Source organism: Taurulus bubalis (assembly GCF_910589615.1).
Source record: "Taurulus bubalis genome assembly, chromosome: 19".
Lineage (NCBI taxonomy): Eukaryota > Metazoa > Chordata > Actinopteri > Perciformes > Cottidae > Taurulus > Taurulus bubalis.
Window position 1 is genome coordinate 22,004,825 of NC_136607.1, and position 64,029 is coordinate 22,068,853.

Sequence of the window (64,029 nt, forward strand, 5' to 3'; positions counted from 1 at the left end):
AAGAGATTCACAGATTCGGACTTCCAGGATCAATAACTCTTTCGCTAAACGGTGTTGCAACACAAACGATACCTCTCTGTAATCGTAGTGATGCAGACAACAAGCTACAACCTTCATCTTACAAAAACGGGTCGTTCTCCGAGCTGTACGGATCACGCTGGTCTCCGTGCAGCCGCCTGTGGGACGAGTGCGCGCAGGGCCGCAGGGACCGTCTGCAAAGTGCAACGCAGAAAATACATACCACAAATAATGACTTCACTATTATGAATTGTAGTATTGCCAAAATAATGTCATACAGCAACGGGCTCCCCCTTGTTGTACTACAGTCGTCCTTTTTAAAAAATATAATTTCTATGAATTTTTATGAATATTTAATTAATATTAATATGCTATAACGTCACAGTAATACAGTTTAAATCAGTGGGGCTTCCCTTGGTGTACAACAGTTGTCTTTTTGAAGAAATGTCATTTCTATGATCTTCTATGATTTTGTATTAATATTTAATTAATATTAATATGCTATAGCGTCACATTAATATAGTTTAAAAAGATGAAAAGCATGTCATAGATCATTGGGCTCCCCCTTGTTGTACTACAGTTGTGCTTTTGAAGAAATATGATTTCTATGATTTTCTATGATTTTTTTATTAATATTGAATTAATATTAATATGCTATAGCGTCACAGTAATACAGTTTAAAAATACAAAAAGCATTTCATACATCATGGGCTCCTACTTGGTGTACTACAGTTGTCGTTTTGAAGAAATATCATTTATATGATCTTCTATGATTTTTGTATTAATATTAATATGCTATAGTGTCCCAGTAATACAGTTTAAAGAGACAAAAATCATGTCCTACATCATTGGGCTCCCCCTTGTTGTACTACAGTTGTCTTTGTGAAGAAATATGTTTTGTATGATTTTCTATTAATATTTATTAATATTTAATTGCAATTAATATTCAATAAGGTCACATTAGTACAGTTTAAAAAGACTAAAATCATGTCCTAGATCATTGGGCTCCCCCTTGTTGTACTACAGTTGTCCTTTTTGAAGAAATATATAGCGGCTGTTGTTTTTATTATGACGTAATCGTTTACGTTATTCGTAAACCTAAATACCTAATCAATCCCTCTTTAAAATGGGAGGAGATGCTGCATGTATTAGTTCTGATGGCATATTACTGACTGACTGATTTATTTTACTTACTAGTGTCTTTAAGTTCAGGAGTGATGATTGGACGAACTACTAAGAATGTTTCTATAATACTCAAATACAGAAAACTATAAAGCAAATATTCATTCGTTGCTGCTCGCTGTTAAACATGTTTTTGATGAAATAAATAATAATGTTTTGCAGATTGTTTTCCCGCAGTCATGTCCTCCAGGCCCAATGGGAGTCCGCCGCCCTACGAGTCGGATAATGGATAGTGAGTCTCATGATTTATTGTTTTATTAACAATATAAGTCTGATTTAAATGTTGTGAAATGAAACCGTTCCTGAATTCTTCTGTTGCTTTTGTTTTTTTGGTTTCACAGATCGAGAAAGAGAATTTACATCTTTAATCTGAATTATTTTCTTAGTTTTCATGTCTAAATTTCACATTTCCAATTTGAGCAACTTTGTTGTTTTTAACTTTATTTTTGCAATCTGGAAAAAACAATTTGACTTTGAGCAACATGGATATAGTTTTTGTGAAATTGCACAATAAAAAAAAAAAGTCAATCTTTATCATTTTTTGACAAGGTTTTCAAAATAAAATACTAATACAAATATTTCTTTCATTGGATATTTTCCTCTCGTCCACCTGGGAAAAAAAACCCGGATATTTTTGAAAACGCCTTCTATTATGTAAATTGGGATAAGATGACGTTTTTTAATTTTTTTCTTCGCCTTCTCTGCGTCTCACTTGGCGGGAGGCGGTTCCTGGATGTTTTCACTGGCTTTTCACGCCTTTTATAGTGCGAAGTGACGCTAAGCTAACCGGCTAATTTCGACGCTCTAATCCTGAATCTCTCTCCGTAGTAACGTCGCGCCGCAGCCGGCCTACTCCTACTACCCGGACGACGAGTTCCAGCACTTCTACCGCTGGACGTCTCCGCCGGGCGTCCTCAAGATCATGTCCATCATCGCCATCGTGATGTGCGTGGCCATCTTCGCCTGCGTTGCCTCCACGCTGGCGTGGGACTCCCAGGGCGCCATGAGCGGCTTCGGTGGCGGCGGCTACAGTGGAATAGGCGGCGGCTACGGGGGAACGGGCGGCGGCTACGGCGGCGGCGGCTACGGCAGCTTCGGTAGCGGCGGCGCGTACGGAGCCGGGAACAGCTACGGCTACGGCGGGCTCGGCGGCAACTACAACGACCCCCGGAAGGGCAAAGGGTTCATCATAGCCATGGCGGCCATCACGTTCATCGCCTGCCTGGCCATCTTCATCATCGTGGTGTCTCACCAGAGCCTGTCGGAGAGCAGGAGGTTCTACCTGGCGGTCGTGATCATCTGCGCCATCTTGGCGCTGCTCATGCTGATAGCCGCCATCGTCTACCTGGTGGCGGTGAACCCCACGGCGCAGTCGTCCGGATCGGCCTACGGCAGCCAGATCGCCGGTCTGTGCGCTCAGTACCAACAACCGCAGACTTCGGGCGTCTTCGTCAACCAGTACCTCTACCACTACTGCGTCGTGGAGCCGCAGGAGGTGAACGCGCGGCGCCGCTTCCTCGTTACTCGCGCAGATTAAGATTTTATGTGTTTTTGTAACTGTGGTTTTTCCGCGTCTCCTTCCAGGCCATCGCGGTGGTGTTCGGCTTCCTGGTCGCCGTCTGCCTCATCATCATGCTCGTCTTCGCTCTGAAAACTCGCCAGAAAATCAGAAACTTCGGCAAGAGCAACATCTTGTGGAAGAAGGTGAAGGTCATCAACGAGATGGAGCCGCCGCAAGACGTGGAGGCGTGGGTGAGTTAACGATTCAACGGGATTCTAACGGGAACTGAAACTATTCATCGCTTTGGTCGTATTTAAAGGGCCAGCGTGTCGGATTTAGTGCCATCTGGTGGTGAGGTTGCAGATTGCAATCAACTGAATACCCTTCTGCTCAATAATAGCAGAACCTGTAACAGCCAATCAAATCAAGCTGGGGGCGGGCTTTACTACTTGACTACTTTCAAGTAGTAAAGGTTGAATAGAAGTCTATGCTTCATGTGTTAAAGCTGCATTCTCTCTCCTGACCACCAGGGGCTACTCCTCTGGTTGTATAGAAGTCTATATAAATGATTCTTTTTATGTTCAAAGAGGACACTGAAGAGATGCATTTGGCATTTCTTTTCATTTAATGATCTAATTGGAACTATTTTGATGACCGAACAACAACATTGCCGAACATTTGCTCGTTCCAGCTTCTTGAATGTGATTTGCTGCTTTTCCTCATCGTACGTGACGGTGAACTGAAAGTTTTTAACATTTTGAAGATATTTTTCTGCTTTAACTTATGATGGTAATGTTCAGCTGTAGATTATTTCTAGAGTTGGGAACGGTTGCTTCCGTTCAGTCAATTGGTTGACTAACCAGTCGATTTGAACATTTATGTCTTTTTTTTTTTTTTAATGCTTTCTTTTCATTCTGAATGACAAATTTAAAAGAAACCCGTGAGCACACTAGATTTAAAGTGATGCTTTTGTGCGATTCTTTGTGGAGAAACTCACATTTGTTGATTTTTAAATCGACTAAAGAATGATTTTTGGTGAGTCGCTGCCTAGAAATAGAATCAAAAGAAGCCACCGCGGCTTCATGAGTGTCTCCCAGGAGGAGAAGAGGGAGTCGGGTGTTTTTGTCTCAGTGGAAGTGGTTCAACCTGTTCGGTGTCACCTGTTGATCAGCGGGGGAGGGGAAGTGGTTTCAGGGTGTGGCGTTGACACAGACGACAGTTTCAGTCTCACGGTGACCAACTCGAACGATAATAAAAATCTGGACTTTTATAACGGTTGAGCGTTTTAGTCTTTACCCTCCACAAGGAATCAGGCTTCCTGAAGCCGTCTGCAGCGGCGCTCACAGGTGAGGCTCACAGGTGAGGCTCACAGGTGAGGCGCTCATAGGTGAGGCGCTCATAGGTGAGGCGCTGTGAGTTTGAGTCACGGTGACTTTCTGCTGCCGTGAAGAGGAAGAACCGGTCGGACCGGTGCGCTGGAACAAAACACACACACACACACACACACACACACACACACACACACACACACACACACACACACACACACACACACACGTAACGCGACACTGGGAGCCAGATGTGTTTTTATTCCGCTGCAGCTTGTGGGAAGCCGTCTGAAAAGTGCTGAGGCGGCGCATACGGCAGCACATGCATGTTGTGCTGCAGGTGAAGCGAGACGAGTCCACGCAGGTTTTATCATTCCAGAGTTTAGTTCGTGCAGCAGATTCTTGTGTGTGGCACAAAATGTACAGATTCCAGAGGAGCTTTGCTTTATGCATTTGGTTCTGCAGGAAGAAGACATCTAGAAATCTACCTGGACCCAAAGCTCTCTGTGTTTATAAACAGAGAAAAGTAATAATGAAAATGAGCAATTATTAAATGGCCTCGGCTTGTTTTACGCCCAGAAAAAAAAGATTCCCAGCTTTAAGGGTGTTGTTGAGCCTTCTGTTGAAAAGAATAACTATATATGGAATAATGCATCTTTATTTATAGAGCTTTTCTTTTTTTTTTTTTTTTTTTATGTAAGAGATGAAGCTCAAAGTGCTTTAAAAAAACAATAAGCAACACACTCGAACAAAGGCAGATGGACAGTGGAATTTATAAATAGACAGTAGATGATTAAATGTAAGTGGGAGCTAAATCGAGCAAATATTTGGCGTTTCTGATTTTTAAAAAGTATTTAAATTATTATTTGCTTAGTAAAAAAGTTCTGATTTAAAATAAAGAAATACAAAGGTTTTATATTTCAGTGTTTTTCTTCGTCCCACAGGTGAACAACGTGTCCGCGGGCCCCGAGGTGCTCCCGATGTCGTCGGACTACCCCGAGAAGCTGCGCGGCTCCAGGAGCCACCTGGACGACGAGAGCAGCTACGACAAGCCGCCCTACAGCTACTCTCCCCCGTGGGTACCGAGGCCGCTTATCTAGCTCTGCAGGAGGAAGCTCATGAATCACACTTTTATTGCAACAGTGAAACCGATGAAATACTTCAGTGCCGATTGGGATCGTGAAAAGAATGCGTGACGGAAACAGGAAGTCGCCGCTGGTGTATTGTTTACTTCCTGCTTTGCCGCGTAATCTGGGACACCCAGTTCACCGGTTGCATTGTTGTTGATTTTTAATCTGACGATGTGGATTCTGCATCTGTTCCTTTTGTCCCGCAGGCCTCCAGAGGAAGTCCTGCCGCTGCACAACGGCGCCCCCTACGGCACGAACTCGGAGGTCCCGAGCTCGACCGGGAGGCCCAAGAAGAGACGCGCCGGTCGGCCGCGCCGCACCGACGGAAACGACACCGACTACAACTCCTCCGGAGACGAGCTGGACGACGACGAGTTCGACAGGTAGGAGAAGTTTAAAGTGCTTTTCACTGCAGCATTTTAATGTGAGCTGATTTTAACTATTTGATAGGACGGTCATATTTATAGAACACATGATGAATAAATTGAGTCTTAAATGTTTTATTTGTCACAAAGTAAGTAAATATCTGGATTATTTAAACTTTTTAGAAATTCATGTGAGAATCTTTTTTTTTTAATTAGATTTGTGATTCAAACAAAAGTCTTATTTGTGTTTTCTGCCTGCTTTCCTTTGCCTGAAGGCCTGAAATGTTTTATTGTTATTATGAACGTTTATTCTTCATAATTGACCCAAATTACTTGGTAAAATGAAGCGTCTATTGGTAATCTAGTAATCTACTTATAAGTAATTTAAATATTTTTCTCTGAGATATTGTGGAGCAGAAATATAAAGTTGCTGTATTTAAAGAGACAGTGTGTAGGATGTGGTGACATCTAGTGGTGAGGTGGCAGATTGCATGCAACTGAATGCAGTCGGGTGTGTAAAACCGGTTGGTCTGCACCTCACAGTTTTACAAGAACAACGGTGGCCTGCAGAGTTTGGTTTGTCCGTTCTGGGCTTCCGTAGTAACATGGCGGACTCCGCCTCCCTCTCCCTATGTAGATATGAAGGGCTCATTCTGAGCGAAGGAAAACACAACGGTTCTTAGTTTCAGGTTATAATGTACAAATGAAAACATAGTTAATAATTACATTTCTGCTCATAAATCCCTTGAAATGCTAAAAACTGGACTAAAAAAAAAAAAGTTAAAGTAGAAAAATGCCACAGTTTAGAAATACTCCATTACAAGCAAAGTCCTTAGTTCAAAACTTTACTGAAGTAAAAGTACAGAAAAATGATCAGGACACTGTACGTGAATGAAAATGTAGAAAGGAATATTACATTGCTGCTAACCATTTAAAAATACTGCACACTGGCCCTTTAAGTACAGTATTTAGATACATGTACTTTGTTCCCACCACTGCCGACTGAAACTGGTCGTCTAATATATTTTCTTCTCTGTAATTTAAGTCTTTCTCTCGTTTTCCTCCAGTGAATTCCCTCCGATAGCAAATGAGCCGGACCGCAACGACTACAAGCGTCAGTTCGACCGCGACCACCAGGAGTACAAGGACCTGCAGGCGGAGCTGGACGCCCTCAACAAGAGTCTGTCGGAGGTGGACCGGGAGCTGGATGACCTGCAGGAGGGCAGCCCGCAGTACCTGGTGAGCTGCTCTTCACTGTCTGACCAGTACATGTACTCACTTGTTCATATTCCTCATGTGACAAGTACCAATATTTTATATTTGAGGCATTTTTGTGGATATTTAAACAAATCAAAAGGTTTTCTGGCAGCAAGGACCCAGGAATGTAGCTTTAAATTCATAGCATTAAAGCTGCTTCAATCAATGTATATTTATATTATGAAATGGATCAAATGGCTTTGTGTGATGTGACATTTAGAGTCATCACCAACTTTGCAGTTTTAGCATCTAATAACTCATCGTTTAGTTTTTTAGAGCCGGCAAATTAAATGCGGGCTCTCGCCGCTCTTTATGAGCGGAGAGACGCAGTTAGGAACCAGCTGGGGAGCAAAGTGGAGCAATAAGCAGCTAAAGAGACGGATGTTCCCTCAGGAGGTGGAGACCAACAACAGAGCTAAAAGAGACAATATTGGAGTTATGAGCGTCTTCTTTTGTCCCCAAGTGGGCACAAATGTTTTTTTACACACTGCAAAGAATTATGTTTTTTTTTGGAAATATTTTGCACATTACATGGCGAAAAGGTGACACATACTTTTTAGCTTTTGCACTACAAATAACTGTGTCATGCAAGGGGCAGGTTGAGTTGCATGGATATTCATGAAACAACGACACAGAGGCTTCAGTCCGATCCAGAAGGTCAACTTTATTTCGAGGGGCGACACCGCAAAATTTGGTTCCAATCGTAAAGTAAAACAGGGCCAGAACTTTATTTTAAATCAAAAGCAGCTCTCATGCACTTTCATGTTTCCACTGTTTATTACTTTATCACATGCATGTTAAAACACAGGACAGTTTTTTTTTAAATTATTTTTTATTTTTTGTGTGCAAATGACAATAAACTGAAGCACAAACTACGTCAACCGTGATCCACAGCTGTGAAATGTCTCCGGAGAATCTGATCCATTCTGTTTTCATGTATTGATTATTGAGGCTGGAATCGATCGTCTAAACGAGACAGACTTTCGTATCCATCCGTCCAGCTCTACTTATTCCTCCTCTCAACCTCGACAAAGGCAGCGCAGACCAGATCCGCTTCCTTCCGTTTTTACCTTTCACAATAAAAGCCCGAGACGCAAAACATTCGCTGTGTAAAATCCTTCAAGCAGATCCAGTGACAGAGACAAAATAAAGCTTTGTTTCAGTGAAAATCTTGTTAACCGTGATATTTTCAACTGTGGTCAAATTGTTGCTGCGCTCTTTGACAGGATGCTTTGGATGAGTACAACAGGATAAAGAACATTAAGAAGGTACGTGGGATCTTTGTCGAGGACAGATTTAGCACTCGTAACAAATAAGGTTATTTTTTTACAACTTGCCGATCGTATAACTCGTCCTCGTGCCTCCTTCTTTTTGTGTGCTCCCGTCACAAACAGTCTCCAGACTATCAGGTGAAGAAGCGCAGGTGTAAACATCTGAAGTCCAAACTTAACCACATCAAGAAGATGGTCAGCGACTACGACCGCCGAGCCTGAGCGACTCCGAGGATGTTCACGGACGAATCGGGACGCGGCGGACTAACTTTACGACGGCAGACGTTAGAGGACGGAGCGACGCTGATCAAACACACACACACACACACACACACACACACACACACACACACCCCTGTATTCGCAGTTGTGTTAAGCCACTGTTTGTATTACGAGTGTCCGCTGCCATAGACACTGTAATATGTATTTATTTCTGCAGTGAACACAAAATAAGATTAATCCCCTTTTTGTTTTTAATAGCTCTTGTAACTGACTCGACATGAGATGCTCTTTTTTTATTTTTTATCTTGTTTTATTCTCATTTTTAATCCTGTTTCAGCGATATAAACTTGTACATATGTGGGAAACTGTTTTTTAAAATGTTTTTAGCATGTACGTGTTTCTTTATTGATGGTAGAACACTTTCGCGTGTTTTATGCGATTTACTTTAACAATGAGGTCTGATAGCTTTTTATTGAAATAAATTCCTTAATAATGAATACTTTTTCTGGCTGTTCTTACACAGACGCCTCCCTAGAAACGAATGTTGCCTGCAAAGACGTCGCTCTTCTCGTCAATGTCGCTCTTAAACGAGCCAGACAATCAAAATTCAGCAAGAGGCACTGACTTCCTGCTTTGATGCAGGTAGATGTTGAGGGAATAAATCAAGAGAGAAGTAGAGTAATGTTCTGTCGACTTCTATATAGCCAGAGGAGTCACCCCCTGGTGGTCAGGAGAGAGAATGCAGCTTTAACACATGAAGCATAGACTTCTATACAACCAGAGGAGTCACCTCCTGGTGGTCAGTAGAGAGAATGCAGCTCTAACATATATTTATATCAGTTTGTGGTGAAAAAAAGCCCTCTTAACTTAACGCCTCTACGTGTAAAGGTTTCACATGATTAAAGCAGCTTTCAATTCATTTTGGTGGCTTTGTTTGAAAATGTAAGCAGTGCTTGTTGCCATCGTCCACGGTGTCTTTTTAAGGTACCACTGGGGGGCGCCAGTCAAGAATCTACAAAGTTAAAACAAGTGTGAATGTTGGCTTTAAAAGTGGCTAGAAACGACTTCAGCTTCTGTTGCTGGATGCGTAAACAGTTTTCTGAACCGATACCCGAAAGAAATGTATACGGTAACACATCCGATGCATTTTCAGCTTTTTCTGCTGCCCCAAGTGACCAAACAAAGTAATGCAAGTTCACGGAAATGTTACAAAACAGCACACTGATGCCACATGACAACGACACATGGCCTGCTGAAGCAGAGGAAGGTCCCGACATCGATTGGGATGCTTTGTTTTTCTCATCTATCCTCTATTTTCCCTCTTTGAATTTCCCCACACCGACACGACCTCACACGCGATGAAACGTTTCACATTGAAACGCAGTGAACTCGGTTGGAATTTTCAAGCCGTTGTTTTGAACTGTTCGGTCTGCATCGAGTGTCTCCTCAGAAGCATCCTCCTGGTCATCTCTTTGGGGTGGCCAGGAGGAGCGGAGGGAAGGAAATTCCTCGTCCCGGACTCTTTCTCACAGAAACCACCTCCAGCACCGGAGCTGAGGTTGTACATGTTAAGGGTGGGGTTGTTGGTGGAGTTGAGCGCCAGAGGTGGCAACGATCTAGGCTTGGCCTGGGAGTTGTGGTCCAACAGGAAGGCTCCAGATCCTCTGCGCTCGTACCCGGATAGCACCCTCCGGCTCGGGCCCGACGTGGCCAGTGACTCCCTGGAGCCCAGCGTGCTGGAGCAGCGTAGAGGGGCCAGCCTCTTGCCCTCCGTCAGGTCTTTCGCTTTCTGCTGGGACTCCTCGGGCAGATTGTGGACGTTTCTCGCGAGCTGCGGGTCCGAGCTGTAGATATCCCCGAGCTTGCGCCTCTGGATTACGCTGTGAAGGCTCGACGAGGCCATGCTGTGGAGCGGAGTGCCAAGGTTTTTGGCACCGGAGAAGGAGGATGAGGAGGCGAGAGAATCTGTTCCGAGGTTTGCAGAGTGGAGGTTAGGGTGGGAGGCGGAGTGGGATGACATGAGACCCGGTAGGTAGATCTTTTGTCCCACTCGTTTGGCACATTCATTCTTTACTTCCATTCCTTTGTCCCTCACCGAGCTTCCTTCGTACCACTTGAAGCTGTCGCTTGTTGAATTTGTGCCGTCCAGTTTGTGAATTCTGATGGAGAGGTCCTCAGGGTGGTAGAGGTCTTCGCTGTTTTCTGAAGACGAGGCCGCATGAGGCTGCTGGCTGAGCAGAGACGCTGGGATCTTTAGCCAGGGCTCGGAGTTCAACCTCAGGAGTGGCTGCTGCAGGCCGTTGGGCGCCACTTGGCTGAACTTTTGAAACCGGGATGGTGAACAGGGCTGGGAGCTTACACCACTGGACTGGGCTGCTTTAAAGGAGAAGACCGTCTTTGGGGGACATAAGGAAGAGGAGCTGCACTGAGGGGAGGTGATGAGCTGGATTTCTGAGGGAGATGTAGGAGCTGCTGATGCCATTTTGTCCATCCGATCGAGAGGACCAAGGGAAGGGATGCTGAGGTACTGCTTGGCTTGCAGTTTCCCACATGGGAACTTGTCGGTGGCTATGATGATCACCTCCTTCCCCTTGGTCTTGCACGTGTCAAGCAACAGCTTCAGAACCTTCCAGTCTCCGGCCATGACCGCGTAGACCAGCGCCGACGTCCCGGACCGATCCTCCAGGCCGATGTCTGCCCCGCTAGCCAGGAGCAGCGATGCCACCTCAGGACCGGCTTGCTCCCGGCAGGCGTGCATCAGCGCCGAGCGACCCTCCTTGTCCTGGATGTCGGGGTCCGCTCCTTTCTCCAGAAGAAACTGGACCAGCTTGACCCGGCTGGCGCTCTGGGCGTCGGTGTGCTGGGTCCGGCAGGCCACCATCAGGGGCGTCTGGCCTTGGCTGTCGCTTTCGTTGACGTAGGCGCCTCCCTCCAGGAGCAGCCGCGTCAGTCGCAGGCGACGGAGGAAGACGGCTCTCAGCAAGGGGTTCCCTGAATCCATCGCCACCGCGGGCCTACTGCCTTCTCCCTCCATCCCAGCTGGTGGGTTTTGGAGATGTATTCGGGCAGGTTTCTGTGGGAAATAACAAAACACTTTTAGAGAAATTATTCAGAAGGGCAAAGCTATTCTCAAGAACAAGTCCCAAATCAACTTTTAATTCAAAAGTAAATGTGTTCATTATAATTATCAGTCGTGTGTGTATATATGTGTGTGTATGTATATGTATGTATGTATGTATGTATGTATATGTATGTATGTATATATATATATATATATATATATGTATGTATATATATGTATGTATATATGTATGTATATGTGTGTGAAACCAGTAATTTAGGCCTTGGAAAAGCAGAACATATAAAGTCCTTGTACTTTTTTCTTCTTCTTGCATATAGGATCCATTCAGCAGCTCCTTTTCATGAGCTCGTCCTCCGCAGCACCATCAGAGATGCTTTCTCTCAGCCTTTGTGCTGCTCGTCCTTGCTTCTCTAGACCAGATGAGGTGGCCAACGTTAACGTCTCAGACGGTAACACAACGGATGAGTCACGGACCGCGAAATTAAAATGCAGCAATGATGACGATGAATGACACACTGAACAAGCAACAAGTGTCGTAAGAAGAGTTTGAGTGAATCAATTTAACCAAACTGTTAGCGATACTCCCCCACTTAGTAATACATCAATATGTTGCTTTATGTTTTTAACCAGCAATTGAAGAGGGAACTAATTTATTGAAATAATAATATTTAGTTTTCTTTAAGTTTGAGTGTGGGATTTTTATTTGCATATATATCATTTTTTTAGTTTACTTAAAGTTACCGTGAGGAACTTCTACCTGGTCCTGAACCAGTCTCAATGTAGTCCTGGTCCTCTATAGCCCTCAGTGTAGTCCTGGTCTTCTATAGACCTCAGTCTAGTCCTGGTCCTCTAGCCCTCAGTGTAGTCCTGGTCTTCTATAGACCTCAGTCTAGTCCTGGTCCTCTAGACCTCAGTGTAGTCCTGGTCCTCTATAGACCTCAGTGTAGTCCTGGTCCTTTATAGACCTCAGTGTAGTCCTGGTCCTCTATAGACCTCAGTCTAGTCCTGGTCCTTTATAGACCTCAGTGTAGTCCTGGTCCTTTATAGACCTCAATGTAGTCCTGGTCCTCTATAGACCTCAGTGTAGTCCTGGTCCTCTAGACCTCAGTGTAGTCCTGGTCCTCTATAGACCTCAGTGTAGTCCTGGTCCTCTATAGACCTCAGTGTAGTCCTGGTCCTCTAGACCTCAGTGTAGTCCTGGTCCTCTAGACCTCAGTGTAGTCCTGGTCCTCTATAGACCTCAGTGTAGTCCTGGTCCTCTATAGACCTCAGTCTAGTCCTGGTCCTCTATAGACCTCAGTCTAGTCCTGGTCCTCTATAGACCTCAGTCTAGTCCTGGTCCTCTATAGACCTCAGTGTAGTCCTGGCCCTCTATATACCTCAGTGTAGTCCTGGTCCTCTATAGACCTCTAGTAGTCCTGGTCCTTTATAGACCTCAGTGTAGTCCTGGTCATCTATAGACCTCTAGTAGTCCTGGTCCTCTATAGACCTCAGTGTAGTCCTGGCCCTCTATATACCTCAGTGTAGTCCTGGTCCTCTATAGACCTCTAGTAGTCCTGGTCCTTTATAGACCTCAGTGTAGTCCTGGTCCTCTATAGACCTCTAGTAGTCCTGGTCCTCTATAAACCTCAGTGTAGTCCTGGTCCTCTGTAGACCTCAGTCTAGTCCTGGTCCTCTATAGACCTCATGTAGTCCTGGTCCTCTATAGACCTCAGTGTAGTCCTGGTCCTCTAGACCTCAGTGTAGTCCTGGTCCTCTATAGACCTCAGTGTAGTCCTGGTCCTCTATAGACCTCCATCAGTAACCAGACCACCAGAGAGAAGAGTCTGGTTTATAGAGTTCTTCTTAAAGTTCCTCATCGGAGCCACCGGGTCGGATTCTGGTAAAACCAGATGACATCATGCAGGTTCACCAGAACCTCCTTCAACTCAGACTCCAGCGGCGACCAGTCCACCGTGGACTAGACCCAGTTCCAGTAGAGACCAGTCCACCGTGGACTAGACCCAGTTCCAGTAGAGACCAGTCCACCGTGGACTAGACCCAGTTCCGGCTTCACCTGCAGGCTCTGACCTGCAGTCGGAGCTCTGGAGGGAGGAGGAGAGCTCGGCTCTCGGCAGCAGCAGTGTCTCCTCCTCCCCCTCCTCCTCTCTGGGAGCTGACACCACACTGCTGGAGACCCAGGACGTGTTGCTGGACCCGCTGGAGGGAAGGAGGCCCGGGAGAACCAGAACCAGGACTGAGAGGATCAGACTGTCAGATCCTGCTGCAGTAGAATGAGGTTTTCTAAAGGGACCCTGGTGCACAGAGACACTACCGCTTTAGTCCACAGGGGGCAACAGAACCAACACGACATGCAGTAACTTTAGATGAAGGATCTGAGATCCTCTGGTCATCTTTTAGATCTTCATCATATCCCAGTTAAGATGCACTTGCTTTCCGTCCTATGTTTCTGCTTCATCATGCCGGCAGTATCATCATCATCATCATCATCACTAAAAACAACCAAGCTCTTTCTTTCTCTGGCAGCCACTCGAGACAAAACACCACCTGCATGCGCCGTGTCTGACAGACGAGATGGAGGTGGTGTGCATTTAGTCATGCTGCTCCTTTTTTATTACTGATCAATCATTGAGTCATTAAACCACTTTGTTACAGAACTACAGGTTCTCGTTTTGGTACCTGACAAATTCAAGGTACTTTTAGTATTTCTATGTTCTGCTTCTTTCTCTTTCACCACATCTCAGGGGTTAATAGATTAGTGATAAACTGAAGGATGAAGTGTTCCACTGTGTTGATGATGAATGTTTGTGATAAACTGAAGGATGAAGTGTTCCTCTGTGTTGATGATGAATGTTTGTGATAAACTGAAGGATGAAGTGTTTCTTTATGTGTTGATGAATGTTTGTGATAAACTGAAGGATGAAGTGTTCCTTTATGTGTTGATGAATGTTTGTGATAAACTGAAGGATGAAAGTGTTCCTTTATGTGTTGATGAATGTTTGTGATAAACTGAAGGATGAAGTGTTTCTTTGCAGACATTCATGATCTTCATTTCTTTTCCTCTAGTCGTCAAGACGTTTCTTTAAAAACGCCAACCTGCTGGTGGAGCTGTTTCATTAGTTTGATTATTTTATTTTTGTGCATTTATTTTTGCAAACACTAGGGGCGCTAAGCAGCAGATGGAGCACTCGACCTAAAAGCAGCATCATGAGGTAAAACGTTTACTTTTGCTTCACGGCTCTTTGTATCACTCCATAAATCAGATAATACTGTTAAAATCCACCATGTTGCATTAATACATGTGTATAAATGAGGCTCTGAATGTTGTATGAACAAACCCCTCTGCGTAAACCCTCAGAATATATGTAGGAATGAAAGAGTTAAGTTTGGTGATATAAGAGCTGCTGAAGTGGAGATTTCTGGATCAGAGTCTGAGAACAAACTCATGGAGAGAAAACGTCCTTTAAAGAGAAGATTAGTTACATTACATCATGATGAAGACTAATAGGGTAAAAACATTAACTCATAGATATCCCCATGCAAGTTCATTACTGACATTAAGACTGTTCTTTTTCGTATTACAAGTGTTCTGAAATGTTATGTTCAACACCAAGGCCCCCGCGCGTATTATAACAGTTTTTTAAAGCGTTTCCTTAATTATCAAAAATTAAAGTAACCGTTACAGAGTAACTTACGTGAACTCTGTAAACTTGCCGCGGTGACCGTAACGTTTCACTAAACCCTACATAAGTATCCTTTACAACGTCGGATTTCACTAACAGACACATCCCCGTAACCCTACGGGCTTGTGGGAGTCTAACCAAGCAAAACAATCCTTATAAACCCCCTATTAGTACCTGTAAAGTCACAAAACAGCCAGAGTTTTTCTTGTTTTTTTCCAGTGGACGTTTATGAGTCCTGAAGCCTTCCTGGTCCGCTCACATTTCTAAACCCGCGTCATGCGGAACCCAGCATGCCTGAATCGGACACTGTTTTGGCATAAAATAAGTATTTTTTTCCATTTTTGAACTGAATGACACAGTTTTTTGACTGAATATCCTTCCTAAAATGTCAATGCTTTGTTGGATTGTGATTTGTGTCCAAAAAGGTGCCTTATTAGTATGTGGGTTGCCCTGAGCCAAACAGTTTGAAAAACTCGGGGACCACTCGAGGAGGCATTTTTGGGGAATCTGGCTCATACCATGCTGGATGTTGATAGTTATGATCAAAATATGTTATAATGTTATTTTTTTGAAAATGTACATTTTATTCCAAAGAAAATTCTGAAAGAAATCATATAAATTCATATAAAATAACACATTCATGTAATGTATTAGAACTAATTTGGGGTTCATAAGACTACTTGAACACAGGGAAGAAATACAAAAATACAAAAAGGTACAAAAAAAAAGTTTAAATATGTAAATGAGGCATTATCTTATGGTAACTTTTGGTGAATTTAGGAGAAATCTACAGACGTAAATAGTGAAAGAAGTAAAATAAATGTTTGTTTTAGTCAGAAACAAAATGTGTTATGGAAGCTAAATGCATCAAATCCCCCCCCCACCCCCTCCCTCCAAAATGATGATAATAAGCAACAACAATACAAGTTTCATCAGCAAAGTATAAAGTAAAAGTACACTGTTCAGGCAAAATGGCCCCTGTCAGAGAAATGTCATAATATATTATACCATTGCACAATCATTGCTGCATGCAACCGGCATCTAACATTATGTATTTTTGATGCTGAAATGTTTTTTTTTTCAAATGTTAATCTGCAAAGTCAATACAGCTGTCAGGTACATACAGTGAAGTAGAAAACACAATATTTCCTTCTGAAAGGTGACGGACCGGCAGGAGGAAGACATTTCTCTGGCCGTCATGATGGGAAACCACAGCCTGCAAACGTCAGAGCTTCACGTCCTCCTCTCCAGCTCTTTAGTGCGTTAAGTAACAACGACACACATGCAGTCGTACCTCGGGAGCTCGAGGTCCTCTGTGTATAAAAACCTCCGTTTTCTACCTGATGTTGGGGCTGACAGCCTCATTGAAGCTTAAAGTCTGCACTTTTCCCCCATAATTGGGACACTTAATTCTCTTCAAAATCGGCGTGTTGATACTCACACACACACACACACACACACACACACACACACACACACACACACACCGTGCTGTTCTTATTCTGCAGTATTGTGTTTCCAGCCCGCCTGCAGATTGAGAATAGAAAGACTCCACTTCACCTGAACAGGCTTCACTCAACACTCGTCCTCTGTAAGAGCCCTCTAACGTCCCTGTGTATGTGTGTGTGTATGTGTGTGTGTGTGTGTGTGTGTGTGTGTGTGTGTGCGTGTGCGCGCGTGTGTACGCACACACGGCAGTGTTTGTTCGTGGCGCACACGTCCGAGCTCGAATAGATAAAATGTGTGAAAATGCTGCAACAAAAGCTTCCCGTCCAGCCAGAGTTACCAACCGGATTCTGACAAAACAATGAAGTTTAGTTGATGGTAAATGTGTGTGTGTGTGTGTGTGTGTGTGTGTGTGTGTGTGTGTGTGTGTGTGTGTGTGTGTGTGTGTGTGTGTGTGTGTGTGTGTGTGTGTGTGCACTACTTACCAACAGCAACAAGTCAGGATGAGTCCGAGTCCTGCTGTAGACATTTATGTTGCAGATCAGGCAGCGCTGAGTGAGAGTGTGTGTGTGTGTGTGTTTGTGTGTTTGTGTGTGTGACAGGAAGTCAGCAGTCAAGGTTCCTCCGCTCGTGTTTGCTCCTCACACAAAGTGTCCGAGCTTGTCGTCAGGCAGGTGTGAGAGACGGTTAATCCATCACATCTCTGCAGAGGAAGAGAGGAAGAGAGGAAGAGAGGAAAAGGTTGATGAGAGTTGAGAGCGATGAAGGTGAAGAAGCACTATAGCAACCCGGCGCCGCACAGCATCTGATTTGCCTCCTCTGATTCACTCAAAGGCCTTTTTTTTATTGTGAGACTCTGAGCACTTTTTTATTTTCTCTCTCTCTCTCTCTCTCTCTCTCTCTCTCTTAGTTACACACAGAAAGGAAAACTGTTTTGTCCACCTTGCCAATGACATCTCCATGACAACCATCAAGGAGGCCGGATGACGGCACATGTTGAGAAACTGTTCTTTGTGTGTGTGTGTGTGTGTGTGACAGAGCATGTGCTCTGCTTGCATTAGATTTATTTATTGTTATATCAGAACGTGATTGATTTATTGATAACATTATGAATAACAATAAACAATAACATCAGATCGTGAGTAAAATAATAATAATAATAATAACAACAATTAGAGTCCTGCTGTAACTGCAGGAGTTCATGCACACCAGAGTCGTGATTTAGAAGCATTCTGCATGATTTTAAATAAATAAATAAAAACCACTGTTCTTTGTATCCTCTGCCCAGACGATTACTAACCCAGCTGTTAATTGTCCAGACCTGTAGCCATAGAAACACTGACTTCACGGTGCAGTTCACGAAGCCGCCACTAGATGTCAGCAGCTGACTATGTTTTCACGTCACCTGCAACGTAACCTTTAGGTTTACATGTGTATTATAAACAGTGTTTTCAACAATAATTAAAGAAAATCTAAATGACAGCAAGTTATTAAAATGTTACAGAATTTGAGTGTCACTTTTTATTATGTGAACGTCTGAATTAAATGAAAAATATAGTCTGAAGGGCAGGACAAGACATTTAATTTCACTGTTTTCTTTAAATAAATTTGAATTGTTGTTTTTTCTTCTTCAAATTACATGAATTAAAATTAGCTAGAAAAAAAATATTAAATTAAATTAAATTTAAATTTTAACATTTCATAGGAGTGGAGAAGGATGAAAGTTGCATAAAATGGAAATAATCAAGAATAATACCCAAACCAGTACTTCCACCACGGGAATTGGTGGTATGCAGCGCTCAATTATATTAATATTTAAATATTTATATTAGTTGTTGCAAAACTTTGTAAATGTTATTCCGTGTGAAGAGACGTGTTTCAGAACAACGTTATAATCTCTAATCATCCTCTAGTTTTTTCTTGTATTTGTAACAGCGTAGAATAAATAACTCATTTATTCCTGCACACAATCCTCCGCCGCTCCGCTCGGTGGAAACCAGCACAGCCTCCTGGTCCTCAGCTGGAAGCAGGAGACACCCACGGGTGCTGCATGTTAAGCCATCATGACTAACAGGCACCTGCTTGATCCTCTCAGGAGAGAACTCATGTGTTCATGTAACACGTGGAGAGAAGAAGTGAAGTGTCTTTTCACTCATGAACACAGTTTGGTATTAAAGTACCAACGCAGACACTTTAAAATAACATTCTCCTGGAATTTGTTTAGCTCATTCTCATCAGCACGAACGGGGTGTTTGGGATGTTTAAGGTACTTGTATAGTCAGAATTTAGCTACAGTAGACGGAGCAGAGTAAAGTACTGCTGTGGTGTATTTTAGACTCTTAAACCAATCAATATCAGTTTAAGTGAACGTTATATTTTCACCTCTTTATATTTAAAGACACCAGACTCCATTGACAAAAACAGTGCTTTAACCTCTCGGCTGCTGGTAAAGCGCTGCCTCTCTGTTGGGTTGTTTGTGTTATTGTGTGACTTTGGTGTTTTTAAGAAACTCACAAAAGGAATCTGAATAGTAATCTTTATTTATATAGACACTCGTTATAAAAAGGTATATATATATATATATATATATATATATATATATATATATATATATATATATATATATACATACACCTTTTTTTAACATGACATAACATGACATGCAGCTCAAAGGGCTTCACCAGAGAAACAAATCAATAACTCAACAACAACAAACTTTTAGCAGACTTTGTTTGTTTGTTTGTATATTTATCTATATTATGCTTCTGCACCCTTTTCTACATTTTCATACTTTTTTTTTTATACATTTAGCGCTCGACGACCTAAAAGGAACGGTTTAAAACAACCTCTCTCTCTCACTCTCTCTCTCTCTCTCTATATATATATATACGTATATATATATATGTATATATATATATATATATATATATATACATATATATATATATATATATATATATATATATATATATATATATATATATTAATCTCTTATGTAGAACAGGAATGGCCCAGATAAATCATAAAACTACTTGCAGACTCTCAGAAATAAATAAAATATGCAGCAGCTTGTGAAAAGTGTGCAGCAGAAGATGAATGCAATAAACAAATATGTCAAAGTAAAACCTTAATAATATAAATGTTGTGTGGATCATTGGTGTTTATGGTTTATGTGCAGTGGCCCATCGAGGCAGAAACACAGTGAAAGTAATCCCCCATAATCCTTTGCTGCTTTATCTACAGATGAGAGCGCTGCTATTAAAGCCCCTCACATGCACCGCAAGACCGATCGGCGCATGAGACGAAGGGCCCCTGGATGTGTGAAGGGCTCCTGGACGCGTGAAGGGCCTCTGGATGTGTGAAGGGCTCCTGGACGCGTGAAGGGCCTCTGGATGTGTGAAGGGCTCCTGGACGCGTGAAGGGCCCCTGGATGTGTGAAGGGCCCCTGGATGTGTGAAGGGCTCCTGGACGCGTGAAGGGCCTCTGGACTCATGAAGGGCCTCTGGACGCGTGAAGGGCCTCTGGACTCATGAAGGGCCTCTGGACGCGTGAAGGGCCTCTGGACGCGTGAAGGGCCTCTGGACTCATGAAGGGCCTCTGGACGCGTGAAGGGCCTCTGGACTCATGAAGGGCCTCTGGACGCGTGAAGGGCCTCTGGACTCATGAAGGGCCTCTGGACTCATGAAGGGCCTCTGGACGCGTGAAGGGCCTCTGGACTCATGAAGGGCCTCTGGACGCGTGAAGGGCCTCTGGACTCATGAAGGGCCTCTGGACTCATGAAGGGCCTCTGGACGCGTGAAGGGCCTCTGGACTCATGAAGGGCCTCTGGACGCGTGAAGGGCCTCTGGACTCATGAAGGGCCTCTGGACGCGTGAAGGGCCTCTGGACGCGTGAAGGGCCTCTGGACGCGTGAAGGGCCTCTGGACTCATGAAGGGCCTCTGGACTCGTGAAGGGCCTCTGGACTCGTGAAGGGCCTCTGGACTCATGAAGGGCCTCTGGACTCATGAAGGGCCTCTGGACGCGTGAAGGGCCTCTGGACTCATGAAGGGCCTCTGGACTCATGAAGGCCTTCTGGACGCATGAAGGGCCTCTGGACTCATGAAGGGCCTCTGGACTCATGAAGGGCCCCTGGACGCATGAAGGGCCTCTGGACTCATGAAGGGCCTCTGGACATGTGAAGGGCCCCTGGACGCCTGAAGGGCCCATGGGCACGTTTTGTGTCTCTCTGTGGTCGTTTTGCGTCTCTCTGCGGTCGTTTTGCGTCTCTCTGCGGTCGTTTTGCGTCTCTTTGTAGTCATTTTATGTCTCTGTAGTCGTTTTGTGTTTCTTTGTAGTCATTTTGAGTCTCTTTGTAGTCGTTTTGCATCTCTTTGTAGTTGTTTTGAGTCTCTTTGTAGTCGTTTTGTGTCTCTTTGTAGTCGTTTTGCATCTCTTTGTAGTCATTTTGTGTCTCTTTGTAGTCGTTTTGCATATCTTTGTAGTCGTTTTGTGTCTCTGTAGTCGTTTTGTGTCACTTTGTAGTCGTTTTGCATCTCTTTGTAGTCGTTTTGCTTCTCTTTGTAGTCATTTTGTGTCTCTCTGTAGTCGTTTTGTGTCTCTGTAGTCGTTTTGTATTTCTTTGTAGTCGTTTTGCGTCTCTTTGCAGTCAATTTATGTCTCTGTAGTCGTTTTGTGTTTCTTTGTAGTCATTTTGAGTCTCTTTGTAGTCGTTTTGCATCTCTTTGTAGTTGTTTTGTGTCTCTTTGTAGTCGTTTTGTGTCTCTTTGTAGTCGTTTTGCATCTCTTTGTAGTCATTTTGTGTCTCTTTGTAGTCGTTTTGCATATCTTTGTAGTCGTTTTGTGTCTCTGTAGTCGTTTTGTGTCTCTTTGTAGTCGTTTTGCATCTCTTTGTAGTCGTTTTGCTTCTCTTTGTAGTCATTTTGTGTCTCTTTGTAGTCGTTTTGCGTCTCTTTGTAGTCGTTTTGTGTCTCTCTGTAGTCGTTTTGCGTCTCTCTGTAGTCGTTTTGCGTCTCTCTCTATAGTCGTTTTGCGTCTCTTTGTAGTCGTTTTGTGTCTCTTTGTAGTCGTTTTGTGTCTCTCTGTAGTCGTTTTGTGTCTCTTTGTAGTTGTTTTGCATATCTTTGTAGTCGTTTTGTGTCTCTGTAGTCGTTTTGTGTCTCTTTGTAGTCGTTTTGCTTCTCTTTGTAGTCATTTTGTGTCTCTTTGTAGTCGTTTTGTGTCTCTTTGTAGTCGTTTTGCGTCTCTTTGTAGTCGTTTTGTGTCTCTCTGTAGTCGTTTTGCGTCTCTCTATAGTCGTTTTGCGTCTCTTTGTAGTCGTTTTGTGTCTCTTTGTCGTTGTTTTGTGTCTCTCTGTAGTCGTTTTGCGTCTCTCTATAGTCGTTTTGCGTCTCTTTGTAGTCGTTTTGTGTCTCTTTGTAGTCGTTTTGTGTCTCTCTGTAGTCGTTTTGAGTCTCTTTGTAGTCGTTTTGTATTTCTTTGTAGTCGTTTTGCGTCTCTTTGTCGTCGTTTTGTGTCTCTGTAGTCGTTTTGTGTTTCTTTGTAGTCATTTTGAGTCTCTTTGTAGTCGTTTTGCATCTCTTTGTAGTCGTTTTGTGTCTCTTTGTAGTCGTTTTGTGTCTCTTTGTAATCGTTTTGCATATCTTTGTAGTCGTTTTGTGTCTCTTTGTAGTCGTTTTGCATCTCTTTCTAGTCGTTTTGTGTCTCTTTGTAGTCGTTTTGCGTTTCTTTGTAGTTGTTTTGTGTCTCTCTGTAGTCGTTTTGTATTTCTTTGTAGTCGTTTTGCGTCTCTCTATAGTCGTTTTGTGTCTCTCTGTAGTTGTTTCGTGTCTCTTTGTAATCGTTTTGCATCTCTTTGTAGTCATTTTGTGTCTCTTTGTAGTCGTTTTGCATCTCTTTCTAGTCGTTTTTCGTCTCTTTGTAGTCATTTTGTGTCTCTTTGTAGTCGTTTTGCGTCTCTTTGTAGTCGTTTTGTGTCTCTCTGTCGTCGTTTTGCGTCTCTTTGTAGTTGTTTGGGTCTCTCTGTAGTCGTTTTGTGTCTCTCTGTAGTCGTTTTGCGTCTTTTTGTAGTTGTTGTGCATCGTTTTGCATCTCTTTGTAGTCGTTTGGTGTCTTTTTGTAGTCATTTTGTATCTCTTTGTCGTCGTTTTGCGTCTCTTTGTAGTTGTTGTGCATCGTTTTGCATCTCTTTGTAGTCGTTTTGTGTCTCTTTGTAGTTGTTTGGGTCTCTCTGTAGTTGTTTTGCGTCTCTTTGTAGTTGTTTGGGTCTCTCAGTAATCGTTTTGCATCTGTTCTTGGTTGCTTTGCATCTCTTTTTAGTCGTTGTCCTACTTTTTTGTTTTCGTTTGACGTGTGTTTTCCTTTTTGCGCTCTTTTCCTAAATCTAGTTCCTCTGAAGAAGCAACTTTATTCCAAAACTGAAGCTGTATGAACCCAGAGCGTCTCAGTTTGAAGCATCTAGCACTAACCAAGCACCTAGTTGACAATTTGGGACTGAGAATGTTCCTCAATTCAAATAATCTGAGTAGACTTTGTAAAAGAGCAGATTGTCAAACTGTTTCCCCTTCAGGCTGAAAACCAGTTGGAGCTGAGCAGCAGTCTGAGTCTGGCTGTGATGCAACGTGTCCCTCTCCTTTAACCTCGGAGGGATTGTTTTCTCTGTGCAGCTCCGCTGATGATATTAAGCTGCAGTGAGACTTTTTCATCTGTCAGCGTTCCCACTATTTGCCCGTGGACAAATCAGATGTGGTCTTTAGAGCTTTGGAAGTGATAAGACGCGACAGGATGAGGTTAATCTTCCTCAGTGGTTAATGTGTTTGCTCCCCAAGCCCGTATCGTGCATATATATATACATATATATGTATATATATATATATATATATATATATATATATATATATATATATATATATATATATATATATATATACATATCATGTTTACACAAAATGCCTTTTCCACAGTGCACAACTGTGCAAAATATGACATCACAACTTCAAAACATAATTGAATAATCATGTTTTTTCATTTTCTAGCAGAAAAAACAGAAAACATTTGTGGGTTCAAGCTTCTCAAACTTGAAGATTTGCCGCTTCTCTCTGTTTTTTAATCGTTGTAAAAATGAATATTTTTGGGTCGTGCAAATGAAGTTCATAGCTTAACTTCAATAAGTTGTGACGGCCATTTTCCCTATCTTAGTTAAAAAAATATCATTATCATAGTGTTTTTATCTATTTGTGTGCATCTTATTTTATTATATTTTGTTATCATTTAAATGTTCTGATTTTATTTGCCTGTGTTGAATAAATCATGTTTATTTTATTATTATTATTAATTAATAACGTTTATTATTATTACTAATAATAATTATATTCATATTGTTTTGCATCTGATATTATTTTAGCTACTTTACTCCATTTTAGATTTATATTATTAAAATATGTCTGATTTTATTTGCGTCTTCTGCTGTATACATAAAGTTTAGTTGTATTATTAATATTTTTGTGGAAAATGTCAAACTGTAAAAAAACTCATCATACATACATATACATACACAAACCGACCGGGTCTTCTGGTCTGTCGTGTCTCGTCTTTCCCACATTGGCTTCCTTTGCGTCTGAGCATGTGCAGCGGCGTCTCAGGATGCAGGTGCGTTGCCTGCAGCAGCGTTGGTTTGATCCTCCTGCTGATGTGGGCGCTGGAAACTCTGTCTCTGCTCATCACTGTGAATAAGACCTCAGCAGCCATTTTACAGCTCACCATCAACCAACTAATCAATCAATCAACCAGGCTGTATTTGAATGAACTGTTGGGTCGTTTAAAGCATCATATTTTATGAACTCGTCACATGTTTTATGTGTAGAAATCTAGTCACTAAAGCTGTGAAATAAATGAAGCAAAGTAGAATGTATGAAGTGGCATGAGAAGAAAATACTCAATTAGAATACAAGTACCTTGATATTATACTTTAGTAGAGTGTAGTCACTGCAGAGGCTTCATCACAGTAAACTGATACTAAACCGCCGCCCGCCGGACAGATTAGAAGATAATTATCAGTGTGAGACATTATGTCTTTTGATTATTGATTTGTGTGTTATCTGCTATACGACGTCCAAAAGTCCAAAACCTGGACTTGGACCTGTGACTGTGTTTTTTTTAACTTTCATCATCTTGGTTTTTGGTCGTCACCATCTTGGTTTCTGACTCTCGCTATCTTTGTTTCTGACTCTCGCCATCAGAAATGACACGAAAGGGTAGAGATAAGCAAAATTGTACAAGAAGAAAATACTCAATTAGAGTACCTTGATTACCTTGAATTTATACTTTAGTATAATGTCACTGCAGAGACTTCATCACAGTAACTGATACTAAGCTGCCAAACAGATTAGAAGAGAATCATCTGTGTGAGACATTGTGTCTTTTGATGGTGAGATTCATGTTATCTGTTTCGTCCACAACCTCGACCTGACCGTGTGTGTGTGCGTGTGTGTGTGTGTGTGTCAGGGTTTAATACCCCCCCATCATGCACCGTGAACACAAGTGAGAGGCAAACTCTGTGGCAGCTTAGCTCAAAAACACACAAATATACACACACACATAACATCTGGCTCACTTACACACTCTGACACACTCTGACACACACACACACACACACACACACACACACACACGATCTACTAAAGCGGTACGACATCTGTTTGTGCGTTCAGGCTGGATGACGTTTCAAAACGAACACTCGTCTTCTGAAGCATCTCACCACAAACCTCTGCTTCTGTCCATCTTTCAAGTGTGTGTGTGTGTGTGTGTGTGTGTGTGTGTGTGTGTGTGTGTGTGTGTGTGTGTGTGTGTGTGTGTGTGTGTGAAGGAGAGTCAACAACATGTCAACAACACCATCATTTGTCTACAATCCTAGTTAGTTAAAAACAATATGTATGTATCATTTCAACTGTAGATTAGAAAGATGAATGTATTGATTTCAGAAAGTATAGAAGCATCTTAATGATCCTAAATCTCAAGTGTTTTCATGTATTTGTATCCAACTTGCATGTATCAGTGTGTACTATGCTGTGAGTACTACAAGTACAAAATACAAAATAAAAAAAGCGATTTGGAGCACAGCTGCTGCTAAACCCCCCTCAACATGTGGCCCCCTTTTACGCGCTCCTGCGCACCTGCACTCCGAGGGGCGTGTCCGGGCTCGCGCGCGCGGCGGACGGGCTGCAGCGACCTGTCTCTTTAAGTTGGCTTCAAAGCCGATTAGCGCTGATCTCCGTCGTGATTCTGTTGTCGCCGTCTGTTCCCTTCCGTCTCTTTCTGTTCCTGCGCCGCGACGCCACGACTCCCGGGCCCAGAAGTTTGGAGCGATGGAGCCGTCGTGAGGCGTCCGACGCGGCTCTGCTGGACGGGGAAGCCCCGGTGGACGTGTGCGGAGAGCTCGCGGGTGTGACGCGCGCCGCGCCGCGGACTCTCCAACTTTTCCTCCACCATGCTAAACCCGGATTACTTCTCGTGAGACCTCCCTGGAGATGCGATGTGATGCCGCGGGTTACCGTTTGAAGTAGAGCCACCGAAACAAAACCGCAAACAAAACAAAAAGAGGGGGAAAAAAAAAACGAAAAAAAATGCAGAAGGGCGTGCGGTACAACGAGGGCCACGCGCTCTACCTGTCCGTGGTCGCGCGTAAAGAGGGCTCCAAGCGCGGCTTCCTGAGCAAGAAGACCGCGGAGAACAGCCGCTGGGCGGAGAAGTACTTCGCGCTGCACCAGAACGTGCTCTTCTACTTCGAGAACGACCAGAGCGCGAGGCCCTCCGGCATCTACCTGCTGGAGGGGTGCACGTGCGAGCGCGCCCCCGCGCCCAAGGTGTCCGCCATCAGCAAGGAGCCCCCGGAGAATCAGCAGGTGAGGCGCAGTGGAGAGGTCCCAGTTAGACCAGTTCAGACAAGTGTAAGGAAGCGGCTGTGGGAAATGTAAGGTTTTCTTTTCGTGGAGGCTTCATTTTGTTGTATTTTTTATGCATCAATGTTTGTCTTTGTTTCCCCTTTTTAAACCCTCTGTACTCCGCAGTCAAAGCATATTTATCTATTTAACACAAACTCAGCTGTAACTCTGACTTAAATGAGTCATTTGATCAAATAATGAAGCTGCCAGGAATCCTAAATACCAAAAAATGAAGCATGTTCCTTAAATAATCACTCAAAATGTTATAGCAGTTACAATAGAGTCCCACTATACAGCCGGATAATGCCAGACATAAAACTATTATAAGTCTGTTTACATGCAAAGTGACTTGTTTATCTGCCTTTTTTTATTGAAGTCCACAATATGACTTCATTAATCACAGAAAATATGAATAATTCCAATAAAAAATGTGTTTTATGGTGCACAGACTTAAATGAGATACTGTCACATCATTTTCTCAGCTTGTCTCTATAATATAAATAATCTTATATTGTTCGGGGTATTCATGTATTGATCCAGAAATCTTCAGTATTGACAAGAAAATGAACTATTTTTGATAGTTGATTAATGATTTTAGTAACTTTTTCATGCAGCTCTTTGCTATTTTCTGACGTTTTATAGACAATTAGTGAAGCGATTAATCAGGAAATAATGAAAACAATCATTGATTCAAACTCTGCTTTAAAGCAAAAACTGTTTTAAATTGACATAATCATTTTTTATTAAAGTGTTTTTTCAGCACATGAAGTCCTAACCAGGTTTTTGTTTCACTGTTTATGTTGCTCCTCTCAAGTGAATAATTAGAAGGATTATAAAACCACAAGTTCTGCAAACGCACATTTATTTTGAATATAAGAGAATCACTTATTTCACTTTTTAAAAAAGAAAACAAAATGGCCCAAATTCTTTGTTTTCAGCTTCTCGAATGTGAACAGTTCATTAACCATGATCGGTAAATCTGGTTTTGGACTCTTTGACGGACAAAACCAGTAAACGTTGCTCATTCGTGACCTCAGGATGGAGGTCAACCTCAACTCTCGTAGAGCTGGAAGGAATGATTTATTTTCATTGCCGATTATCGTCTCTATTAATTATCTAAATATTTGCATCAAAATGACCTATAAATGATGAATTAAGCGCATTTCTGTGCAGACGGGCCAAACATGCTTATAGTTCTTCATCTTCTACTCCGTGACTCTCGGGACGTTCTTTACACCTTGTTGTTGCAGCAGCTTTAAGCTCAAAGGGAATCCTGAACATCTGGAGGATCGCCCCCTGCTGGCCGGCTGTTACGTTTGGTACGCAGCAACGATCTTGTTTCTTTGGATTGTGGGAAGCCAAAATCTTAATCGCGATTTAATATTCGATTAATTGTAAATATCTTTTCTTCTTTTCCCGTCGCACCGGATCCATCGGGACGAACATTTTCATTACTTTTTTTTTTTTTTATTTATTTTTTTTATTTAATAATAGCTTTCCAAAATCCCTTTCAGCACGGGTCAGTCCCAGAAGATCTCCAGGCACATTACATTTCATTTCATTTAGCTGACCTTTTATCCAAAGCGACTTACATTTTTGCTCTATATACCGTAGACACAGCAACGGGGAGCAGTTAGGGGTTAAGTGTCTCAAGGACACAAGGACAGGGACTAGCAGAGCCTCTGCTAGTCCCTGTCCTTGTGTCGCATGCTAACCACTTAGCCACAGTCGCCCCACACACACCACATGTCCTCCGACATAAAGCCAATATTGAACATTTATCGAATGTAGAAACTATGAATAGAGTCTTGAAATATATATATATATATATATATATATATATATATATATACATACATACATACATTTTTTTTCTGTCAATCGACTTCTCATGACTTCCATGTTTTGCAGTAGAAGAGATGAACATTTGCACACCTCCCATCATCATTCTGATGATACTATTGATGATTTAACTGTAAACAGAATGAGATGTTACGAACATATTTGTTGTTTGAAGCTAATTTTAAATGACCTATATTCCCATTTCTTCTGAAGACCCCCTCCACACTCGGTTCCTGCATGCAAACAGTTTACTTTTTTTATATTATACAAAGTGGATTAAATCTGTTAGATGTAATCTTTTCTCTCAGTCTAATGATTTTTAGCAGCTGCTTTCCATATCTATCTATCAATATAAAACACATAACAAACAGCACAAACAACTTCATGACCAGGAGGGGAAGCTTTTAAACATGCGGCATTATAACATCTGTAACTTTAAGCAGCAGCTTGACTTTCAGGTTGTTGAATATGCAAAAAAACAACCAGTTTACTGTCGTTTTTAAACTTTCCTGACGTAGTGGAGAGAAGCGTGTTGCAGGATGTTTATCGACCGGCTCACCTGTGATCCTGTTGTCAGACGTAAAGGATACTGAGCAGCAGGCAAAGGAGGAAACAACTCATCTGTTACACGGAAGCATGCACGCTTCCACAGAGCCGCCATTTGCATCTCTTTGTAGTCTTTTTGGTTGTTTTGTGTCTCGTACTCGTTTTGTCTCCTAGTCGTTTTGTCTCCTAGTCGTTTTGTCTCGTACTCGTTTTGTCTCCTAGTCGTTTTGAGTCTCCTAATCATTTTGAGTCTCCTAGTTGTTTTGAGTCTCCTAGTCGTTTTGAGTCTCCTAGTCGTTTTGTGTCTCGTAGTCGTTTTGTGTCTCGTCGTCATATTGTGTCTCGTACTCGTTGTGTCTCCTAGTCGTTTTGTGTCTCGTACTCGTTGTGTCTCCTAGTCGTTTTGTGTCTCCTAGTCGTTTTGTGTCTCCTAGTTGTTTTGCGTCTCCTAGTCGTTTTGTGTCTCGTACTCGTTGTGTCTCCTAGTCGTTTTGTGTCTCCTAGTCGTTTTGTGTCTCCTAGTCGTTTTGTGTCTCCTAGTTGTTTTGCGTCTCCTAGTCGTTTTGTGTCTCGTACTCGTTGTGTCTCCTAGTCGTTTTGTGTCTCCTAGTCGTTTTGTGTCTCCTAGTCGTTTTGTGTCTCCTAGTTGTTTTGTGTCTCATGCTCGTTTTGTGTCTCATGCTCGTTTTGTGTCTCCTAGTTGTTTTGTGTCTCCTAGTCGTTTTGTGTCTCATACTCGTTGTGTCTTCTAGTCGTTTTGTGTCTCGTACTCGTTGTGTCTTCTAGTCGTTTTGTGTCTCGTACTCGTTGTGTCTTCTAGTCGTTTTGTGTCTCGTACTCGTTGTGTCTTCTAGTCGTTTTGTGTCTCGTACTCGTTGTGTCTCTTAGTCGTTTTGTGTCTCGTACTGGTTGTGTCTCTTAGTCGTTTTGTGTCTCGTACTCGTGTCTTGTAGTCGTTTTGTGTCTCGTACTCGTGTCTTGTAGTCATTTTGTGTCTCGTACTCGTTGTGTCTTCTAGTCGTTTTGTGTCTTCTAGTCGTTTTGTGTCTCGTACTTGTTGTGTCTCCTAGTTGTTTTGTGTCTCGTAGTTGTTTTGTGTCTCCTAGTCGTTTTGTGTCTCGTACTCGTTGTGTCTCCTAGTTGTTTTGTGTCTCCTAGTCGTTGTGTCTCCTAGTCGTTTTGTGTCTTCTAGTCGTTTTGTGTCTCGTACTTGTTGTGTCTCCTAGTTGTTTTGTGTCTCGTAGTTGTTTTGTGTCTCCTAGTCGTTTTGTGTCTCGTACTCGTTGTGTCTCCTAGTTGTTTTGTGTCTCCTAGTTGTTTTGTGTCTCCTAGTTGTTTTGTGTCTCCTAGTCGTTGTGTCTTCTAGTCGTTTTGTGTCTCGTACTCGTTGTGTCTCTTAGTCGTTTTGTGTCTCGTACTCGTTCAATAACCACATGAGTAAATAATAAGGAAAATAATGCGAGAAATAATATTGAGATTTTTTCATTAAAAATAAATGAGTCAATTCATAAATAATGGTGGTAATAATATGTCCATTCAATAACTATATAAATAAAACATAAAGTACAAATAAATAAGTAAATGAATAAAGGTGATAATAATATGTCGGTTCAATAACTACATTAATAATAATAATAAAAACATGAATAGTTAATTTTAAAAGTGCCGTAACGTAGCTCTTCATGGAGGGAAATGAAACAGAATCTTCGACATGAATCCTCGTTGTTTGATCTCCTGACGAAGTCTAAACCATCGGAGCGACATTGAAGTCAGTCGAAACATCAGAGAGCAATGAAGCGCTCTGCTGCGACTGATGACTGAGCTCATTTGATGTCCACTCTCTTCACAGATGCATTAATTATTCAATCTCATAATCCTGTTGTTCATGAACACGACTTTGATCCGAACATCGATCTCAAGAAACTAAACACGCTTCTTTGTTGTTGTCAAGATCTCGTCCTCTTTAAGCTGCTTTTAGCATTTTATTAGCAGCTAAACTTCAACTACTTTACTTGATACATGAGAAAATTCAAATGTCACAGATGTGCACAAATGTGACCAAATGTAAATGTTGGAGTCCTTGCCTGAATGTTCTCTGTTCTAAACCCTCTTTAATTCATATGTGTTGGCGTTTAGCCTTTAAATCAAAGCTCGGCAGCGCCGACGAGTTTATTCATTTAAGACAAAAATGTGAAAAAAATGAAAAATACATCACTTTATTCAAATTGAGGAGATTTTTTTTAAGTTTTGTATTAAAAAGGTAAAAAGTGCAATATCTTCCTCTAAAATGTATTAGCAGTACAAGCTGGAAATACTAATGTACAAGTACAGTAACTCCCAATTGTATTTGAGTAAATGTACTTAGTTACTTTCCTTCATTTCTATTGATTATGTTGCCATTTGTTTATGTTGCCTATTGATGATTGTTGTCATGTTCTGAACGTACGTTTCCCGGAGGCTCTATGAAGAGACTTACACACTCTATATATATATATATATATATATATATATATATATATATATATATATATATATATATATATATATATATATATATATATATATATATATATATATATATATATATATATATTTATATATATATATATTTATATATATTGGGAGTTACTATATGTACACACACACCATTTAATGTGATTCTGTATATTAGGCGGTTTATTGTTCCTGTCTCTATTGTTTCACCCCTGCAGCTATATGTTTGTGGTGCATTTTGTATTATTAGTCCAAATGACTTTTAAGACAGAAAGTATTCATGCACGTGTAGGTGTTCTAACTTTACATCAGTTTCTATGTGGTTCCCACTGAGCTCGATGTTTATAACGTCCCTCCTAACTGGATTAGTCTCCGATGAGTTCAGCAGGAACAAGTCTTCTGCTTCTCGTGGAAACAGACGAGCTCAGCGCTCATGCAGCTCACTGAAGGACTGCGACTGTTTTTGAGCTTTTACGAGCTTCCTGCTGAGTTGGTGGCTTTCACTCTGAAGTTGTAGTTTATAAGGGAAAAGAATGGTGTACTGCTTGTTTTACCTCGTCATCCTCGGACATGAAAGCAAAAACACAACAAAACTACTTTGTTACATTTAGTAAAACATGTTTTTGCCTGAAATAAGTACGTCTGTTAGGTTATTTAAGTCTGTGTCGGATTTTAAAAGGGACACAAACCGCTTGAAAGTCTCTGTTTGTCGTCTTCCGTGCACAGACTTCTGTAAATTATAAATCATAAATGTGTCTTACAGGTCAAAAACATAGTCGACAAGGCACTACTGTTACGTGGGAACCTACTCTTTTACTCTTTTAGGAAGCCAGGCTGAACCAGCAGATTTTAGCCGACTGTTATGATCCATTTACAGATTCAGATTTAACTTTATTGTCATTGCGCTGTCAACAAAATGCAGTTTTGGCATCTATCCCGGCGTGCAAAAGAAGCAGTAAAAGTGCAGCGCAGTGTTCTAGATAAATATCAGATCAATAAAAAAATAGAAATAACAGTATGTGTAGTACAACAATATAAACACTGAACAGTAGATATGAAATGCAAGATATATACAGTATATATGCAGTATAAAAAGTTAGGTGTAAGTCAGTATAATAAATAAAGCATGGATAAATAGTAAATAAAGATTTAATATTAACAAATGTAACCGTGTTGGAAGAAAGTCAAACTTAAACTTTTCTCTCTGTTTGGGTCTCCTGCTCCTGCTCCTCCTCCTCCTGCTCCTGCTAATGCTCCTCATGCTCCTGCTCCTGCTCCTCCTCCTCCTCCTCCTCCTGCTTCTCCTCCTGCTCCTCCTCCTCCTCCTCCTCCTGCTTCTCCTCCTGCTTCTCCTCCTCCTGCTTCTCCTCCTCCTGCTCCTCCTCCTCTTCCTCCTGCTCCTCCTCCTGCTCCTCCTCTTCCTCCTGCTCCTCCTCCTCTTCCTCCTCTTCCTCCTCCTCCTGCTCCTCCTCTTCCTGCTGCTCCTCCTCCTCCTGCTCCTCCTCTTCCTCCTGCTCCTCCTCCTGCTCCTCCTCCTCTTCCTCCTGCTCCTCCTCCTGCTCCTCCTCTTCCTCCTGCTCCTCCTCTTCTTCCTGCTCCTCCTCCTCTTCCTCCTGCTCCTCCTCCTCCTGCTCCTCCTCTTCCTCCTCCTCCTGCTCCCCCTCCTCCTCCTCCTGCAGAGGGAATCATCCGTCTCTTTTCTGCTGAACGCTTCACGTTGTTCTCCGTTTCTAACGGAGTCGTCTGCTGTTTGCGGCTCGGCAGGTCGTGTAAAGTGGCTTTTTACAGCCTTTGTTTTTTTTAAGCTCAAAACAGCTGCTGCCAAAACAAAGTTACATAACCGTGTATTGGTTTAGTATAATAAGAGCATTCAACCATACAGCGCACATTTACATACAAGAATAATGCACATCAACTCCATATGATGAGAGAAGAAAGATTTACAGGTCGTAAAATGCTGAGATTAAACCAAAACAGTAACGATGAGGGTCACAAAAAACAAAACAATGAGCTTCATAGAGCTGAGGGGCGCTAAAGGTAATGCAAGAATATTTGTTACTGCAAATTAAATTAAAATCTTCATTAATATCAGCCTGTAAAGTACGGTAAAAAGTAATTGTAAGGTAAAAACACACATGGACACATTTTAAAGGGTTAAATAGAAACAGTGGGACAAAGACTACGATGGTGCTGAAGAAAGGGAATTAGATTTTAAGATGGATAATAAATAAGTCTATATATTTTTAAATGAATATGTAATAAAAAGCAAAGCTTAAATGTGTTAAATCCCATGAAACTGCAAGTCAGAGCAGGACTGTGCTGGTGGTGCTCTGGGAGGCTGCTGTGCTGGAGCTAAGAATAGCTCCTCGCTGGTCCTTTGGCCTGCAGCCGCTGTCTGAACACCAAGTCCACCCACCCCTCACCCCCCACCCCCCCACCCCGCTGGTACCTGTGCTATCTGCAGCCCACCTTCTAGCCCAGTGGATCCGTCCGTCTTTCTGAAACCTCTCTAAACATCGGGGCCAACTTGGATTTCTGTGAGCGGAGGTCCAGGTGTGGAAACGTCCCGAAGCCCAGTGGATGTTCAGAGCTGGTTACATAAGAGCCATAACATACGTGCATGAACACTAATGAGGGAAAACATGAATTGAACACGTTTTCTAGAGGAATACGTTTGAAAAGGCAACGCTGTCTAGTTTGCTCTTCATTTGGATCCCCGTTAGCTGGCCTTAATATGATATATAATATGATATGTAATATAATAATATACTTTCTGACTTCTCCAGTCTGCCTCCTCAGCACCAATCCTATTGGTTTCTACTGATGATGTACACCTCTAAAGACTGGTCACAATTTAATACTTTATCATATTTTATATTACACAATTTGAAACAGTTGGACAATGTAGTTTGTATCAAACAAGACATTTTTCAAGCAATTTCTTAGTCATTTTTCTGACATTTTCCCACATATATTTTCCAAAATTTTTCACATTGTTTTGGGAGATTTTTCATGCTTTTTTTCTCATTTTGAAGACATGTTACCCTACGTTTCACACATGTTTATTGGGAATTCTAAATTCATTTTTTAGACTTTTTCTTCTTTCTTTTTGCACATTCTTCGGAGACTGAAGCAACATGTCTCCTGTAATGGAGCTCTGTTGCACAGGGGAGGAAGAGATAGCAGACGTTGTCTCTGGAAGTGAAGCAGAGATGGAACACAGAACCTTCAGTCCGCGATGCCGAGCCTCAAACCCAGAGAGACATTTGTGTCTGTGCACGGCCGACGGATGAGCTGATGATTGTTGTCTGGACGTAGTGATGCTGAGTGCAGGGCAAGGCAGGACCGAAAGCTCTCTCTCTCTGTCTGTCTGTCTCTGTCTCTCTGTCTCTCTCTCTGTCTGTCTGTGTCTGTCTGTCTGTCAGTCTCTCTCTCTCTCTCACTCTGTCTGTCTCTCTGTCTCTCTGTCTGTCTGTCTCTCTCTCTCTCTCTCACTCTGTCTGTCTCTCTGTCTGTCTGTCTGTCTGTCTGTCTGTCTCTCTCTCATTGTTATCCTCCAGCTCAGAGCAGGCTTGTGGCCGTGGAAGCTGCATTAGCAATGCGAGGAGCTGAACGAGCCATGATGGTTATGTAAACCCTCCCTCCTCCCAACACACACACACACACACACACACACACACACACACACACACACACACACACACACACACACACACACACACACACACACACACAAACACAAACAAGCCCTTAAGCCTCTCTCTGGTCCGGCACACGCTAGCTAGCGAGTGTCTGTCGCTGCTTATCGTTGCATCATTACTACAGAGAACTACTTTCTGCCCGCGGCCGCCTCCGAGTCAAATATACGGTCAGATGTTATAATAGAGTAAAAACCGATGCAGCCGCCTTGTTTCAATGAACGCACACGTGGAAAAACACAGAAAAAGGCTCTTTATTAACTTTCTTTTAGCAAATATTTGTTTTGCTAACTTTCTACTAATATTTAAAATAAAGTGTATTTGTACTATATATCCTACATATACTTAAAAAAAAATGCAGATTTTGAAAATTTAGATCCAACATTTTAAAGACTTTCATGCTCATAAATCTGCAGTTTATCAGGAATAAATATGATATAATATGTTGTGGTGCAGTTTACTTCTTTATTTAAATTGAGGTGATTTAAAGAAACATATTAGCATACTGTTCATATTTAATTTATAATCAGACGCTTGAGATGTTGTGAAGGAGAGAAAAAGAGCGTGAAGGAGACCAGAATACATGGCCAGAAGGCTAAAGGAGGAGAGACATGGGAGCTGGGCATCAACACAGACGAATCCTACTGGGGGTAGTTCACACGCAGCAGAAAAGAGAGCGTGGGACCGGATGGATTTTTGGGGAATTAAAGTTACTCCCTGCAGGATCGATCGTCACAGTCCTGTTCCACCTGTGCAGGTGAACTGGTCCCGGATCAGTCTGCAGGTGAACTGGTCCCGGATCAGTCTGCAGGTGAACTGGTCCCGGATCAGTCTGCAGGTGGTTTGCAGCAGAGAAACGTGTCCCTGTGGCGTCTCTGCAGAGTTCAGGCCTGAAGAACGAACTCGTGCATAAAACAGATTTACATTCACATACTTGTACTTTTATAAATAATGTATAACCTGCTTTAGAAATGTCTTTGTGTTTTTTCTATAAGCAGGTAAAAACAAACTGGATGGGTGGTTTTAAAATGAATAATGAGCCTAAATATTGCATCTTGTGTCCTTTTCTTTCAAAGAAGTCATGAATGTTCATCATGTAAAAAAGTTAAATAAATCACTGACTTTGTCATCTTTATTGTTAAACACATGCTCGAATATAAAACACATTTAAAAATTCACTTTCAGACAAGAAATCTGTGATTTTACCACATTTCTGACACCAAACTGATTCTTTTTGTTCCTTTTTTAAATTGACAAAAATGAGCTTGTGTTCCTGTGATTAGTTTTGTTAGGAATGTTTCAGCATTTCTCACCGTTATCATTTATCTGTTTAATCGTCACTCAACAACTTTTATTTTTGTGTGTACCGTAAGTCACTTAATGTGTTTACGAGGACAGGGCGGTCATCTGGGTTATAAGCCATCATCATCATCATCATCATCATAGAGCTACACCTTTTGGTCAGTTACACAGGAAGTTATCCTGAATCAAATCCCCAAACTTTGCTTTTCCGTTCCGTGTATAACAACCTTTCTCGTTAGTCTCTAAGTCTTCTGCGCAGCGTAATCCTCTGCAGTTAATAATAAAGTAGCCCGATAATCAGACCAAAGCCCCATTCAGTCCGGATTAACGTCACATTCAGCCGGACAAAGCCGATACCGGAGTTCAACGGGACGCAAAGGTACTGCGTGAAGTGGAGAATCACCCTCCTTCTAGGAGTCATTGCCCTGTTGTCATTCAGACATTTCATTTAGCTGACGCTTCTATCCAAAGCGACATACATTTTTGCTCTATACATCGTATTAGACAGCAACGGGGAGCAATTCAGGGTTAAGTGTCTTGCTCAAGGACGCATCGATGTAGACTAGCGGAGCCGGGGCTAGAACCACCGATCCTCTGATTGACGGGCATTGCTAACCACTGAGCCACAGTCCCCCACCATTCAAACCTGAGATGTTTTGATTGAATTCAGTGTGACATTCGCTTAACTATCTGATATGCAGCAAGAATAAACTTCTATGAATCTAATTATAAACAATAAACAGAAGTTGCTTGAGCATCAACATGATTTTTTTTAAGTTTTCTTCGGTCTCAAAGTGATCCAGTGGTAGTTGTGTTTGGACGTGCAAACAGGAGACGATCATAAATAAATCGGCATTCTTAAAATGCCCCATTTGGAATTGGGCCTATTTCAGAATATCCAAACGTAATATATATGATGTTTACCAAATTAACTTCAGAATATTGTCATCTACAATATGAGTGCGCATGCAAACGTAGTCACTGAGATTTTAAAGTTTGGACTTTGGCCGTCTTAACTGACAGGAACGTTGCATCAATTTTGCTTGTTGTCACTGAACACCTTGAATAACAACGATAACAATGCACCAAAGTTATGGATGTCTTGGTCCTGCGAGGATCAAGTTACTGCAACGCTTGAATGCATTACTGCTGGAAGCAGGAAGCTTCTATCCTCACAGTACTCGTAAGAACCCCGGATTGAAATGTTAAAGTTGCACTTAGCGTTGCTGTTGGTATCGGCTCTGACTACCAGAGTGCTGTAGCTCCTCACTCTGTATTCTGAGCACTATTTAAGTTGATGTTCATGTTTGCTGACGAGCCCTCTGTGAGTCGCTGCTTGTGGTTCTGTTGGGGATGAAGATGTTGTTGAAGTTAAAATGTGGTTTTGTTGAGCGTAAAATTTGAATGATTACTGGAAGTTAAGACGATGATGGATAAAAGACACTTGAGGAGTCCAATAACTCTAAAACACTGCTGCTAAGTTTGTCCTCTTTATTTATATCAGATGTAATGGTGTCATAACATGTACGAGTATTAAATAAAACATTGTGTGTGAAGATGTATAAACCTACTGCGTTATGGTTTTATAAATACTGGAATAGTATGTGACAATTATTTCCCTGTTTTCCAAAAATAGAAGGGACGGCTTCATCCTTTAAGTCTGACCTGATGATCAAAATATACACAGTATAAAACATTGTTGTGACGAGTGAAACCGATGCTTCATGTGTTAAAGCTGCATTCTCTCTCCTGACAACCAGGGGACGACTCCTCTGGTTGTATAGAAGTCTATGCTTCATGTGTTAAAGCTGCATTCTCTCTCCTGACCACCAGCGGACGACTCCTCTGGTTGTATAGAAGTCTATGCTTCATGTGTTAAAGCTGCATTCTCTCTCCTGACCACCAGGGGACGACTCATCTGGTTGTATAGAAGTTTATGCTTCATGTGTTAAAGCTACATTCTCTCTCCTGAACACCAGGGGACGACTCCTATGGTTGTATAGAAGTCTATATAAATGACTCTACTATACGGCGTCTCTACGTCACTCCTTAGTCCAGATATGGTCACTTCCTGTTCACAACAACATGGCGACGACCGCAATCCAAGAAGGTGACATTGAAATCGAGGCTTCAAAACTTCAGTCCACAAACTAAATTCTAATACACAATCTGTGATTCCGACCTCATGTCAAGACGTTTTGTACAGCGAGTACCAGAGGAACAGTTTCCTGTGAATCGCAACCGTTATATGAAATATAATTCACCTTGTGGCTATGTTTCCTCCGTCTGTCCACCGCAGCACTACTTCCTGGTGATCTTTGGCCACGATGGACAGAAACCGTTGGAGCTGCGGACGGAGGAAGAGTCGGACTGCAACGAGTGGGTGGAGTGCATCCAGCAGGCCAGGTACGACCCACGTCAAGAGGTCACTTCATTTACAGTGGAGTACATTTACTAGAGTACTGTGCTTAAGTACAAGTCTGAGGTATTTGTACTTGATTAATATGCTGTAGTGGTTGATTGAATGCTTACGACCTGTGATTGGCTAAAAGCCCTCGTCTAGACATCAAGTGGATCCGATGTGTTCTTCACTCACACGGCTCACGCAAACAGATACGCTCTCATTTTAATCTACGCAGCTGTCTGCACACTACGTGTGTGTGTGTGTGTGTGTGTGTGTGTGTGTGTGTGTGTGTGTGTGTGTGTGTGTGTGTGTGTGTGTGTGTGTGTGTGAACATGGACATGTTCTGCTCGCAGCGGTTCACATTTAGGTCACACTGGTGCTGTATCGCTGCGTTGTAACATCACTCGACCTCTATTCCTCTCTGTTTTTTACCGTTCTCTGAACATTCGGTAGGAAACGTGATGCTTTTGTTTATTCCTGCACGATGACATGTTTACTTTAATAAACGCACGTTGTCTGATACTTATTTCAGTAAACGTAGAAATAACATGCTCTAAAAATACTGTTACAAGTAAAAGTAAGGAATTTGAAAGCAAAAGGAAAGTACTCATTCGGCATTTTTATCATTATTATATTTTCATTTTATTACTAACAAATCCATGTAACAGTATTTTAATGTTGTAGTTCGTCAATGTGGAACCAACTTTAGAATGTGTGTACAGGGGTGACTGTGGCTAAGTGGTTTGCATGCCTGTGTTTCAATCAGATGGTTGGTGATTCGCGCCCCGTCCCCGGCTCTGCTAGTCCATGTCGTTGTGTCCTTGAGACACTTAACCCCTAACTGTAACCTATACCCAAAGTAAATTGCAAGCTGTACTTGAACTATTTGAAGTAAATGCATGGTCTTGGTCTCTTTTGAAAGGTATCACTCTGAAGCTTTCCCCCCCTCAATAGTCAGAATCACTTTAAGTGCTGCTGACATAGAGTTATATAAGTTTGAACAAGATTTTTATTTCCGCCTGAACATTTCTTTGCAAATAGATGAATGTAGATGACTATAAATGAGACTTATGGACTGGAAAACACAATGGGACCATAGCCTGAAGCCTTATCTACTCTAAGTAAAAAGCAGATAAAAATATCACAGAAAATGAATATTTTACACATGTTTTTCTAATGAAATGAAATGAGGCGTTTTTTCATTTTGAGACTGAAAATATTGATGATACATATACTATATACCTATTAAAAAGGCTTATAGTCGTGCAAACTTATAGAGGTACTATTCATATATACTACCAGTATTGCTGACACAGAGAAAATGAAGTATAAATGCATTTTTATGCTAATTTACACTTCAGACTGAAGCTCTACAGCAGCTGTCTCTTCTCATCAAATTGAAGGCTGTTGGGATCATCTCCACGCCCTCTTCCTAGAATTCGTTTTTTAGGCAATTTCATTGGCTGTCCGAAACGCCTGTCATCCGAGCTGTACGACGTGACAGGCTTGATCCACGTAAGAAAATAGAAGCTGAGCCTGTTCTTCAACGTAGCTTCTGGTTGGGTAATGTAGCCTGTCAGTCAGGACATGAAGCTCCTATTGGTTCAAGTGGGGTTTCATTGGAAACGTTTGATTTCGGCGGACATTTTGATACCGAGTTTGTAGCTGTGCTCTCATGCAAACTTGCTTTTTTTCTAAAAATAAAACTATTCTTTCATATCTTGCAGCTGATATGAAATGATGCAACGCCAGTTTGTGGATATTTATGGATGTAATCACGTGTTTTGGACTAAATCTTTTATGGGATTTTTTTTTATTTGACCTTTATGACGTAACAACGCCGTTTTTGTTGGAATGTTATAGATTTATGGATAAATATGAGGCGTCATCGGTGAGTTGCCTGGATTTTACTATCGTTTGTTTGTTTATTGTTGTCTGACAAACGTCTTGTTTGTAGCTGCTGTGGTAGTCTGATAGTCTTGAAACGGGTTACACAGCTGGAATCACAAGAATTGTTGGTTTCCAGAAACATGTGGCACTCGTACCGAACTATAAATAGGGGGTACAGTGTACACTAGAATGTCCAGTAAAGGACGCCCGCAGGACGGCAGAACGTTAAATACCATATGTGTACTACTGAGCATTAACATGCGTTTCATGGAGTGGAAGACATGATAATTGTTGCCTATAAAACAAACCAAAATGAAATGGTAACGACGCTATTTTTAAAATGTAGGGATTAGAAAGTACAGATATTTGCGTGAAAATATTTGAAGTAAAAAGTCATCTGAAAAATAAATACTCCAGTAAAGTATAGATACCCAGCATTTCTACTGAAGTATTTGTACTTCGTTACTTGACACCTCTGCTAAAAGGTGAGCGGAATAGAAATATCTCCTGTTTTCTAAATCGTGTCCGAGGCCCGTCCTATTTACTGGAGCAGTGAACAACAACGTTTCCATTGCATGAGAAGCTGATGGGATGGTAATGATTGTTTCCAGTATTAGCAAACCCTCAGGTTACCATGGAAACGGAGTAAATGGCTTGAAAAAAAAGTTTGGATTTTTGTTGCAAAATGCATGAAAATACAAATCTCCCCCTCTCGTCTCACTCTCTCGTCTCACTCTCTCGTCTCACCCTCTCGTCTCACCCTCTCGTCTCACCCTCTCGTCTTACTCTCTGGTCTCACCACTCGTCTCTCCCTCACCCTCTGGTCTCCGCCTTTCCTCTCCCCCTCTCCTCTCAACCTCTCAACTCCCCCTCTGGTCTCACTCTCTGGTCTCACTCTCTTGTCTCACTCTCTTGTCTCACTCTCTTGTCTCACTCTCTCGTCTCACCCTCTCGTCTCAACCTCTCGTCTCACCCCCTCGTCTCACCCTCTCGTCTCACCCCCTCATCTCACCCTCTCGTCTCTCCCCCGCTCATCTCACTCTCTTGTCTCCCCCTCTCATCGCACTCTATCTTCTCACTATCTTCTCACCCTCTCCTCTCACCCTCTCAACTCCCCCTCTAGTCTCACTCTCTTGTCTACCCCTCTCGTCTTAACCTCTCGTCTCACCCTCTCGTCTCACCCCCTCGTCTCCCCCTCTCGTCTCACTCTCTCGTCGCACTCTATCTTCTCACCCTTCGGTCTCACTCTCTCGTCTCACTCTCTCATCTCACCCCTCTCGTCTCACCCCTCTCGTCTCACCCTCTGCTCCCTGCAGTTACTCCGACATCATCATCGAGCGTGAGATCCTGATGCAGAAGTACATCCACCTGGTGCAGATCATGGAGACGGAGAAGATCGCAGCCAATCAGCTGCGCACTCAGCTGGAGGACCAGGACACCGAGATCGAGAGGCTCAAAGCCGAGGTATGCATGAGCGCATCCCCGTCTGCGTGCGCATGCACACGTAAACACACATGCATGCACTCGGGACGCAAAGAAGGCCTCCGGCGAGGATGATGATGATGACGATGATGATGGGAAAACACTTGTGTTTGGAGAGTTTGTGCCGCTGCTTCCTCAGCGTGCAACGAGATGTTTGTTTGTTCTCAAACCTCATGAATATTTTAACCTCCGTGCCGGTGTGTTGTGGCAGATTGTTGTAGGAAACAAAACCAAGGGGAGGATGCGACCTCATTAAGAGCACTCATTATACATAAAACGGCTCATTTCACATTTTTATTACTATACGGTAGTGTATATATGTAATGAATTTGTTGTATTACTAGAAAATACAAGTAAGAGCATTTTAATGTTGCGGTTTGTCAATGTGGAGCACATTTTAGTTTATTTGAGTGATACTAGGTAGATCAGTTGTACTGCATCATACCATGGGTTTTTATGTAAACAGTAACTAATAACTAAAAGTGTTAAATACTTGTAGTGCGGTAAAACGTACAATATTCGCATCTGAGATTTACTGAAGCAGAAAATGGTAATATTCAATTAAAGTAGAAATATTTCTAAATGATATTGAAGTGCATTGCTTAAGTAAATGTACTTAGTTGTATTCCACCATTGAACAATACTGTATTACAAGTCTTGAATTTAATTACTTAAGTATTATCAGCAAAATGTACCTAAAGTATCAAAAGTAAAAGTACTCATTATGCAGAATGGCTCCTTTCAAAGTGTTTCATTATTATACAATATTATTATTCCGTTTTTATCACTTATTAATCCACACAAGCGTATTTAAATGTTAGAACAGAAGTGGTTTTGTGAGTATTTTACCCTCGGTGTGTTGTGGCAGATCACCGTGGTGAACAAAACCAAGGAGAGGATGCTGCCTTACCAGAACAACCAGGAGGAGGAGGACCCGGACATCAAGAAGATCAAAAAGGTAAATTGTTGGTTTGGTGTCACACGATGACAAAGGCAGAGGCACAAAGACACCAGGTGTGCTGTGGCTGTGCAGGTGCAAAGCTTCATGCGTGGCTGGCTGTGCCGGAGGAAGTGGAAGATCATCGTCCAGGACTACATCAGTTCGCCGCACGCCGAGAGCATGAGGAAGAGGAACCAGATCGTCTTCAACATGGTGGAGGCGGAGACGGAATACGTCCACCAGCTCTCCATCCTGGTGAACTGCTTCCTGCGGCCGCTCCGCATGGCCGCCAGCTCCAAGAAGCCGCCCATCAGCCACGACGACGTCAGCACCGTGTTCCTCAACAGGTATCTTTTGAAAAAAAAAAAAATCATTTTGGATAATGATTTTTTTTTTCTTTCTGCCTTTACAGTTACAGTAAGAATTTCTCTCCCTCTCCAGTGAGACCATCATGTTCCTGCACGAGATCTTCCATCAGGGTCTCCAAGCTCGGATCGCCAACTGGCCCACGCTAGTTCTAGGTGAGTGCTGCAGAGCTCACTCTTGCATTCTCTCTAGTGACCACCTGGGGACGACTCCTCTGGTTGTATAGAAGTCTATGCTTCATGTGTTAAAGCTGCATTCTCTCTCCTGACCCTGACCCTAACCCTAACCCCCCTAACCCTCCTCCTAACCCTCTTTGTGCACACACCAGCCGACCTGTTCGACATCCTGCTGCCGATGCTGAACATCTACCAGGAGTTTGTCCGTAACCACCAGTACAGCCTGCAGGTTCTGGCGAACTGCAAGCAGAACCGAGACTTTGACAAGCTGCTGAAACAGTACGAGTCCAACGCCGCTTGTGAAGGACGAATGCTGGAGACGTTCCTCACTTATCCCATGTTCCAGGTAGTGCTCACAGTACATTCACTGAAGTACTTATCTCAGAGGTACATTTTGTACTTTTTACTCCACTGCATTAGTCTGACAGCTTTGGGTTCTTCCTGTTGAGGTAAAACTTTGTATCTCCAGATGTGATAAAGTGTTGGAGATACGAGTTTCTCACAGGACAAAGTTAAACACGTGATGATCTTATAGAAAATGATGCGTTGATGTAGATTAAACTAAACAACAGGATATAAAGGAATTAACATGCAACACGCACATTAATGCGGCAGAAACATCCGATTTTAATGCAGTCAGTACTTAGATTTTCTGATACTTTTGCAGAAATAAAAAGTTTTGAATACAGCACTTTTACCTGTGGTGGAGTATTTTCACAGAGAGGTCGTATTACTTTTACTGCAGTAAAGGATCTGAATACTTCCAATACTGCACGCTTTGACATAAAATGAAATAAATAAACTGGTGCTGGAAAAGTATTTCCAGACATGTGATGCCGTGTGTTTCCTCCCGTGTTTCAGATTCCTCGATACATCATCACGCTTCACGAGCTGCTGGCTCACACGCCTCACGAGCACGTGGAGCGCAAGAGTCTGGAGTTTGCCAAGTCCAAACTGGAGGAGCTGTCGAAGTGAGCCCGTGTGCACATTTCTCAGATATGTGTGGTCATAGATGCCGATGATGATGATGATGATGGTTGGTGTTGTCAGGATGATGCACGATGAGGTGAGCGACACCGAGAACATCAGGAAGAATCTGGCCATCGAGCGGATGATCGTAGAGGGCTGTGACATCCTGCTGGACACCAGTCAGACCTTCGTCAGACAAGGTGAGCTTCCTCTCAGAACACCTGCAGCCAAATCATACACATGTTTCTATGAATGACCCCAACTCATCTCTCTACCATATGCAAAATAGTTTATTGTGTCAACGTTCACTTTTCTTTATTATGTACACAGTCATTGTGAATGAGCAACATGTTGGCGAAAGAAAAACAACCCAATGAAACACTCATTCTGCCATCCACCAATCTCTTTAAAAGCTTTAAAGTTATTTTTCTGTTACTTTTACAAATATTTATCACTACATAATTGCCACTTTTGGAAATCCAATTGAGCCACTATTCACATCGGCATGAAAGAAAATACGTAACTATTTAAGCAGGTTGCTGACGAGCAGCGTTGATAACACCGGAGATACATAACATCACCGCCAGCAAACTTCAAGGAGAACAATGAGGGCAAAACAGCATCACCGATAGTCTTAACCAAATATTCTCTTGTCAGCTAAAGAATCCGAAAACACTGAATCCATCAGCACGTTAGCGCCATGTTTCTCAACAACTGGTTCCATATTAACGCAGTACATTAGTTAGCAATGGCCAGCAATATCGCATGGCTATTTTTAAGGTTGGATTTAGTGAAGTTACCCAATAAAGAAATCTCCGGGTCCAATAGAAAGTCATCACCATGAATACTGGATAGGGTGTCGCGTGCCAAAACCTCTTTAGTCGAGTTCACTGCCAAGTGGAGAGTAAAAAAATGTTTGCCGATTGTTTAAAGAAAACATGCTTTTAAATCCCGCTGGTGGATTTTGTGGTTCAGAGGGTAAAAAGACACAAAAAAGGGGAAACGCTGGCTGTACTGGTTTCTGATGTTACTTCCAGGTGAAGGTAGGTCTTGTTTTCGCTAAAGAATTTCGTTAAAGAATTTCGTGGTGCAAGTCAAATCATGTTGGGTGATATGACACCGATAGAGACTGGCTTTGAAAAACAACAAATTGCTCGTCAGTTACCGTAGCACACAAACAGTTGGCGCCGTTTTCCTCAACCAGTTTTTTGACATTCAGCCTTTTTTCCTGACTGTGTCTCCGGGAACAGGCTCCCTCGTCCAGCTGCCGTCCAGCAGTGAGCGGGGGATGCTCAGCAAGGTCCGCCTGGGCGCCCTCTCGCTGAGGAAGGAAGGAGAGCGACAGTGTTTCCTGTTCACCAAGCACTTCCTCATCTGTACGCGAACATCTGGAGGGAAGCTTCATCTGCTGAAGGTTCAGCCTCACCTGTCCACAGATATATTTTATCCTAATGCATTGGAATTCATAATTTTGTTTGTATTTCTTAAAAAACGGGTGAAACGTCTTCCTAGCATTCAGAATCTAATCAGATGTTTGTTGCATCTTTTTCTTCCCCAACAGCAAGGAGGCACATTGTCTCTGATAGAGTGCACTCTCATCGAGGAACTAGAGGCCAGCGATGAGGACTGTGAGTATCTTCTGTACGTAATCATTAGGGGTGTAACGCTGCACTAAAGTGACCTCGGTTCTTGGGTCACGATTCGGTACGTTTTTGGTACAATAGGGAAAACCTTTTATTTTTTTTCATTTATTTTATTTAAGAGTCAAACGTACCATAAAGGGTGGGTCTACACGGTGATTGACAGGTCTCTCTACCAGAGACGTATACGGCGTCTCTACGTTAGTCCTCAGTCCACATATGGTAACTTCCTCTTCACTGGTTGCAAAAAGTCAACGACCGAAATCCAAGATTGCCACAGCAGAATTGCCAAACTCAGGGCTTCAGAGCGGTAGTCCACAAGCCGATGCGTGACGTCACGATGTCTATGTCCACTTCTTATATACAGTCTAGGGTAGTAGATATACGGCTTATTTTATTTTATTTACTGGATCCCCATTAGCTGACACCTTAGCGGCCACTAATCTTCCTTACTGAAAGGATGGCTCATACCAAACGGTTGAATACCAGTACACACATTGTACACCCATGGTGATCATGTCTCTTCGCTTCACGTCAACATTTGCTGTTAACTGTTGACCTGCTCACACTTGCAGACAACGCAGCAGGTCAAGGCTTTAATCACCTGGAGTTCAAGATCGTGGTGGAGCCTCCGGACGGCCAGTCCTTCTCTGTCGTCCTATTGGCTCCTTCTCGCCAGGAAAAGGCTGCCTGGACCAGCGACATCAGCCAGGTGGGGCCCGACTGCTTCTTAAAGCTGTTAAAGATCTCTCTGACATGGAGATTACAGAGGACTGAAAGCGTTGCCAATTCTCTTGTTTCAGTGCATTGATAACATCCGATGCAACGGCCTGATGACCAGCGTGTTTGAGGAGAACTCCAAAGTTTCTGTGCCGCACATGATCAAGTAAGAACCGAGGATTTCCGATGGTCTGAGGAGGTTTTACATTGGAGCTGTGAAGTAACGTTGGTTGATCATCTCCGTGTATTTTTGTCCCATTACTTTGTCTCATTGTCATATACTGTTGATAACGTATAGGGCAACATCGTCAACGAGTTAAATATTGTAATGTGACTGATTATTGAGTGAAATGTTGCAAACATTTAAATACTAAATATCGCCAGCCTTATTCTTAAATCGCACATTTTTTTATTTTTTTATTTCTTGAGATCTGACGCTCGACTGCACAAAGACGACGTCGACATTTGCTTCAGCAAGACGCTCAACTCCTGCAAGGTCCCTCAGATTCGCTACGCCAGCGTGGAGCGCCTCTTGGAGCGGCTGACGGACCTGCGGTTCCTCTCCATCGACTTCCTCAACACCTTCCTGCACACGTACCGGATCTTCACCACGGCCGCCGTGGTCATCGACAAGCTGGCTGACATCTACAAGAAGCCGTTCACCTCCATCCCCGTCAGGTACGAGTCCCCGCTTCCAAGTTCTTATTAGTAATAACGTTAACTTATCGGTAATAATGTTAACTTCTTGGTATTAACGTTGACTTACGGGTAATAATGTTAACTTATGGGTAATAACGATAACTTATTGGTAATAACGTTAACTTATGGGTAATAGCTCCTTCAACTTTAAACGTTTCTCTAAGTTTCTAAAATATTCACAGCACCGCAATTATACATCGCAGAAATATAATTTTACGTCTGGCGGAAAGAGGAGACTTCCTGCTTCCGGGTGCCTGCCCAGGCAGAGCCCAGCATCATTTTAACATCATTAAGCAAGCGAAAGGGCAGCAGTGTGTCATCTGACGCTGGTAAAAAAAAAAACACGAAAATCCTTCTCTGTGATTTGTTGAATCATGTCCGTTGCCAAACAACCAATGTACAAAGCACTCAGAGAAAAGCGACATCATGACGACAAAGAGATTGAACACGGAGGAAGCAAAACGCATGATTCTGGAGAGCAGCGAGGAGGAGGACGACATGGCATCGTCATCAGAGCTCGAAGGCTTTAGTTCTTCTGAGGAAGATGGGTAAGTGTAGTTACTAAACTTTGTTGCGTGTCTGTAAGACTGCATGGTGCAAACTAGTAGTGTGTACACTGAGCACGAGAGCGCGCCACACGGTGCACACTGCTGCTCACGTTACACCAGTCATGATCTGAGTAATATTTATACACAGTTTGCTTTGTACAACACTCTGCTCAAATTATTACCACAGTCGTGATCTGAGTAATATTTACACACAGTATGCTTTGTACAACACTGCTCAAATTACTACCACAGTCGTGATCTGAGTAATATTTACACATGGTATGTGGAGCACTCTGCTCAATCGTTACGTCATCTTTCTTTCAACTGACTAGTATTCATTTATTTTACAGAGAGGAGTACCAGCCACAAAGAAGTCACCGAGAGGCTCCATGAGATGGATCCGTGATGGCCCCATCGTCTATGTGAAGTGGATGGACACGAAGCAAGTATTGGCCTGCTCCACATCCTCCTGCTCCACATCCTCCTGCTCCACATCCTCATGCCATGGCATGAGGATGTGCCATTGAAGCAAAGCAAGCCATACTTGTATATTGTAAATAGTCTGACTAGTTTTTGTTCTGTTTTATATTTCTCAATATATATTCTGTACATTTCTTTTTATAATACATATTTTTATTTCCAAAAAAAAAATTGTTGTGAAGGTCATTTTTCATTTGCACACACTCCATGGAGCTTTATCTGCAGTATGAAGTAATTTCTCAGTCCCATTTTTATAATTTTGGTGAATATTTCTACTCAAAAAACGATAATAAAATTTTTTGCTTTAGACATTTATTTACATGTATCTACCATTGTATTCATATATTTCACTGCTTTTGTGAATCTAAAACCTTTGGTAAACCAATTTCCATCACCTAAACAGAGTTACCACCTGAGTAAAGTTAGGTTTTTTTCAAGCTATCTGAATAATTTCAAAAAATCGAGATTCCATTTTTCAGCTTTAGTGTCATATTGTTAAGTTTTTTTCTTTACACTTTTGCCTTATGACAATGGTGCCTCCTTATATAGAGAGCTGAGATTGTTCTGCAATTTATGATGTAAAACATGGGTATGTATCTTATATGAAAGTGCCTTAAAAGGTGAATCTAAGAAAATTATGTCAAATCGAGAAAATCGACTGAAAATGACCTCCGGTGTTCAGTGTGTTAAAGTTTTTTGCAATGCGTTCCAAGCAGCAGGTGCAGCGAACTTAAAGCAGTGCTTACCAAATTCAGAATGAACTTTGGGTATAATTAATAAATAAAACTCATTGGAACGTAAGCAGTAATTGCTCTGGGATTTAGAAATGTAGTTGCATAAATAGTGGGGGAGCAGACCCAAGATAGCTTTATAAATAAAAATATGCCAGTGTATAAGGCGGCGTGCTGCCAGAGATGGCCACTCAACTGGAGCATACAAGATGCAGTGGTGAGTGAGGGCTTTACAATTAGTGACAAACCTTAAGGCACCATGATATACAGTGTCTAGAGAACGCAGACAACTTATGGGTAATAACTTTAACTTATCGGTAATAGCGTTGACTTATTGGTAAAAATTTTGACTTATTAGTAATAACCTTTACTTACTAGTAATAATGTTAATAACGTTGGCTTATTATTCATAACATTAATCTACTAATAATAATAACATAGTAATAACGTTAACTTATTCTTAATAACGTTGACTTATTAGTAATAAGAGCCCAAGGATGAAACTTTATTGACTTTCGTCTCCTGTAGCGTCTCATCTTCATTTGTTTTCACGTGTTCTTTCCTCTTGTCTCATGAAACAGACTCATGCTGCCGTACATTCACTCCATCTTTCATCTCTTCCTTTCTTCATCCATCACCATGCCATCCTCCTCCTCCTCCTCCTGTCACTGTGCCAGGGTCGAGCAACATTCATGTGACCGTCTGTCCATCATGTCCCTCTGTCCTGACTACAGTCTGAAGATCACACAGCTTGCTCTGGATCAGTCCAAGTAAATACAAAAGCAAAAAGGTGGAGTTTAGTCAGCTGATGAGAGGCGGAGCTACAACTCTTCCTCTTCTTCTTCCTCTCAGGTCTCTGGAGCTCTTCTTTGCCACCAACCAGGGCTCGTGGGGGACAGACCCCTTGAACAACAAATCCCCGAGGTTGTGCCGCAAGTTTTCCTCCCCGCCGCCTCTCACCATCCCCTCCCGCACCTCCTCCCCCGTCCACTGCCGCAAGCTCTCGCTCAACTGCCCCATCGGTGGGAAAGCCGGAGCCCTGGACCTCTCGGCTACCACCCCCACCTCCTCCGCGGCCAGCTCCCCGACCTCCAGCCACAGCGCGTCCATCTTCTCCCCTCCTCCCACCTCCACCAGGCACCCCTCCTCTGGCTTCGCCTCCCCGCCGCGCTCCCCGGGCCTCCCCCAGGCCTCCAGGGCGTCCCCGCCGCCGCCGCTGGCCCCCATCTCCACCAAGGCCCCCCTGGACCTCAGCCGCGGCCCCGGCTCCCCGGAGCTGAGCCCAGCTGCCGGGGAGGACGTCAGCGGGGAGCTGCCTCGCCTCGACGCCTTCTGTGGGAAACTGAGGCGCAGCATCCGCAGGGGTGTGTACGGCCGGAGCTTTATCTTTTTTTATAAAATATAAACGCGGTATCTCTTCTCGGGCTGGGCGGTATGGCCCAAAATTCATATCACTTTTGTAAGATTCTGGTGGTTTCACGGTATATCACGGTATTTTTTTTCGAGTAAACACATTCATTCGTTGATGCCGAATAGGACCGCCGGCCAACTGAACAGCTGTTGCGAGTGGTGAGCAGCTGTTTGTACGTTGGTACATAGAGGGTGTTAGGAAGCTAAACGTGGAGGGACTTAGGACCCAGGGGAATGTAGGTGAAAAAAAACACCTTTTTTTATGTAGCAATGGAGTTTCTTCTTGTTGTGATAGTGGGCGAGCTTTACCCAGCATACAGTTCGGCGGTGTAATGTGATAAATGTACAATTATTAGTGTTGCAAATTGTTTGTGTCAAAAACTGTTGTGTTTTACCTGTTAAAGAGCGTTAGTTGTGGGTTATTAATTGTTGTTATAAAGTTAGAATCATGACTAAAGTTATAACCATGACACGTAAGTAGCTCCGACCGCTGCGCCCTTGGCAGTGAAAAATAAATGTTGCTGCCTGCAGAAGAGCGACAACAGTTGTTACGGCTGTGCACCGGTATGACGGTAAATGAAAAATTCCTACCGTATGGAAATTTGAAACCGCTACCCTAATCTCTTCCCTCCATCAGGTTCTTACGTGGATATAATTTATTTTAAAGCTAATACTTCACACTTAAATCCGACACACCGCTGACCCAGACTCGAGGGAGTGGGACACATAAGTGGGTCACCGTTACCCAACGGAGGCGTAATCGTGCTCTGGGATCACCATCTGGCTCCAGCCGACAGCTTGTTCGCTGTGAAAACAGCGGCGGAGCATCAGGTCAGAAAATCTCTGAAGAGAGGATGAGGAGACAAACAAACAAAAAATGCTCTTACGTGGAAAATGACTTATTGAAGGGGTGAGATGGAGTGCGCTCCAATAATAAAAGCAGCTGCTCAAGACCCAAAAGACCAAAGATGCTCATGAACACACAAAGGTTATATATATATATATATATGCAGATATCTAAATAAATTAGTTTATCAGGCTAAAATTAGTGAATTACAACAAGTTGTCCAGTTAAGAGAGTATGTTTACTGATCCAGTCTAGTCCTGGTCTTCTATAGACCTCAGGGTAGTCCTGGTCCTCTATAGACCTCAGTCTAGTCCTGGTCCTCTATAGACCTCAGTGTAGTCCTGGTCCTCTATAGACCTCAGGGTAGTCCTGGTCCTCTATAGACCTCAGGGTAGTCCTGGTCCTCTATAGACCTCAGTGTAGTCCTGGTCCTCTATAGACCTCAGGGTAGTCCTGGTCCTCTATAGACCTCAGTCTAGTCCTGGTCCTCTATAGACCTCAGTCTAGTCCTGGTCCTCTATAGACCTCAGTCTAGTCCTGGTCCTCTATAGACCTCAGGGTAGTCCTGGTCCTCTATAGACCTCAGGGTAGTCCTGGTCCTCTATAGACCTCAGTGTAGTCCTGGTCCTCTATAGACCTCAGTGTAGTCCTGGTCCTCTATAGACCTCAGGGTAGTCCTGGTCCTTTATAGACCTCAGTCTAGTCCTGGTCCTCTATAGACCTCAGTGTAGTCCTGGTCCTCTATAGACCTCAGTCTAGTCCTGGTCCTCTATAGACCTCAGTCTAGTCCTGGTCCTCTATAGACCTCAGGGTAGTCCTGGTCCTCTATAGACCTCAGTGTAGTCCTGGTCCTCTGTAGACCTCAGTCTAGTCCTGGTCCTCTATAGACCTTAGTGTAGTCCTGGTCCTCTATAGACCTCAGTGTAGTCCTGGTCCTCTGTAGACCTCAGTCTAGTCCTGGTCCTCTATAGACCTCAGTGTAGTCCTGGTCCTCTAGAGACCTCAGTGTAGTCCTGGTCCTCTATAGACCTCAGTGTAGTCCTGGTCCTCTATAGACCTCAGTCTAGTCCTGGTCCTCTGTAGACCTCAGGGTAGTCCTGGTCCTCTACAGACCTCAGGGTAGTCCTGGTCCTCTACAGACCTCAGGGTAGTCCTGGTCCTCTATAGACCTCAGTGTAGTCCTGGTCCTCTGTAGACCTCAGTGTAGTCCTGGTCCTCTGTAGACCTCAGTCTAGTCCTGGTCCTCTAGAGACCTCAGTCTAGTCCTGGTCCTCTAGAGACCTCAGTGTAGTCCTGGTCCTTTATATACCTCAGTGTAGTCCTGGTCCTTTTATAGACCTCAGTCTAGTCCTGGTCCTCTGTAGACCTCAGTCTAGTCCTGGTCCTCTATAGACCTCAGTCTAGTCCTGGTCCTCTATAGACCTCAGTGTAGTCCTGGTCCTCTATAGACCTCCATCAGCAAACGGACCACCAGAGAGAAGATGGTCTGGTTCTATAGAGTTCTTCTTAAAGCTCCTCATCTGAACCACCGGATCGGATTCTGGTGAAACAAGATGACATCATGCAGGTTCACCAGAACCTCATTCAGACTCCAGCGGAGACCAGTCCTCCGTGGACTAGACCCAGATCCAGCAGAGACCAGTCCAGAAGACCAAAACCTTCTTCCATGGCGTTGCGGATGCTTGACGTCTCTTTTCTCTCTAACAGCTGTCCTGGAGTCAGTTTCTCTGGACAAGTTCTTCCCTGAGTCTCCAGCCAGCGAGCTGAGCGACACGTCTCCCTGCCGCTCCCCGTCGACGCCGAGGCATCTCCGCTACCGACACTCTGGAGGTCCGATGCATTCCACACACAGAAGTACACCGGTGGTATTTCATAGGAGGGTTTTTTATTTATTTATACATTTGTAATGTCTCTGGTTCCCCGCAGTCACGCCGGGGGAGAACTCTCGCTGCACGATGTCGCCGGCTTCGGCGTTTGCGATCGCCACTGCCGCTGCCGGTCACAGCAGCTCCCAGGGTGAGTACGGCAAGACATGAAGGTCAAAAGACTCATCGCCCGAGCACATTTATTCAAGTACTTTGGCACAATTCTATGCCGCTTTACACTCCTAGCGCACTGCATCTCAGAGGGGATCTACGTTGATTTTAAAGCTTTACTGACTTTGCAGATTAATTTTATTAATACAGAATATAATAAACAAATAAATCACGATATATTATTACAAGTAAAAATAGATCTTTATTGATCCATAACAGTACATTTACATGCTACCCAGCAGATAAAGTAATTAAAAACATTATAATGCATCAATAATTATAATTTAGTATTACAATATATATTAATGTGCCATTGTTGAGTATTTTTTGGGGTACTTTAAGAATATTTTAAATTAAATGATCAATGCAGTACTTCTACTTGTAACAGAGTATTTTCTACACTGTGGTATTCCTACTTTTACTGAAGTAAAACTTAGTGGTTTTTGGGAGATAAATAGAAAAATGGCCTCAGAGATTTCAGACTCTCCTCAACTCTTCATTTTAAACATACACATATTAATAACATGTTCATATTTAATAACATACTTATTTTATGTTTGTTTATCATATTCTAATGTAAATGGTCACATTGTTGTTTTTAAACTATGTGTTTATTGTCACGCACCAATCATAAAGCCACATTCCTTATTTGTGCAAACATGCTTGGAAATAAACCATTTCTGATTTAAAATATTTGTCCTTATTTTGATTTTTTCGTTATGATTTTTTTTTTGCTCATAGGTTTTACTAATTCTGACAAAGTCTGTGACAAAGAATTCATCATCCGGAGAGCTGCGACCAACAGAGTCCTGAACGTGCTGCGACACTGGGTCTCCAAGCACTCACAGGTAATTATCATCCATCAGCTGGATCACTTCTGTGTCTCCACACACCTGTGGAGGAAACTCTGAGTCCACCTGAAGGGTCTGCTGCTGCTGCTGCTGCTGTTGTCTTTTCCCCGACGGAGCTGCTCTTTGCTCTGCGTGTCTTTTCTCCCACCAGAAAGGTCAACCTCTGGGGGGAAACACACGAAGACACGAAAAGGATGATCGTTTTTCTTTTAAGATTATATAAGATGCTATTTTGGTACCTGGATGTCTGTGGCCTGAAAAGTGAACGTTTGACATCAAATGATAAAACATCAGTCTGGAGTAGACGACCACAGACATCAACAAGTTTGTATGGGAACAAAACCATTGATGTTAGTCTTTTAAGATGAATAAAAAAAGATGATTTAAAAGCAGGAAGAGCTTTATCGTCCTGCAAGAAACATAAAGGTGCGTTCTGTTTGCTGTTAAAAGCAATACATTTGTTTTTGTTTGTTTTTCCCTCCAATTTTTTCTTGCATCAGTCTCCTTTTGTGGCCATTGATATGATGCATTTAGGGATGGGCATCGTGAGAATTTTCTGGATACTATTACGCTTATCAATACTTTTTTTAAATTAATTTGTGAGGGGAAAGAAATCCACATTTCCTTATTATTCTTGTATGTAAACAAATAGTCTTTCTTTAATAAACTCCATTCTCAGCTCAGTGATTTTCTCTCAGTGATTATCTTGTGATCAGACTCCGTATAACATCACTAACGTTACCTCATAATGTTATCTTTTATTAAATGTGCAAGCCCAGTTTGTGTTTTATTTTATATTTGTATTATTTTGTTACGGTTTGTTAAGGCTGAAGCGATGTAAACGTCCTCTAGAGGGCGACATTGTCATGTCTACAGATACACCGACATCCATCTGGGACGGTTTAATGTGAAACTATTGAGGAAGCATACTCTGCATTGTTGTCATGCAGGAAATACTTTTTTCATTTCAAGCAACTTGTCTTTGAATGATTAGTCATATTATGGATTTAAATTAATGTTTTTTGTGGTCTTTCTGCAGACGTAGCTTCATCTGTAACTGTAAATGTGCGTACATGTGTTGGTCCTTCAGGACTTTGACATGAGCAGTGAGCTGAAGATGGGCGTGGTCTGTCTGCTGGAGGAGGTGCTGCGAGATCCAGACCTGCTGCCGCAAGAGAGGAAAGCCACCTCCAACATATTAAGGTACAACGTCAGTGAAGTGTGACACTGTTTTTTAAATTTGTGATTAATATAAGTGTTTAAAATACATGTACTGAAGGACATGTAGTGCACATGTACATAATGTTTATGGCCATACACACACAGTGCAGTAGTGGAATCAGTATTCAGAGGCTTTAAACTGCAGTAAAAGTACTAATACCACACTGTGAAAATGACTCCACTGCAAGTAAAAGTCTTACTGAAGTAAAATAATATTGTTTACTTTGAGTACTGTGCAGTAAAATGTTGTACTATTGTATTTGATGTTTCTTGTTTAATTACTGCTCCAAAGTACTACAATATGTACCTCTGAGATGTAGTGAAGTACTACAATATGAGATGTAGTGAAGTACTACAATATGAGATGTAGTGAAGTACTACAATATGAGATGTAGTGAAGTACTACAATATGAGATGTGGTGAAGTACTACAATATGAGATGTGGTGAAGTACTACAATATGTAGTACAGTAAAAAGTACAATATGTACCTCTGAGATGTAGTGTAGTACAAAATATAATATGTACCTCTGATATGTAGTACAGTGCAGTACACAAGTACTTGAGTAAATGTACTTAGTTCCATTCCGCCGCTATACTACAGTAGTACATAGTAGTAATAGTAGTACTATGTACACATGCTGTCTGTTTTCTCTTCAGTGCCCTTTCTCAAGAAGAACAGGATGATGCTCAACTGAAGATAGAGGACATATTACAGATGGTGAGTAGTACCACTTTTTTAGTACCACAAAGTACCTCGATTTAGTTTATTCTGAGTACATTTTTTAAGCGATTGTTTAAATAATTTATCTCCAGAAAAGCTGTCCCCTCCTCCACTTCATAGTGGTAAGAGTACAACTGTACAGTAGCAGTACTGTGTGTTGTGGTGAATAGGTTGATTCCAAGTATGAGGACTTTAGTTAGGGTACTAGTGTGTGCATATATATGTATTATATAAATATGTATTTTTTAAAGTTCTGTCCTACTGCTTCCAGGCGGAGAGTCCTAAAGCCGAGTGCTTCGAGTCTCTCTCGGCGATGGAGCTGGCGGAACAGATCACACTACTGGACCACATCGTGTTCAGGGGGATTCTCTACGAGTGAGTACTTCATGTAGTACAATATTCTCACTATGGTACATACAAATAAAATGTAATATGATTTTTTATTTTTGATCTAAACAATATCACAATAGCTCTCAAAACGGACGGAATCATTTAGAATAATATTATTTAGACCTAATAATCATTTAATGTAAGATTTTTTTAAAGGTGGTGGTTGGTTTTAGCTGTTCAAGAACAAAAACAGAAACTAAAAACCTTTCTTTCAGTCTGGATTATACTTTTTTTTTTTAGCATTATTGTTTATTATTATGTCTGATTTTATAGTGTTTTTATGCTAAGGTTTTAGTATTTATATATATCTTATTATTATTATTATATTTTGCTTTAATTTAATTAACATGTTACTGTTTTACTGTGATCAATTTATCTTTGTACTTTATTTTTATTTTTTTACCTACCTACCTACAGCTGTGCGGCCAAAGCCAGATACAAATAAACAATACAGTACAAGTTCCTCAATCTGAATTTTATCTAAGTCAAAATATAATATTATTATAAGCAAAATGTACTTGATTGGTCTCAGCTGAATCAATCTTCCTGGTTTCGCAGAAGAGCTCAGAATTCAATGTTTTTTGTACGAACCCAATAACATGTTTCTGATGAAATATCACAATTTCTTTGCTTAGTTTTGTTTGCATTTTCTGACAGAAGCGTTCCATACACATGCTGTGTTCAAGGACCGTCGGAAAGATGACAATCTGCAGATTATGACAGTTTTCACAGCTTCCGGCTGATAAATGGTGTAGTTTTACCGATTTGTAAACAAAGTGCAAAGTAACTATTGATGTCAGATAAATGACGTGGGGGTAAAAAGTCTAACTTCAAGTAGCATGAAGTAGAAATACATGTACTTAAAAACTGTGAATAGACTTGGTACTTCTGACTGGTTTGTGTTCCTGCAGGGAGTTCCTCGGTCAGGGCTGGATGAAGGTCGACAAGACGGAGAGGACTCCGTACATCATGAAGACCAGCCAGCATTTCAATGACGTAAGACCATATTCTCCATTCGGTTCTCACACACTGTTTTGAAGCTATACTCACGAAAAGTAACTTTTTACATACAGGAAGTATAAAGAGCAACAAAACGGTGTTGGTGGCCGAGTCCAACAACACTGGACTTGCACCCAGTTGGCTGCTGTTCGTGTCCTGTGTGAAAGCAGAAGTTAACGTTTATTTATTTGTCACCTCACGTCCACACTTTAGTAACACCGCTCCCATAGTTATTTTAGCCCAGATATTGATTTATTTGTCGCATAACGTCGTAAGTGTTGAAGAGTTGTTTCGAGTGAGGACATAAGTTTATTTTGAAAGGACTGTGTGACAAGTGGGAATGGACACGTGTTGCTGGACTTTTGTAGGAAATGGAGGGTTTGTCAATGTGATGTTTTATATAAGAGTTGCCCAGCCAATGCACTCTAAACCAAGGGCCTTCATTTAATTAGACCTGCTTTGATAGCTGAAAAAAAATCCAGCGAAAAATAACAACGGTTTACAAATGTGATTATACAATGCTTTTCTTTGTTGTACATGATGATACATGATGATACATTATATACGTTTGGGAATTGAACTGTTGGATATCTTAGCTCTGATTTTGGGAAATTTTGATGGCAAAACGGTCAAGACAAAAAAAAAAGTATCGGCAAAAGGGTAAAAATATGTTAATCAAATCTAAAAAATAAAAACTGAAATAGTTATACTTCGTCTTTTACTTAGTTATAATTGTCCACTCTCATTGATACAAACAAGGTTGGACAAAAAGGATGATAATAATAATAATAATAATAATAATACACACAGCAGCACTACAAGCATTATTTGAATGGTGTCCCGAATAATAAACTGAGAAGAAGAATACATTTCCCTCCACAGATGAGTAACCTGGTGGCGTCTCAGATAATGACCCACACTGACGTGGGCTCCAGGGCCAACTCCATAGAGAAGTGGCTGGCGGTGGCCGACATCTGCCGCTGCCTCAACAACTACAACGGCGTGCTGGAGATCACCTCCGCGCTCAACCGCAGTGCCATCTACAGGCTGAAGAAGACGTGGGCAAAAGTCTGCAAGCAGGTCGGAAATTCATTTCACGACTTGTAATACATTCTCTGCACACAAAATATTTATGAAGATTTGTATTTTGTATTTTTTTTTTTTTTAGACAAAGGCACTTATGGACCGGCTGCAGAAGACGGTGTCATCAGAAGGGAGGTTCAAGAATCTCAGAGAGACGCTGAAAAAGTAAGAAATAGAAAACATAAATGTTTAAACCTTGTCCTTAAAAGCTGTCTGATGTGTGTTGTGTGTGTGTGTGTGTGTGTGTGTGCGCGTGTGTGTGTGTGTGGGGGGGCAGCTGTAACCCTCCATGCGTCCCGTACCTGGGCATGTACCTCACGGACCTGGCTTTCATCGAGGAGGGAACGCCCAACTTCACGGAGGAGGGCCTGGTTAACTTCTCCAAGATGAGGATGGTTAGATATTTCATTCCCTATTGACTCGTGTGCTACATAGTTACCTGACTAGTGGTACGTTAGTTTGTGGGGTCACATCCCCATGGTCTAACGTTAGCAGTTCTGTCATGCTCTTTTTATGGAATTGTTTACAAAATAAATAAATATTGAAATATAGTTTTTGAAAATAAATACAACAAATGGCATGACTTATTTTCTCTTATTTTATAAGAATGAGTCAGTTGTAAACATAAAAAAAGCTTTATAGCTAAATAACACTTCAAACACTTCAACATGTGCAATATTAAATGCACGGTTCATAATAGTTATGTTTATTCTGTCTGTGTATTTATTTATATATATATATATATATATATATATCTTTCAGTATTGTCAATTTCTTTTTACAGTTTTCTACCGTTTATTATTTATATTACTTGTTTTGATTTTTTTCCTATGTCTCTTGTGTGCACTTTACACACTGCTTGTAATCCTGAAAATTTCCCCACTGCGGGACTAATAAAGGAATATATAATCTAATCTAATAGATGGTAGAATTTGCTAGAAAGTTATTTCAGGCGGCAAAATCAGGGGACTGTTGTCATAATAGCCTAATAATAATGGTCCAAAAGTATATGAAATTGCATAGTTTAAAGTGAAAAACCTATATATATATATATATATATATATATATATATATATATATATATATATATATATATATATATATATATACATATACACACACACACACATACACACACACACACACACACACACACACACACACACACACACACACACACACACAGCATGTGAATAAAAGGAATACTGCTCCACTGAAAGCACTGATGGCGCTCATAATCAATAGTCAATAGCTAGAAATAAACACCTGCTTCAGCTGTCAAGAGTCAACATAAGACTTATTTTACAGGATTCTTATTTAAAGAGCAGCTGGAACATTAAAGTTAGCTGAAGTTATAGCCAAGTTAGCGGGGAAGCAGCGCCTAGCTAACGGTCAGTTTATTAAGTTGTCTATTAACTCTGTCTCTGCGCTTTCAGATTTCTCACATCATCCGAGAGATCCGTCAGTTCCAGCAGTCCCCTTACAGGATAGAGCACCAACCCAAGGTGTGTCTAATAAAGTGCATTATTTGTGCAACTTGAAAGTGATCGATGTTGGAACTATTAACACAACATGCTCCGTCTGTCCCGACTCCCTTCAGGTGACTCAGTTCCTCCTGGATAAGACGCTAGTAATGGATGAAGATACCCTCTATGAGCTCTCGCTGAAGATCGAACCCCGAGTTCTACCCGGCTGATTACAACTTCATTCATATATATCTTACAATATCAATCATGGATCAACACAACTTGAGATTCTCTCTTAATTAATAAAGCAGGGGTTGTTTTATGAAACACCGCCAGTTATTGTGCTTAGGAAACTCAGGATATAATGTGCCTTGTTGTATGAATATCAAATGTGTGTATTTGTTATTAATCAGAATGAACTGCGCAACATACACAACTCCGCCGTGAGTCGTACAGTCACGACTGTAGAAACGACCGCGTGAGAAACGTGGCACTAGAACGTAACCAGTTGCTGCTATCACATTGTAAATACCAAACAATATGCCTCTGTAGTCTTTGTCAGGTGTGTTTTACATTGTTTGTGTGATTATTGCTGGATTAACCTGCTTCGGGTCTCCGGGGGCCCCCAGGTTTGCTTTGTGGTGGTTTCCAAGTTTATAAAAAAAATGCACAAATGTACGCAAAGCATATGACCGGGATGTATAAAGAGAAGTAGATGCTGTGTTCCAGTGAAAGGTGATAATTAAACGTAGACCTTTTGGGTTCCTTGGGGGCAGCGGAACGAGCTCTAAACAAAACGCTGACACATCATCATCACGTAAAGATGATATGGCTGAAATGTTCGATAAAAGTGTCCTGCTAAACATCTAGTAAACTCAGAACGTGGTAATTCATTTTGAGTTGTGTTTGTGTTTACGTGATGAATGCAAGTACAACATTATTTCTTTTAGCTCCGCTTTTGGTCTCCACCAACTCCAGAATGAAATATCCGTCTCTAGCTGCTAAATGCAGACCTTTCTTAACTAGCTATAATCTCACTTACGATATTTAATACATACAGCGGGTTTTTAAAACTTTTTTGCTTAAAAACCACAGACTGTGTATAAAAAGGGGACAAAGTCATCGTGACGTCACCCGTTGGTTTGTGGACTGATGTTTTGATGCCTTGAGTTTGGCGATTTCACCGCCACCATCTTGGATTACGTCCGTCATAGTGGAGCATTTAGCAGCTAAGGAGTTGGTGGAGACCAGAATCAGACCTTAAAGAGATAAATTATTAAATTATTAACAAAAAAAATAGAAAAACCCAATTGTCAGAAAAATGTAATGAGTCTCAACACAGAAGATCAATTTGTAAAGCATCTCAAATCCCCCAAACTGTATCATGTCAGTTGATGCTGAGCTTTCGTCATGCACATTCTCAAGTGAAATGACAATGAGTCAAATCACCACAAATCAGTTTCCACACAGTGAACCTCAAGTAGTTGGGGCCCAGAAGGACCGTATGGGTCCTGGGAAGTTGCCCCCTTTTCCCTGTTGTTCAGCCGTGTGTACGATATCTTTGAGTCGAGACACACTGGGTTTCCTAAACAACTGAAGAACAGTTAAAATATTGTATCTACCTTGATGCTTATTGGCTCGTCGTTTTTTTGGAGACGTTGATGCTCACAGGAGCAGTTTTATGCCTCTGCTCATCTGTTCATACTAACGTTTTATGTTGTTGCAGTTGTTATTGTATTTAAAAAAAAGTAGTTTACATTCATTCAAAGTCTGAAAATATGTTTTTATTCACCTCGCTTGACAATCAAAATGCGTTTCCGCGTTACAGTGATTTTTGTACATTTTTGAATAATCTTCAGTTTCTTTTTCAAGAGCGTCGGCCTAAAAGGTTTGTTACACGATACAACGCCCTGCGGTTACATTTCTTTTATTACTATTATTATTAGTTCCTTGGCAATGTGGTCTATTAATCATGTGTTAATCCTTGTTGACTGTATTAGCACAATAGTCACATCTTTGCACTATTAATTTAAAAGAATGTCAGTAGACTCTAAACTTGTCGCCCCTTCTGTTCTTGAGATTGCCGTTATCCGTATAGTTGCTTGTTACTGAGTTGTATTAGATTAATTCATTTATTTTGGCACATTCCTGATGCCAGGAATCTTTAAATGCTTGAATGCATTAGTATATACAATGATTTCTTTCTTACATTCCTGTATACTTTTTAATTCCAGCTTTGCTGTTTTATTTCCCCATGCATTTCTCTATATAATGTACAGATATTTACACACAATAAAATAAAAGATGTGAATTATAATGGAGTTGAAAATAGTCTTTTATGGTGGTTATAAAATAATACAATTAATGCACCTAAAGTGAAGGCAGTCAAAGTGATGATTCAAGATATTTTATTGTAAAACACAGCTGAATTCTAAAATGCACAAAATCTCACAACACAATCTCTCACACACACACACACACACACACACACACACACACACACACACACAATCAGTACTTGTATGTGCAATGACAAAGTTGAATCTGAATGTGAACAACACAGTCTGTGCAGTAATGATGTCACGTCTTCTCTCTGATCCACCTGTCCCTCTCAGCCTCATAGAAAGCAAACGGTGTGAAGTCCCTCCAGGTCATTTCCTCCACCATGCTCTGGTACAGGGAGAACACTCTGGAGGGGCAGTAGATGTACTTCACAGTTTTAGATTGATAGAAGAAATGAACAGAGGAACCGTCAGCAAGATAACGCGACTTTGGCTGACTGCAGGCTAAACAGTTCCTTGTCATCTTCTTCTGCTGTTGTTGCTGCTGCTGCTGCTGCTGCTGCTTCTCCAGGATCTCCGTCACCAGCTTCTCCACTGCATCCCGGAGGACAGGATGGACCTCAGACCCTCTTGAGGACAGGATGGACCTCAGATCCTGCTGGAGGACAGGATGGACCTCAGACCCTCTGGAGGACAGGATGGACCTCAGATCCTGCTGGAGGACAGGATGGACCTCAGATCCTGCTGGAGGACAGGATGGACCTCAGATCCTGCTGGAGGACAGGATGGACCTCAGACCCTCTGGAGGACAGGATGGACCTCAGATCCTGCTGGAGGACAGGATGGACCTCAGATCCTGCTGGAGGACAGGATGGACCTCAGACCCTCTGGAGGACAGGATGGACCTCAGACCCTGCTGGAGGACAGGATGGACCAGCTGCAAGTGGAGCTTCCATAACAGTGACACTGGTCTCCTGAAATAAAGCATCACATGGAGATGACAATAATTGACAGTTAGGGGGACAGGGTTTTTGGGAACCCACTACTAAAAAGCAATAGAGATCCCCATGCACGGTCCTTCCCCGATCCCCTTCCCCTCCCCCCTCAGTGCTCATTAAGACCCCCTGGAGCCCTGGTACCCAGGAGAGATATCCAGCGTCTCTCTGCTGCTCTCCTCTGTGTGGTTTTCCACCTATGGTTACTCTCAATGATGGTGACCCGTAGGGCCTCCCATCCATGCTGCAGCATGTGTGTCATTAGTGGGGTGAACAACTTCTTTACAAAGTTGTACTTGTGTTGGGCAAACCTGGTCGAGAGCGAATTGCCCGTTTCCCCCACATATTGTGACTTACAAGACATACAAGAAATTAAATAA

General features: G+C 42.1%; 3 protein-coding genes across 3 annotated transcripts in view; 2 read left to right on the forward strand and 1 right to left on the reverse strand.

The window, feature by feature from the left end:
* The window catches only part of oclna (occludin a), a 9,050-nt gene extending 279 nt beyond the window's left edge, over positions 1-8,771 (forward strand). Inside the window, exons 2-9 of the mRNA XM_079235134.1 lie at positions 1,363-1,432; positions 2,029-2,695; positions 2,785-2,952; positions 4,974-5,104; positions 5,366-5,542; positions 6,592-6,763; positions 8,008-8,049; positions 8,176-8,771. Of these exons, the coding sequence (XP_079091260.1) occupies positions 1,380-1,432; positions 2,029-2,695; positions 2,785-2,952; positions 4,974-5,104; positions 5,366-5,542; positions 6,592-6,763; positions 8,008-8,049; positions 8,176-8,274 (1,509 nt within the window). The 5' untranslated portion in view covers positions 1,363-1,379 and the 3' untranslated portion in view covers positions 8,275-8,771. The remainder of the gene's footprint in view (positions 1-1,362; positions 1,433-2,028; positions 2,696-2,784; positions 2,953-4,973; positions 5,105-5,365; positions 5,543-6,591; positions 6,764-8,007; positions 8,050-8,175) is intronic.
* A 905-nt stretch (positions 8,772-9,676) lies between these two features.
* Positions 9,677-11,308, reverse strand: ankrd34ba (ankyrin repeat domain 34Ba; the record flags this gene model as incomplete). The annotated part of the gene is made up of 1 exon (XM_079235133.1): positions 9,677-11,308. The coding sequence occupies one exon, from the start codon at positions 11,306-11,308 to the stop codon at positions 9,677-9,679; it is 1,632 nt and encodes a 543-aa protein (XP_079091259.1).
* Positions 11,309-26,103: 14,795 nt separating this feature from the next.
* Positions 26,104-60,602, forward strand: rasgrf2a (Ras protein-specific guanine nucleotide-releasing factor 2a; the record flags this gene model as incomplete). The annotated part of the gene is made up of 29 exons (XM_079235130.1): positions 26,104-26,382; positions 38,602-38,708; positions 41,913-42,060; positions 42,947-43,036; positions 43,112-43,365; positions 43,460-43,539; positions 43,713-43,906; positions 44,422-44,531; positions 44,611-44,729; positions 45,780-45,943; positions 46,091-46,157; positions 46,745-46,881; positions 46,973-47,055; positions 47,319-47,567; positions 50,025-50,117; positions 50,200-50,711; positions 53,312-53,434; positions 53,531-53,620; positions 54,382-54,488; positions 55,582-55,694; positions 56,371-56,431; positions 56,527-56,556; positions 56,706-56,809; positions 57,736-57,820; positions 58,706-58,903; positions 58,992-59,071; positions 59,184-59,301; positions 60,343-60,411; positions 60,507-60,602. 29 exons carry the CDS (start codon positions 26,104-26,106, stop codon positions 60,600-60,602), a joined length of 3,960 nt encoding a protein of 1,319 aa, XP_079091256.1.
* Positions 60,603-64,029: the final 3,427 nt, after the last annotated feature.